Below are 71,190 nucleotides of genomic sequence, written 5' to 3'. Positions count from 1 at the left end.
TTTGTTCCCCGGTGATATTCTTGTGGATGTTGCTACTTTTACCAGAAAGTCTTAAGGTACCATATGTTCTCCATTTTTATAAGCCTGGTTTATATCATGACCCCACATCTGGTGTACTTACCAAGGCTCTCCCTTCTTTCTTTTTATCCCCATATAGGTTACGGAGATCTTCAACTTCACTCAAGATGATTTGATGACTGAAGATATCTTCATTCTTGATTGCCACACTGAGATCTTTGTCTGGGCCGGTCAACAAGCTGACCCTAAGAAGAAACCAAAAAGTTTAGCCATTGGAGAGGTACTTAAGATCCATTCAACTATATTAAAGTAGCAAAACTACAAAACTGTTCTTATCTATCCTCTTCCTCAACAGAAATTCCTTAAGCATGATTTCCTTCTAGAGAATCTAGCAAGTGAAACACCAATATACATTGTAACTGAAGGAAACGAACCTCCATTTTTTACTCGGTTCTTCACCTGGGACTCTTCTAAATCCGCAGTAAGTGACCTCTCTCTCTCTCTCTCTATACTTGCTCAAAATTGACACTCTGGAATCTAACTGGTGTAAAGCGATAAACTGCTTCTTTCAGATGCATGGAAACTCTTTCCAGAAAAAACTAGCAATCCTGACAAACAAAGGAAAGCCGCTTGTAGATGTAAAAGCTTTTACCTCATTTGGTTACATTTCTTTTTGTGCAAAATCAATCTCTGGACTTCTGTCTTAGATTTTTTGTGTCGTTTTATGCTCAGAAACCTAAAAGGAGAGTACCCGCGTACAGCAGCAGATCCAGCGTTCCAGACAAACCGCAGCCGCGGTCAAGAAGTATGACTTCTACTCCAGACAGAGCCCGTGTGAGGGGACGTTCTCCAGCTTTCAACGCACTTGCTGCAAACTTTGAGAACATAGGAACAAGAAACCAATCAACTCCACCACCTATGGTTAGCCCTTTGGTTCGGAAGCTTTACCCTAAATCTCTTGCACCAGACCTCACCCCCAGATCCGCAGCTTTTGCTGCCCGCACAGCCCTTTTTGAGAAATCTAGGCCTACTCCTCAAGAAACACCAAGTAGCCTCGGTCCAGCTGAAGCTACAAACGAAGCGGAGGCACCTAAGACGACAGAGGACGAATCGATGAGCAGCATTCGTGAAGATTCAAAAGAAGAAGAAGAAGAAGAAGCGGAAGAAGAAGGAAGCAGCCTCCCTACTTTCCCATACGAACGGCTCAAAACTGACTCAGAGGATCCTCCTCCATCAGATATCGACCTCAGGAGACGAGAGGTCAGATTCTTCAAAACACATATCATAAGAGTCGTTTATTGAGTTTTGTGTTTAATGAAGAGAGCTTCTATTTCCAGGCATACATGAGTTCAGCAGAGTTCAAGGAGAAACTTGAGATGACAAAGAGTGAGTTCTATAAACTGCCCAAGTGGAAACAAAACAAGCTTAAAATGGCTGTTCATTTATTCTGAAACAATCTTCCCTCAAGAAACTCAGTCTTCATCCCAAGTTCCCAACCCTAAAACCTGTAAGTTGGTCCCTTTGTTTCAGTGCAATCTTACTCTTATTAATAGACTAGTAGATCCGGTTTAATCGTTAAACACAGGCTCTTGATCAAGTTTTGAAAGATCAAGAAATCCGGTTTAGTGTAGTGTGTCTTCCCTTATTAATCTTATACTTCCCCTCTTCTTTTGCAGTTGAAGAAACACTCACAGGGCATCATGAATTGATCTCTCATCTTGTAAGCTGCTTACAAATAATTAAATACATAATTTTAAAAATCCTTGCATTCTATAATTTGTTTTTACAAATTACATGATTCTAAATTTCTAACATTATACTTAAGATCTTGTTTGTGTGTCGGTTTGTTTTTATCATTTCTCACTGATCTGTGTGCCTGTGGCCGTGGGGTACCTTAACTTTTCTCTGTTGCTAAGAAACAATGTAAATTTAGTTTCAAAAAAAGAAACAATTAAATTAAATCTTATACTTATTCAGGTTGTGGGCTGGGCCCTATACCATATTTGATGAAACAATTACCACAGATCTCCATTTTCATAGGTCTCGCATTGGTTTGGTTTTATTGTTTTATTAATTTAAACTAAGTTTAATGAGTTAAACAACATAACTATCTAGTGGTAGGCATGGAACTTTTATCCGAAATCTGAATCCGATCCGATCCGAAAACGCGGAGAAGACGAATCTGGATCCGGATAATAAAATGTTAGATCCGTCAAAGCCGGATCCGGATCCGGATATCTTGATTTTTTAGTCCGTATATTCGGATCCGTAAGTTTTATTAATAATTATTTCAAAAATAGTAATATCTATATATAAAAACTAATTTTATTTAATATATTTTCATTTTTATAATAGTATATGTAAATTTTATGTAAATTTGTAATATTATACATAGAAATAATTAAAAACATTATTTATTTATTATTTTCAAATTATTATATATATATTATTATTATTATTTTATTTATTTTAAGGATCCAAATCCGGATCCGGATATCCGCCGGATATTACAATTTTTAGAAGGATATCTGACACTCTCAAGAACCCCGGATCCGGATAAAGATAATAAAATTATGGATCCGCCGGATAAGGATCCGGATCCGGATACTTTAAAATTGTCTGGATATCCGATCCGTCTCAGGCCTATTCAGTGGCATAGTAAACTAAAAAAAGAACTATAAAAGTAAAAATCTAATTCAAAAGATATAGACTACAATTTTTGTTTTTTGAGAGAATTTGTGTTTTATTAATTTTTTATGAGTTTGTTTTTATTTTTTTGTGATGTAATATATTGATTTTCATATATTTTTTTCTTTCCAAGCCCCCGAAATATTAGGTTAGGAACAGCCCTGGTCGTCAGTAATCTTCATTAATCCTAAACTTTTTTAATCACTTGATGCTATAAATAAAACGAAAGTAAAAAAAAAAACTTGAGTAAGTCATTTTTTAAAAATTAAAAAGAAATCAAAATGAAAATACGAAGCGAAAGCGGAGTAGAAACGAGGATCGTCGTGTTATTGTTAGTTTCAGTACTATCCATGGCGACGGAGCGTTGTCCTTCTTTCGAGATCGCCAAAGGCATCAATGGCCTCGATAAAATCGTCCTCCGCGAGTGTCGCAGCCGCTCCGCCGAGGTATCACTCTGTTTGTAATTGCTCCTTGCACCTTGCCGAGATTGATCTCATACTTTTAGATCTTTTATTTTGTTTTGTTTGTTTGAGATCGCTGCTTTAATGTGATTCAAACTGTATGCGTTGTTTATTGAAGAAGTAGATCTGCAAAAAATAGTGTGTAAATGTTTACTGTAATCTATGATCTACTGAAGATTCACGATTGATTATCTTACGAATGTGATTTGATTTTTTGAGTGATTAATCATCAAATGAAGTGTGCGTTTCTCTGCAAATATACTGATTTTTCTATCTCAATTTTGTTCTGTGTCATTGCGATTCTTTTTTAGTTTGATTGATTTTGTGAGGAATGCATTGCAGGTATACTTGTATGGTGGTCATGTGACTTCGTGGAAGAATGAGAACGGAGAAGAGTTACTTTACCTCAGTAGCAAGGTACTGCACCATCTTCCTCCTTATTTAAGATTTGAGTTTCATGTAAAAAAGGTTGATATCAGATGCTGAACATTTATCATTATTAGATGTTTCTCTGGTTGGTTGTCTCTTTAGTGCAAAATAGTATTTTATCTTATTAATCAATCTTTTGAGTAATTGTCTCAAACTTTCACTTCATGTTTTAGTTTAATTTCCTAAAGAAGCATGTGAAAGAATTAGAGTATTTTTTTTTATTTTAATTTTCTCATGTCAGAGTATTGGTACAGGCTATATTCAAGCCTCCAAAACCCATCCGTGGAGGGATTCCACTGTGCTTCCCTCAAGTATGTGTGTTTATACTTCTTCCTATTCTTTGTTCCTCACGTATGTATGTGAAAACTTTTCAAAGTATATGCTTACGAGATTACGTGCAGTTCAGTAACTATGGTCCAGTCGAATCTCACGGATTCGCTAGAAACAGGATCTGGGAACTTGACGCTAACCCACCTCCCCTGCCTTCAAATTCTTCTTCTGATGCTTTTGTTGACCTGATCCTAAGGCCAACGGAAGACGATCTCAAGATGTGGCCTAACAAGTAACAGTCTGAACATTATGCACGTATTAACCTAGAAGAGCATTTTTCTAACTTTCATTTGGGTGTGTATCCATATATCAGTTTTGAGTTCCGGATGAGGGTAGCTTTGGGATCCGAAGGAGAACTGACGCTGACATCTCGTGTCAGGAACACCAACTCTGATGGAAAGCCTTTTTCATTCACGTTTGCTTATCACACCTATTTCTCTGTCTCCGACATCAGCGAAGTACGGGTTGAAGGACTGGAGACGCTGGATTATCTTGACAAATTAAGGAACAGAGAGCGTTTCACCGAGCAAGGCGATGCTATTACTTTCGAATCTGAAGTAAGTATCCGATTCCTGAGATATCTCTATTTCTCTTAGTATCATCATAACTTGTTGCCTTTTGTTCAAAAACATAGATTGACAGGATTTACCTAAGCACTCCTACAAAGATTGCTATCTTGGACCACGACAAAAAAAGGACTTTCGTTGTACGCAAGGAAGGGCTTGCCGATGCTGGTAAAAAAAAAAAAACTAAAACCCTGTTTTTTATCTTATCAGAATCCTAAGTTTTGATACTATGGATCATTTGGTAATCAGTGGTGTGGAATCCATGGGATAAGAAGTCAAAGAAGAAGATATCAGACATGGGAGATGAAGACTATAAGCATATGCTGTGTGTTGAAGCTGCAGCTATAGAAAGACCGATCTCATTGAAACCGGGTGAAGAATGGAAAGGAAGACTCGAGCTCTCTGCGGTTCCTTCTAGTTACTCCAGTGGACAGCTTGACCCCAAGAAAGTCCTCCAATGAATCTTTCACACGTCCCAAAAAACATCCTTTCTTTCTCTTAGTTCTCTTAGTTAACTGCAGGTAACTTCAATTTACTCTTCTTTGCCATTTAGATTCTTTGCGAACACTTTCGTTTATTTTTGGTGAACATGATACGTTATTAGTTTTTCCTCTTATTTCAAAAATTAACGTCATTTTTTTCAAGAGAAACGTTTACATTTTTAATAAAATTGCATTTGGTTTGTGCAGTACTGTAAAGAAATCAGTCAAGGAAGGCGTGAAGATGGTCATCGGATTATACTATATAAAGAAACTGAGATCGAATATAGAAAAAAAAAAAAGATATTGCTTTTTAGCTCTTTTTTGTAATCACAGACGATCACGATTTGCGGATCAAGACAAGAGACTTGCACTCGTTAAAATGTCGCGTAGTTAATTATGAGGTTGATTGTTTGTGGTTTTTGCTTTAGTTTGTGGTTTTTGCTTTAGTTTTTGGTTTTTGCTTTTGTAGAAACCATTTTTCATCCAATCAAGTTTTTGGTTTTTGCTTTTGTAGAAATCATTTTTCATCTAAAAACCAAAAGTTAAAATCTAAAAACCAAAAACTAAAACTAAAAACTACTGAAACAATCATCAATTATATTTCATGAGATATTCGATCAATCAGTGCTTGTGTCCATTGTCCCGGTCAGTGCTGAAGTCAGGAATCAACTATTGTGTGATTGCTTCATATACGTTGATAGATATTCTTAAATTTTCTTGTAATGAGTTTCGGATTATATGTTGATCTGTATAGTTTCTTGGATTTGCATTTTTTTTAATTATCACCATGACAATTATTAAAAACCTTAGTATCATTTTCTCTTATTTGATCACTGGTGGTGTTGTCGTGAGCTCTCACATCACTCCTATTGTGCGGGTACTTTTACATTTTCACATCAAACGTATCAAACTTTACCTTACCTTGTGAACGTTGGGATCTGTTTGTGTATTTCGATTCTTGATTGGTTCCTAGAGATAATATAATATAGATAGACCAACCAGTGCTTGTATCTAGCCTTTGTTCGGTCAGATCCAAAGGTATTTAAAAAAGATAGTATATGTACATATAATTGATAATCAACTTGAGAAGAACAAGTACACTTTAAAAGGACAATTATAGACCAACGTGTGATAACTTAAAATTAAACAAAGATACTGTTCTGTGAAAACGAAAACTCAGAACCAAAAGAAAAAACATAATAAGGCATTATTTTGGATCCACACAAGACTACATCTGGCTCAAACACCAAGAGATTCCCTAGCTTGTTTTTGCATTAAAATGGTGCTTTTATACAAAAATAATAATTAATGGTGTTTTGTCGTTAATGCTTTTCATTGGTTACCAAGTCATCTTCTGAATCCGATTCATTGCATATGGGAGCTGAGGTTGTCCTTAGTTGGTCCATTGTAATTGCTACTATAAAAATAGATAAACAATATTAAAATACTAGTATATACTTAGTAAACAGTGTACTCATTTGGCATATAAATATAATATCCAAATCGTGTTAATTTGTATAAATCTTAAACTGGGAGCCTGTGATGACTTGGTTAGAAAAGTGATGAAATTGCATAGCCGTGCAAATAAATAGCTGTGCGAAAAAGATTAAAAAAAATTATACAAGTCTAGTTCCATCATCAGATTGCAGATACCTAAGTATTTATAATAAAAAAGTACATAATTGTGGAATCACGATACAGAAAAATCAATTTTACTAGGGCATCTTACTTTAGAAAAAAAAACTGTAGGATCAATTCAAAATATTATAAATATGAATTAATTATTTTTAAGTTTGCATGAATTGGAATCTCGTGTTTTGTTATACTCTCTATTGTTTATAATACATATAAGTTCTTTTAGCTAAAAATATATAAATTACAAAATATTATTGTTTAAAACATTTTATAAATTAATTAAATATAATTTAAACAATTATAAAAGATTTGTAAAATTTAGTTGTTTGCAATTTTTTCTGTAAACATAAAAATTAGATAAAATATAAAATAAAATTTATGTAATAATGTCTCTGTTGTTGTTCTAGAATAAGATTTTAGTTACAAAATAAATATTGTTTATGATTTTAATTCAATTTTCTTTATTAGTTTATTTTTATATTCTTAATTTAATTAAAGAAATTATTATTTGGAATTTCATTAAAATAAATAAACAAAGGTAATTTGAATATTTAGTTAATTTTTATAATTATGTAAAAACTTAAAAGGATAATCCATCATTTGGGTGACAAGTGGAGAAGCTGCTGCACTTGAAGAAATAGCCCCAAGAAGAAGACCCACTATTATTGTTTAGTACGACACGTGTGATTCAGTACCCACAAATCGCTTCAGAAAACCTTAAGGATATTGTAATTATGTTTAACTACTCGTCTCGTTCCATTTTATATTAGATAATGTTTTAGGATTGTGTATATAGATACAAAATAATTAATTCTATATCTTTTTTAAAAAAATATTACTATTTATTTACCTATACTCACTTCAACCAATAACAAAAATATAATAGTATATAATATCATTGGTCATATAGCATATAATTGTTAATAAGTTTTTCATAAAAAAAAAAATTTAAAACGTCATCAAATTTAAAACAAAAAAAAATCTCTAAATCATCAAGTACAAAAATAAGAAAAGAGTATGCAATATATATTTCTGAAATTGTATTATTGTATTATTTTATTTTAAACACAATTGTATTATTTACTTGTTATCTATTACTATTTTACCTGAAAATTTTAGTTTTTTTTTTTGTTCTGACTTCAGTGAAGATGACAACTTCTGGATCTTCTTTCTTTATATTGATCTTTGATTGGATCTTATAAAATTTATAAACATTGATACCCTACCAATACGATTTAATAGATGATTTTCTTTAGACATAATTCCTTTTATTTACCTTCAAGTGAAAATAATAATTGATCTTTAACAATAAAAAATAATTAACTTTTTTTTATCTTTTTCTAACTTTAAGTTTTCTCACGCCGATTAAGAGCATGATTAATGGGAGTTTTTAAGGTAGGGTTCTTAGCAGAATATAAGAACTCATCTCTTAACTTTTAACAAAAAAACCTAAGAATCGGTTCTTAAATACACCCTAAAAAACTCTCATTAATCATGCTATAACAATTTTCGCCTAACTACACCTTTGGTGTGTGCGTGTAGTAGAAACATCGCCACCGAAAAGTCTTCTTTACCTTTTCTCCTTTTTTTTTAACTTTTCCTTATGATGTGTTGGTTACTCAAGAAGAAGCATCACAAACAAAGGAACCACGGCTGGATCCGATGTTTGTTTCGGTTTTCTGCTGTCATCACGATTAGGGGTCGGTCGACTCTTAGGTCTTTGAAGGTGGGTTTCAAATTTTCAGCTACATTTTAACCCTCTTGGTGAGATGGTGGTGCGTGAAGTGACAGCTCTTCCTTTTTGGTCTATGCTGCATAGAGGCTGTGCTCTTTGGTTTAGTGACACCAGCGGCTGACCCAAAAGTAGGCACAAGATATATTTGTAAATATTTATCCTAAATATATACATATATATTAAAATAATATTATTAATTAAATTGTTCATTATAATTTTATGTTATGTTATAGTATATTTTTAAAAATACTTTACTCTTTTCCATTTTTATATTTATTTTTAAAATTAGTCAAATAAAAAGATAACATTTATATAATGCTAAATATTTTAATAATATTACAAAATTTTCTATTATACATAACTTTATTCTGAAAAAATATTCATTTTAGTTATTTTCTAATTTAAATAATGGAAAATACAAACTTGATAAAAATAATATTTAAAGTAAAATTTAAATAAAGTAACTTATATTTAAATAAAAAGGAAGAAAAGAAAATTTTTATTAGGTAGTAGAGAACAAAGGAAAAAATGAAAACTTGTTTCATGAAAAAGTGACTAAAATATAGTAAAATGTGTAAGAGAATCTGAAAACAAAAACCAGTTCATGGTTTGAACTTGAGATACGTGGGGCACTAATGAATTTTTTAAACCAACAAAGCTGACAACTTCTTTTTTTTGTTCAAACAGAGCTATGATAATCTCTAAGTGGATCTACTTTTGTACAAATTTTTATAAGTTAGCATGTGGCACGTGCCACACCTCATGAAAGCGTGGGTCTGCCCCTGGACACCACAACTGGGTCTTGGTGTGTCACATCCACTCAATCGACGCCAAGATCTTTCAACCTCGGAAGCGCGTTTAGCTTGTGGCTTTCTAGTGTGGGTTGGTGCTACTGGCGTATGCACATGGAGAAAAGAAGAGATGAGTACGGCGTGGTCGTCTATGGCCATTTTGTGGCAGCTCCAGTGGTCTCTCTCTCATATGATTTCCTCTACCGACTTCGTTTCAATTGTAATAGCGCCGAGAAGCTTCGATGGTGGTTAGCTCTTGGTCATATTTTGTATTTGGTTGATCATGTTGGTCATCGGAAACAACTTCAAGGCATTGTGAAGTAAATCATCTTTTGGTTCTCTTAGGCAGCAATTAGCAAGGAGGTTGGTTGCTTTGGGTGGTATGGGGGTTTCATTTTTACTTCGGTGGCACTTTTTGGCAAAGCAACATATCCCAGTATAGTTGGTTGATCACTTATGGTAGTGTTGGTTCACTAATAGTTTATGCAAGTATTTTGAGTTTTCACTAACTCTTATTGCAGCGACATTTTGTACCTGTTTTTTTTGCATTCTTGTTGAGCGAGACAATGGCGGTCTCAAAAAACCATCTCTCTTTGTAAGTTTGGAGTATAACATGAAACTAAGGATGTGACGGTGAGTGAAAAGCGGAGAATTTGTTCTCCTGTCTAGATTAACCATAACTAGTTAACAAATACGAATGTCGCATCTGGAGTTATGACAAGCAACTTGACTTTGTATTCTTCTTCCATGTTAGATCCACAAAAGCGAAGTAATTCGTATATGTCTGTCAGAAATTTAAGAGTTGATTACTTTCTAGGCCACTTTTTGACTTTTTTTTACCCTCAGAGTCACTTCATACATGTGAGACACTTTGTTGTGGACCAGCAATAAACTGTGGACAACTTTGCCCTTAATAGACATTCAATGCATGGACGGATGATGCCTGGACGGGTGATACGTGGACGAAGATGAATGTAAAAATTCCAGAAGCTTCATCAGAGCAAGCTCCACAATAGTTGAACTTAAGGACACAACTCCAACAACAGTGTTTGTCTGTGGATGGGGACGAGAAGATTTTGATTATGTTGTGGATATAGATGCTAACATAACCATGAATAAAGAACAAGAGATATATCTTAAATTTGTGGATAAGGAATTGAAGCTTGATGTGGTGGATAGAGTAGTAACTCAAACACTAAACATAGATATTAAAAATGTAATATATTGAAAGATTGTGATATGGATGCCAATGTATCCACAATTTCAAGGATGAAGAAATTAATAATTTCAAACCAATAACTACAACGTACATGTCGAGAAAAAAAAGCTTGAGTGATGAAAACAAAGCTAAACAAACCAAAAAATTAAAACGAGTCATATCCTCCTCCAAAACCCCCGATCAAAACGAGTCAGCTCCTCTTCCCGGTGAGCCACACTATGGATTCCAACATCGTCGTATCACAATATCCAACAAGGCTCACCAAATTTGTGTGGTGAACTCGTAGAAGAAGATCGACCTAATCACCCATGGGAAAGAGAAACAAGTATAACATAAAGATTGTCAAGCTAATTAAGTTGATCATAATTTTTTTTAATAGGTTATGCATACCTCTGCCTTAAAATGCTTATAGCCTTGACTTGATGATTGAGATAGTACTTTAACAGCTACTTGTTCGGAACCATTTAGTGTACCATGAAACGCAACACCAAATCCACCTTCCCCTACAACTCTTTGGAAATTATTGGTCATTTTCATAACCTCTGAATAAGTAAACCTTCTTTTTTCGTCTCGATTGATGTTTCAGATGAATTCCCATATGCATCATTCACCATTGGCATACTCGGTGGAAGCTGTAGCGCTATAGAGAAGAAAGGGTAAGGAATTAAAGAACACTGAATTTTATAGTTATTTTATTTCGTGAGAAGTCTCATGCAAATTACCTTCCATTGACGACGGCCTTTTCTTTTTTAGAACTAAAACAAGAACCAACACAACAACGCTTATGACCACAGCAGCAACTGATACAACAACTATCACTATAAGTTTCTTGTTGGAGTCTTTTATGCATGAACCAGAGAGACAAAGCCTTGGGTTTTCATCAACTCTGCAAGAAGAAGTGTTGTTCAAGGCACCAATTCACAAAGGGACAGTCCTACGAACAGAAGAATACCAAAAATAATTTGGGAAGTTTCTTACAGTAACTCTAATCCCTTTCTTCGAAGAGCTTGAGGAATGTGACCATAAAGATCGTTCCCGCTTAAATTTCTATTAAAGAAGAGCAATTTTCATGCATAAAAGACCCATGACCCAAATAATAAGTAATAGAAAACAAGCTGAGCAGCTTACATGATCACCAAAGACTTCATCTGGACTAGAAACTCAGGCACCACTCCAGTCAATTTGTTATTTGACAAGTCTATAAAGTTTATTTACAAATTAAAGTAAAAAGTCAATTAGTCTACGTCCATGATAAAACCACTATTTTTGCCTTGGATCAACATTAGACACATACTTACAGTTTTTCTAGTTTTGTAAGGTTTTGAATAGCTGCTGCTATGGTTCCAGTTAACCCGGCTGAAGACAAGTTTCTGTAGATTTAAAAGCATGTAAGTATAATTTGTATTAGAATTGTAAAGTGACATTTTTATAAGAAAAAAATTTAAAATAAAACTTAAGGAGTTAGGGTGAAGAAGCTATCCCACTTTCAAATCAGGTGATCCCAGTTTTCCTGTTTGACAAAATGATAACTTCTTCGTCATTCTAATCAAACCAGGATGAATCGCGATGTACGAAGCTTGATCTGGATACATAAAGTAGTGGAGAATCACCAGGAAGTTGAATAAATCTCATAGGAGTTAGGATGAAGAAGCTATCCCACTTTCAAAACAAGGGATCCCAGTTTTCCTGTTTGAGAATATGACAACTTCTTCGTCATTCTAATCAAACCAGGCTGAGTCGCGATGTATGAAGCTTGATTTGGATACATAAAATAGTGGAGACTCACCATGAAGCTGCGGTGGTTCGAGCTCGTCATAGTCTTCCACCATGAGATATGTAGTATGCTGAATTTTGAATTTTAATCATAATTTTACTCGTCCACAAATAGCCGTCCATGTTTACCCGTCCATGTTTACCCGTCCACGCTTATCTTCTCACACCCATCCACATGTGTCGTTTCATGCTTATATTCTACATGTAGTTATCCATGTTTTTCAAACATCTATATATCACTCATCCATAACACAATCATTGAATACGTGTACAAGTATAGATTTTAAAATATAACAAAAAAATATATCAAAGTGGATATCAAATTATAGAGAATAAAAAGATATATTTTATTATATTAACAAAATTTGCTATATGTATTTTTAATTTAAAAATAAACAAAAACAACGTCAGCAAACTTCTGTCCTTTTACATTATTCACATCAAATCAATGGACCATAATAATAAGATTACAAAGTCACCCCTCCTTGTTTTCGCCATTTATATATTGGGGATGTAGTTTTATGGAATAGAATAATAGATTCTTTAAAATCATAAGAGTGTAACTAATATAAGGTTCACTATTAAGAAAATAAAAAACTAATCCTTCCGTATTTTTAAAAAAATGATATTATAAATTTTTTTTATATTATAAAAATTGATATTTTTAATTTCAGTTAATATATTTTATTTTAAAATTAAAATATAAATTCAAATGTAAAAATATAATGGTTAAATTTAATTAGAAAGTAAATATTTTAAAAAATTTAAAAAATAAAGTAAAACTAGAAAATAATAGACAAAAATAACTATTTATTGTTTGTTAATATGTGTGAACAACCTAAAACACCATTTTTAGAATACATAAGAATTACCTGAGAAGGTTTTAGAAAGAAAAAAAAAACTAATTAACTATAAGAACTAATTACTTTTTATTTATTTTAGTAAAGTGAATTGTTTTAATTCAGTTTAATCCAAATGCATATTGTATGCTATTTTCAATTAAAATATTTGGATGATTTCTCGGTTGGATTCTTGTTTTCAATATGTGATTGTTTGGGTATAACAACAATACAAATAATTTATATTACGATGAAAAGAATATTATTCACATTTAGATAGCACACATGTCTATTCTTATTCGTCTGTTCTTATATTGTATCATCTATCTAGTCTGCGGCGGACAAAATAACTTTGATTATCTTTAGTTTTTTTTCCCATTAATTTCAGGTATACAAACAAATTGTGTTAGGTAAAGCAAAAAGAAATGGTTTAACAAACATCTAAACTTAAAAAGAGGTAAAAGGTATCCTTTCGTAAGGATAGTTGTTTTGAAGCTTTCGCACACTTTTTAAAAGAGAGTTTAAATATTTAAAATAATTTTATCTTAATACATAATTTAAAAAAAAATATTATATGTAGTAATTGTTTTAACTAATATGGACAAAATAAAAAGTTATAAAATTACATTAAAGATACAAAATTATTATGTTTGTGAAACAAATAGAAATTGTAAAACTATTATTTTCGTGGAAAAGAAGAGCCATAAAAATAATTTGGTCCCAAGTTTTTAATAAAAAATTATTTAACCCTAGACCATTCATATGTCTTGAACACGTGTCATGATCCAATAAGAACGGCTTAACAAATCAATGAACTAACGATAACTTTGCAAAATTTGGCCCCAAAAGATTATTTAACGCCACTGGCCCCAAAACATATGCTTCATCTGTTTCTGTTAAGAAACGGCTCTGATTACGCTTTATTTTCTACCGTGTGTATTCCCAGTTCGGCCGTCACCGTTTATCTCTTACAAATATAATATATCCACATCAAAAAACATTGTAAGTATTGGTCTATATATATATATCATGTTACGAAATTTAGATGTTGACTTGCAGATTCAAACTTTGGGAACTCTAAACAAGTCCGATTTTATTTAAGCCAATAAAAGCAAAGATCGTGTCTCTAATTACTCTTAAGTATTGTACTTGAGATCATGTTTTGTGTGGGTTTAGATTTCTATATAGTAGTATGAGTTTGTTTCCTCCTTGCTTCTCGTCTCACATGGTTCCGCTAATCCAGCCAGCTCTTTTTTTTTATCACATTAAATTGTTTATTGAAATTATATTAGTTTATTAACATACGCATGCATCCGCGGAAGGAATCATTTTTGTTTTTCTATTACAAAATCCTGGAGTTAAATATTAAACGCAGACCAATATAGTTTTTTATTTTTTGAATTTATATTTATTGAGATACAGTACTCATTTTGTATCTGGATTTAAGGATGGTAATAGCAAAATACAATGAGATGTGTTTCTTAATGCACCGGCAATTAGTTGAAACTTAAAAGATCAGCTAGATCTGTGAACTCCAAAATAACTCATATACGATAGTATGTCTAAGTAATGAATGAACTAATGAGCAATAATCATTATTATTATGATATTGACCTATATTTATTCAAAAATAATTACGATAAGTCGGTGCGTAATCAAATCCCATGTTAGCAGTAGATTTCTTTTCTTTTTCTTGAACTGGAAACAAAAACCATGTTAGCAGTAGATTTGTTTGAGAGGAGAAAATGAAACAAGTTTTTTTTTTGTTAAAATGAAACAAGTTAAGACAAGCCATATTAAAATAACCACAGTATATCATTTATATATTATATAATAAACAATAAATGCCATTAAATCATGTGCTGATAATTTTTCTTTTCTATTCTTTGATGGGTTGTTTAGAGTCTTATGAAGAAGCTTAAGTTCTATTTATATGGTTTTAATTGTTATGGTTCATCTTTTTTCATTTGGCATATTTAAAACAAAACACAATGATGTTCCAAATTTAAGACTTCATCGATTATTAATTGACCGGTTGACATTTTGCCAAATAATTTCCAATAAATCAAGAAATAATGTAGTTACACTATTCATAACAATTTTGGGATAAAATGAAGATTAATACCAAATTTTCGTTTACAAAGATGTTGCTAGCAACTTATTACACTATTTATAACATGTTTTATAGACTTTTGAAGCAAAGTTATCATTAGTTCCTTACGAATTTTATTCGGGCGGTAGGTCAGTCAGCCTATATGCACTCGTCCCCGACAAATTTGTGTGAGTCTAGGGTTGATAGAAGCTCCTAGCTAATTCAAACATCAACTATTTATTTTAATTTCCATTATATATGTACAAAACGTTTTCATATGCATTCAAAACGAAATTTATAAAATCATCACAGGGAAACGAAAATTGAAAAGTTATTATCCCATTTATAAACAAGTGATTTAGTATAAGGGATATCTCTAATTTAACTTGGTGTCAGATCAAAAATGACAATCATGGGGGTTTGTATGGTTGGATAATACCCCGTACGGATGATGATGGTGGAGAAAATATACATCTTTATTTACATTAGTGAAGAATATATATAACGTGGAATCATTTTAGTTTGTAAAAATACTACAAAAACGAGACGGCAGTATTTTTTTTTTTTTCTGAAAAAAGGGTTTGCACGGCAGTATTTTGTTACAAAGAAGATAGAAGCTATGTCTTCAATTGGTTGTTATAATAATATGTTGATCATGTCCAGTGAGAACTTGTCAGGAATATATTGGCTAGTAAATCATTTTCTAGTTCATCATACCGCCGCTTGCAAGAAAATTATATACACATAATTTACAGAATATACTTTCATAAGACTTAGGATTCTATATTTTATCAGTAATAATTAATATATATATGTAAATTCTTGAACATAACAATTTATCATCTTTGAGTTAAAACTACAACATGGTGAACATTTTCTTCAATATATTTTTATATATTCTAAAAATTCATTTTTTATATATTGTGACATGTAAATCAATCAAAACAAAATCATCTTCGTGAAGAGAATAAATGACTCTCAAGTTAGAGACTTTTTTTATTAACAAAGTAGTCATTGCCTTGTGTCTTCTCTATCTGTCGATGAAAGCCAAGCAAGTAAGCATATGAAAAATCTCAGCTTTTTTATAAGATAACTTTCAGCCTTTTCCTTGCCTCCTTCACAAATACCACAGCCTGTCAAAAATTAGCCTTTCAGAACGATTTAACTTCCATCACAATATGTATATATATATATATTATTTTTTTTTTTTGTCATCTTTAGATTATATTAAACATAAAAACAACAATTATTACAAACCAGAGCCGGCAAGGAATACATTCCTTCCAGAACCATACGCCGGCGAGGTAACATGTATCACCCTGAGCCAAAAGATGGATACAACACAAACCCATTAAAAACTAACAAAGACACGAAGTCGAGAGGCAGATGAGTAAAACAGAACTTCAGGAGAGGAGTGCTCCACCTTGCGCTCAAAGACGAGCTTAACGAAATAGAACTCATCAACCATTAACACAATATGAGAGGATATATATATATATATATATATATATATATATATATATATATATATATATATATATATATGTTTCTTTTTTCACAATATATACATATATTAGTATGTCTTTTTTTATCCTTATTTAATTTAAAGCATTGCCTTAGCTGCCAGTTCCCATTATTCCATCTTCTCTCTCTACCCTCCTCTTTCTATATCTCTATTCCTCCTTCCACACTGCTTTATATTGTTGTAGACAAAATCTTAAAAGTGATCTCTCAGATTCTGGAATACTTATTATGTTATGTTTTGGAGGAAATTGGTAAAGAAACATTTTCTATAAGGTAAGTGCAGTGCAGTACGTCTTGAAGGGCTTCTTTAAGTGAGTTTTGGGGCATGAGCTTAGAACATGCATGTTATCAATGACCTTCTTTGGAGAGAATCACAGCTTGGCCACTCTTCTTTCCAGGTAATTTTTTGGTAACTTTTATAGAGTATATATATTCATTTCGGTGGGTATTTTACGGATCGATGCAAGTGTTGAACTATTTGTAGAAAGGGTTGCTATACATGTATATGTGTGTGCGTTTATACAATGGAACAGATCTGTATACAAGTGGCACTTTCTGCACACATATATAATACAAATATATGTATATGTAAGAGAAAAAAGAAAGTCACAATTGGCTTAAGTTTGTTTTAAATTTCAAGACCTGTGTGAATAGTATAGTTGATAATATGTTTGTATGTAGTCTTCTCCTCTTCTTCTTCTTCCCTGACTGTTACGTTTTTTCATTTGTTAATGGTCGTTGTTTAGTCTTTTGTTTCTTTCTCTACCCGTTTACATTGTAACTTCTGTAAATAACCAAAATAGGTAATATATTTGAACATGTTTACCAAAAAAAAGTATAGTTAATAATCAAATGTTGATAGCGAACCAGATATTTTTATAGAAATATACATATATACATCACAAACGTTATCGTTGAACTTAATAAACGTTATCTTTCAACCAAATTATTGCCCTTGTCTTATCCCCTATTGAGGTAATTTGGCTCCCTACAAATATAGATGCATAGACATGATTTTCTCATGTCTTTTATGTCTATGCGCGCGTGTGTATAGATAGATCACAGATGTACATGAGTCATAGATAAGTTATTGCTATGATTTATGTGTGGTGTTCAAAAAAAAAAAAAAAGATATGATTTATGTGTAGGCAACTTTTTCAAACATTGAAGGAAACAAGTATCAGTGGAAACTTAGGCGACACAGTCCCCTTTGCATGAATGCAAGAGCATTATGGACGATGTGACAGATATATATATAATATAATATTCGTTTATATATATATATATATATGTATATATTCGTTTAAATAGAAAATAGGCAATATTTGCATGATCATCAAGTTATAGTGTTATACTAAAATGGAAATCTTATTTGATTTTAAACCGACTGCTCGAATAGTGTTTTTCTGTTGTTTTGTAGTTTTTGTTTTTAAAAACCATCTCAAATGGTGCTTCATTTTTCACTTTTGTTTCATTTTAAAACATATTCTATTCCAATGTTGCTTCAAAATTTGAAGCAATGAACAATATGACTTCAAATTTGAAGCAATACTGTTTATTGCTTCATTTTTTAAGTTGAATTTTTTAAATTATAAATTGGTCTTTAATTTTTATTTGTTTTTATCTTTTACCGAAATAAATTATATATGTCAATATTATCCAATCAATTTCAAAATTTCGACAATTATTTTCATCTAATTAGATATTTATATTGAAAAACATGAGAATATTCATTTTAAGAACTTTAATTCGTTTAAAAATAAAGAAGATAAATAAGTTCTCATTTTACTTCTAAACACTTTTATTAATCATTTAAAGAAAAAATTATATAAAATCTTTTTTTTATACAAAATATGGTGTTCTGTGTTTGTTTATTTATGTTATGTAATAATTTTTTAACATGATAATGTTTAATTTATATTAAATAATAATAATGTTAGATTATTGTTAAAACAAAAGAGTTGGATAAAATTACTAAATATGAAAAAGTATAAGATATTATTAATAATTAATGATAAAGTGGACATGAAATATATTTAGAATATTCCTTTTACAATAAATAAATGAAGTAAACCACGGGAAGATATGTGCTTTATTTTTTGTTTCATTTTGAATAAAATACACTTTAAAGCTGAAAATGAAGCCAACCAATCGAAGATGTGATGACAACGATGGTTTTGTAACCAAAGTTTCAAAAAGAAAACAGTGGTTTTGTATAGTCTATATGTTTTCTCTTAACAATTCTTAATTTCTCATATTCTATATAAGTCATGCTTATCCAAAAAGCAACTGAAAAAAATCAACAACTTGCTCTTTTTTATCGTCCTTTGCCAATCTTCACTACACATTTTAATACTTTTTTTTTTTTTTGACGAAAGGTTCACATTTTATACTTATTGCAAGTGACGAGTCGAATCATTATATTTTAAACTTTAGTAGTGAAATTACCAACAAAAGAGTATTAGTGAATACTCTGGTACTATTTTGCATCATTATTAAAACCATTTAGTTATAGAATCATATTTTTGAATCGTTTACGACATAAGATTAAGATATCTTATTTTCATAGCAATGCTTTTTCATGGATAGTATATATATATATATATATATAAGAGTACTAAAAGAAATAATCAAGATATTATTTGCATTGATTATAAAAATAAATAATTCAGTTTCCGTTGAAAATTATTTTGTAATGTTACCTTATTGGTGGGAGAAGTCGTATAATGTTGTCCAGAATAAAAAAAATATCGTGGCAGATCATTTTTGTCGGAAAATTAGCTTAGTCATTTTATTTGGAAATTTCTAATTTTCCACTTCTCTGATTACTAACAACTTTTTATTTAAATTATAACCCAGTAATTTGTGGTCTAACTTGTGTATCCATCGATTTGGTGGTGATCAGAAAGACATTTTGATTCGGTTACTAAAACACTTGGCTTTGAGAGAAAATACCATGAGATAGAATCTAATCAAATTCAAAATTGTGACCCACTAGTCAACCTTCTTTTGTCTATAAACCCATCACTTCAAGAACTAGTAGTGGCTTCTGACGATTACTCCATCAACATCATAATCACATGTATGTGTTTTAACAATCATCAAATGTTTCTGAAGTGTGTGAATACGTTTCAGGCATGGGAACAAAGATTGTTGAGCCAATTACGACAAACTCATTTGGGTTAAAGAGTGTTAATCGTGGTGGATTTATCAGATTTGGTGTTAATGGTCAACGGAAATCTCCAAAGGCCAATGGATAGGTCTCTTGAAAAGCAAAAAGCTGAATCGATCAGACATACAATGCAAACCCAAGAAGATGTTTTCAAGCAACAGGTACGTATATATATACTAACGCATGCATATGTTGCGCATATATATGGATTTGATTATTCAATTTTGTTTCGTGTTCAGTTTTGGTTTAGAACATCAGATTTTTCATTTTTGTTGAAGTAACCAAACTAAAAATAAATAGAGTATATATATATGGATCTGTTTGGAGTGATTCAAACTCGATTTCTATTTATTATTGTAGGTTTTGCCTTGAGTTTAATTTCCCTTTTTGGTTTATATTAATCAACTTTATAGCTCTTTGGATATTAATAGTTATAGTCTTTAGATACAAACGAATTACATTTCTCTATTACCTAGTTTATATACTCATATTGGGTTGGACAAGTTCAGTATATTTACTTCATTTATATATGTATTATGTATATACAATTAGATAGTTGACAAAAAATATAATTAGATTAATATTTGTTTTTTCTTTTAGGTCCAACTAAGTTACACTATTTTATGCTCAAAACTTCTGTTTGGTTTGGATTTGATTGATTGTTCTAATTTGGTTTGAGATAAACCATATATATAAGTATATAACAAAATGATTATCGCAGGTACGAGAGCTGCATAGAGTATATAATATACAGAAAATGATGATGGACCAGCTCAAACATAGAAGCCAATATTGTACTATTAACAACAAAGACCAAACCGGTCCAAGAGAGAGAATCAGAAGCTGGTCAGGCATAGACCTCGAAAGTGAGGTTAGAGCGAGGAACAAAACTACGGATCATATTGAAGAGAGCGAACTAGAACTGACATTGAGCATTGGAATGTCTTCTTCATCTACGAACAAGGACATGGACTACTCATCGACAACGTCGTTTAGATCATCATCAGATAACTGTAATAATCAGAGCAATGATAACAATAACAGTAATAATCAAGAAAGTAGTGGACCAAACACGCCTATGAGCAGCTCAAGTACGACGTCGTTGGATCGAGAGAAGAAGAGATCTCATTGGCTCTTTCAAGGATTGAGTATTAACCGAACTTCTTGATTTTTGTTAATTCACCGACTCTTTATTTTTCCTTCTTCCTCTTCTTCTTGATTTTTTTTTCCCCTTTGTATCTGATTTATTACTATTGTATTATTGTTTACCAGATTTGCTTACTTTAGTAGTAGCTCTTATTATGTTTCTGAGTTAACACCGATCAACCATTGACAAAATAAACCCTTAAGTATTTTGTTTTCTGTATATATTTTTGCTTTAATTCATTTTACGTGCTCGTAGAAGCTCAGTGAGGAATGATTATAAGAAGGATGGAACTTAAAATATAAAGTATCAACAAAAACAGAAAATATGCTAAATTTGAAATTTTGAGAATGATTCAATTTGAGTTTGCTATAAGTTTTTGGATTGGTCTTAATTAGTTACTAATCTCAAGGTTTACAAACCGTCTGTTTCATCATAACTTTTAACACAAATGGTATATTTGACTATGTTTGTAATAACACATGCCTCTTTGATTTTATTCTTTCCCGGCCCTAATAGTCATCTTCGTCGTCTTCTTCATTTCTTGATCGGAAAAAGTTTCTGGCCACGGCTGAAGCGGCCCCAAAAAACATGAAGAGAACTAGGAGGTCCAGGCCACCACCGCCACCAACTGCCACCGCAGGACCAGGGGCAAAGTAAGAAAACGGTGACCATCCCCAACCGCCGTAGCCATATCCATAGCCACCGATTAAAGGTGGTGCAACCTGAGGATTCACGTAGATGTTGGTCCTGTAAAGAGAAATCTACGTTAAGGATATAATTGAACTACGCCAATTTTATATTTGTGTTTGCATTTACAATATAAAAAAATTAACAAATAATACAATCATCAGTATAACATTTTATGTTTTTGTGTATAATTTATGTATACATGTTTGATACATAAAGCTAAAGTTTGTGAGTTTATTTGGAGAAAAACTACACAACCAATGAAACCAATCAACAAAATACAAGGGCCTTAAAGTTTAATAATAATGGGCTATAATGTGGACATGAGATCTGTAAGGCCCATTTATGAAGCCTCTTTTATTTGGAGATTTTATTTATTGATTATTATGCTTAACATGTAACCACATAATTAAAATCAAAATAAGATCTTGGTAAAAAAAAAAAAGATAATTACCTCGATCGGTTGTTTATCCTAGGAGGAGGCCGAGGAGCTGAAGACCGAAACGCTTGACCACCGATTCTTCCGCCGCTCTTAGCCGCAGACGCATCTCCAACGGATCCCAAAGCCAAAACGCCAACCGCTAAGGTCGCGACTGCCAATTTCGCCAGCTGTTTCTCATGTTTCCTGTTAAATAATTAACAAAAAATATAATTGAATAAGAGAACAAAATCGAAATCAGAATGAAAAAGTCTTTAAAGATAAATAAAACTACCGGGAAGAATCAGTTTCTTCGTCGTCGTGGTGTGGAGACTTGCAACAGATTGACTTAGGACGAGTGAGTTTATTACTGTATCTGAATTTAAAACTGTCTTGGAAACTGAAAGTGTTTGATAGAAAGCTTTGTCGTGAAGAAGCTATAGCTGCGAAATACATTTTTGCTGTCTCTCTGTTCTGTTTCGAAAAGATCTTTCTCGTCTTCTCGGTTTCTTTTCTTTTCTAGCTTTTGGCTTTGTGATAAAGAGATTGCCACGTGGGTTATAACTAGTGGTCTACTCAAGAACACATGTATCCACTATCTACAACGGATTATGATATCCGGTTATGTATATCTAACCGGTCGGAAGAAGTAATCGAACCGGACCCCGATATTCTCTTGGACCAAGATAAATATGAGAATGTTATTCTTTTGTTTTTTTGATAAACTAAGTGGTAAGAAATTTTTTAAATCTAACTCATATTTAAAAATAAATTTTCTTAAATATTATAGATTTTACTATTTTCTTACTAATATTTAATATAGATTTGATATATATTAAATCAATTTGTATAAAACTAATAAAATGATATAAAATTGTATAATTATCAAAAATTTAGCCTAAACAATATTTATAAAATTTGTAGATATATAAGAAACTAATGTTCTTACGATTAGATATATAAATTTTTAAAAAATTGTAGAAATTTTTGAAAGTTTTAGTAATACAAATTGTATAATTATACAAAAATAATAATATTTCAAAATTTAAAATGTTATATATAAATATATTTATTTTATAGATGGTGTATGAGCTATTATCATATTTAAAAAAAGTTTATCAAAAAGAAATATCAATATTAAATGTAATATATGAATTATTACCATATTCTAATAAATTTGCCAAAAATATAAATCAACATTAAATGAAATTATATATGTCATATTTTTCCGGAAACCATGTCATCAATTTCAGTAGCCATGTCATATTTGTTTTGTGAAATTGATTGTAAAGAGGACCTGTGGCAAAATCACTTCTGAAATATAGTCTAGGGGACTAGGGGATATGAGAATGTTATTCTATTCGTTTATTTTTTTTTATAGATGCTGTTCACTTTAGACATTCCATACAATCGTATATTAGGTTTTTGTATTCGTGTAAGAAGTTCAGAATAATTAGCCAAATGAGGATATTAAACTTTTAAGAAGAATTATGATATGCATATCTAAACTAAATTGTGTAAACCTAAGAAATTATTATATTATCTTATCTTTTGTCTCCAACACAGAGCAAACTGAAACCACAATTATAATTAAAGTCTAAAATCAAGGAAGAAGAAGAAGAAAAAAAAAAGCCCCAAGGAGTTTAGAGGAACTTAACACAAAACACCTAAAACAACACTTTATTGCCTCTCATCTTATGATATTATCATCCGTTAAACAAACGATCTTCTTCTTCCTTAATCATCTTCTATTGAGTCCATCTTGTTATTAAACGGTGTAGTGACCAGCTGTCTCAATGTCAAGTCCCTTAAGCTTCACCACTGACTCTACATGCCCTTTCAGCGTATGAAGTTCCCTAAGCCTTCAACCAACAATAACAACACATCAAAACCCTAATGTTAACTTGACTCACAAGAAACCTAAGGTTTTTGTTAATTGGTGATAATAAACCTTAGGAATATTTATCATTACCTAGCGATCTCAGCTCGTCTCTTGGCTTGTTCAGCGATCTCAGACAGTTCTCTGTAGCCACCTTTCTCAGGAAAAACATTAGCCGTTTCTTGATTCTGAAGACCATGTAAAGTCCTCTGTGCGAGAGCCCATTGGGCCTCTCTCTCCTCAATCCCATAGTTTTGCTTAGTCGTAAACGCAGTCTTAACACAAAAAGAGAGAGACAAAGAGATTGTGTTGGTCTTAAGAACAAGAATAACGTAGTAAGCAAGTAACTAAGAAACAAAAACATACCTTGTTGTCAATGAGATTGTTCCATGCAGTTCCAGATAGTATGTAACGGATTGCAAACTTGAGCATGTCCAATGGAATGTAAAAGACAATACTGTAAAGCCAGATAACTCCAGCCCATCCAAGCCCTATTCCTTTGATTCTAGCAAACTCCCAATCAGCCAAAACAGCAACACCAGTTGCAATCTACAACATCAAAGTATATGAATCAGTGATGAGATAAGTTTATAAATCAAGAAGAATGTTTAAATGCTTTTACCGCTTGTGCAATCCAGAAGGCAATAAGCAAGAGCCAACCAGGTCGTTCAAGAAAAGACCAGCCTCTTGATCGGGTGACGAAGATAAGAGCTTGGCTCACTATACTGACTTGTAAGTACAAAGCAGACATCATCTCATGTTCATTACCTCTCAAGTCTCTCACATGGAATGTTCTCTATAGAAAAACAAAACAGAGTTATGCTTATGTGATTTGAGTGAGAGACATAGAGAGTGTTTAAATGTCAAGATATATATACCGGGAAGAAGTCGGTTCTGTAAGCAGCCCAGAAGAAAACAACAGTCACTATAGCCATGTAGCCTCCAAGGACAATGCCAGTTGCGAATATCTCTTTGAGTTTCCAGCTATCTGGTGTAGGAGAAGGCACCACTTTGTCTTTTGAGATGGTCATGATTGTTCCATCGTTCAAGATAGCAATGATCAAAACCATGAACGGCGAAAAATCGAACTTCCATATCAAAGCAATGAGCATGAACCCAAACTGTTCAAAACATACAAAGAGAGACTCATCAACAAAAAGATTATTTGACATAATATTCAAGAATATATACAAAGTTTGATTACTTACCACTATACGAATGGTGATAGAGACTGCATAAATCTGTTAGAAAACACAAAGTGACATTGGTGATTAGAAAAATGTATTATAAAATAAAGTTATAGCTTAAAAGAGAGGAGAGCACACTCACTGTGTAGTTCTTCATTCTTTGGAAGATAGCTCTACTGGTTAAGACCGCGCTGATGATAACACTAAGACCAGGCTCGGTGAGAACAATATCAGAAGCGCCACGTGCAGCGTCTGTAGCATCAGCAACAGCTATACCAATATCAGCTCTCTTCAAAGCAGGAGCATCATTCACTCCATCACCAGTCATCCCACAGATATGCTTCAAATCTTGCAACTTCTTCACAATCTCATACTTGTGCTCTGCCAGATTCAAATAGTAACATAAACAAACAAAGAAGGGACATGTAAGAAAGAGAGAGCAAGCTTGTACACCAACCTGGGAAGACACCAGCAAAGCCATCAGCCTTCTCAATCAACTCTTCAACGGGAATAGCAGCAAGGTTTGCATCTTTGTGATTACCAAGAAGAGAAGCTGATGGGTACATGTTTGATCCCATCCCTAGCCTACGTCCAGTCTCTTTGGCAATAGCAAGTTGATCACCTATAACAAAACCAATACAACCATAAGCAAGCATTTTAAGATTATTATATAAGAATATATATATTTAGAAAGATATTAACCAGTGATCATCTTGACGTTGACACCAAGGTCTAAAGCTCTTCTAATGGTGTCTGCACTATCATGTCTTGGAGGATCAAACAAAGGCAACACACCAACAAACTCCCATGGACCACCAGAGCTCTCTTTAGTCTTCTCAGGTACTGTCTGCCTTGCAACAGCTAATGACCTAAGTCCACGCTCAGCATACTTATCAATCGCTGAGTGGACTCTCTTCCTCAGATCAGCTCTTGCATTGCACAGATCAAGAATCTGTATATAACATCAAAAAGGTTAGAGACATTACTTGACTCGCAAGTAACACTTAAATGAGATTCTAGTTACCTGCTCTGGAGCTCCTTTGCTTACACGGTGCCAGTCTCCATTACCATCAATGTAAGTAAGTGCTGTTCTCTTGTCTACCGGATTGAATGGGAAGAAGTGAATCTCTCTAATACCAGCTCTCGCCTCTTTGGGATCAGCAAGCATACCAACCATAGCAGCGTCAATAGCATCTTGATTCTCTGTTCTTGAAGCCCTAGCAGCTAAGAGCAGAACCTCTTCCTTCTCAACGCCTCTTGCACAAACCTCAATCAGATTCTTGTCAACACTCAGCTTGTTCAGCGTCAGAGTACCAGTCTTATCACTGCACAGAACATCCATGCCAGCCATCTCTTCAATGGCAGTCATTCTTTTAGTGATAGCTCCTTGTTCAGACAACTTGTGGGAACCAATGGCCATCGTCACAGACAAGACAGTAGGCATTGCAATGGGGATCCCACCGATCAAAAGCACCAGGAGGTTATCGATACCGTCTCTGTACTTCCTGCGCTGGATAGGGTACATGACTATGATCTCAATGACTATACCGACAGCGATTGAGATGATGCAGAAGTTTCCTATTGCGGTGAGGACTTGCTGGAAGTGTCCCACTTGGTTTGTGCTGTCAACGAGATGAGCAGCCTTGCCGAAGAAGGTGTGAACTCCAGTGGCTATCACAACGGCTTCAATCTCACCTTGCTTGCAAGTAGAGCCGGAGAAGACTTCTTCTCCTGGACCTTTTGTGGCAGGGAGAGACTCACCGGTTAGAGCAGATTGGTCAACTTTTAAAGCGTCGCCTTCTAGGAGACGTGCATCAGCAGGGATGATGTCACCTAGCTTGATGCTCACGATATCTCCGGGGACAAGAATAGAAGCTTCTTGCTCACTCCATTTGCCATCTCGTAGTACCTACACAACATATACTGTTACTTGCGGAACAAGAAATCTAGTGGAATAGTGAGAGCTAACATGAGAGGTTGAAAGGGAACCTTTGTTTTGGGAGCAAGACCAGCCATGAGAGCAGCAGCAGCGTTTCCGGCATTGTTTTCTTCCCAAAAGCTGATGGTTGAGTTAATAACCAAAAGACAAACAATACCAACAAAGTCTTGCCAATCAGGTGGACGTCCATCGCCATTAGCCAAGGCAATGGCCATGATTGCAGCTGCTTCCATGACCCAAGAGAGAGGGTTCCACATAAACCCCAAGAACTTAAGTATCTTGCTTTCCTGTTTTTTGTTTTTTTTTGTGGTTAGTCACTTCACTTAGATTTGTTAAGCCAAAAACTACATATGAAAAGTTTAGTGTTACCTTCTTCTCTTCGAGTTTGTTGGGGCCAAAGAGCTGGAGTCTGCTCTCTCCTTCTGCTCCAGATAGTCCATCTCTGCTGCATTTTAACTGCTGGAACACTTCTTCAATTGGTATTTTCTCCTGCAGTTAATTAATATTAAAACATGAACATGATCCAATGTTTTTATCAAAAGTGTGTAATATTATTAAACCTGTTATGCAAATAAAAATAAATGTCCAACTCTTTATTCATAGCAATGTTCAGGAAAAAAAAAATAATAATAATAATTTTTATTCATAGCAAGTCCAATGGAAACGATGATATTATATTCTATGCTGAACTGAAAACGTTATAGATACGATGTATGGTAATTTTTCTACTAACAGTCAAAGTTTTTTTTTGGTAAAAAACAGTCAAAGTTTACCTGTGAGAACAAAACAAACTAGCATACTAAAATATCATAACTAAAACAAAACCAAAGAAAAAAGTAAAACTCTGTATTCAAATAAATTAAATAAGGAACACTAGTATTTGCAATTTTTAAATTAAATACAAATTTATCCTTAATATTATTGAGGGCATATTTTACAATGATAGGGGCAAATCGGTCAATATAACATAGGATCATTAACCGAGTCCAGAAAATCAGGTGAATATTGAAGGTTAGGTTCATCTAGCTAGGGAAGTAGTTAAACCATTGATGATACTGATGATGCGATTTCCCGTGAGTATGAAAAAATCCAAAACGTACTAATTGTTTCCAACAATTTGACTAATAACCATTCTAAGAAACAGTTTTCAAATTAGGTAACAATAAAACTAATCATGTGAAAGTAAAAGAGTCCTACTTAATAATACTACTGCTTTATGTGATAAGCACTTAACATAATTGATTAATTGACTAACTAAATTCTCGTGATTCTGTGATTTCAATTGACTAAACTTCCAAAATCTAGTAGGAAAAAAAAGAAATACGTGAAAGACGCCAATAAATCAGAAGTATGAATTTTTCATGGATTTTTATTGATCAAGATCGAATCGATGTATAAGTGGAGGAGCTCAAGCTTTAAAACATAATCAAACTCAAGCGACATATTGTTGACAAATTTACGTTTTGAAAAATTAACCAAAACATTAAACAAACGCATCTAAAATATAAGAATTTAAATAGATACTTGTTTAAAAACAAGAAAGAGTTCATACCAAATCAACATTCTCGTTCTTGATATCCTCAAGAGAACCACCACCCACCATGCTTTCCTAGCTCTGTGCCTTCGTTAAAACCAAAACACAAAGGAAAAGTCGTTAAAATTATTCAGAAAAACTGCTGAAAAGTTAAGCAAAGGAAAGTAGCGATGATGAAGATATATTCGAGAATACAAAAAAATGGAGAGAGAATAAAATTGAAACGAACCAGATTCTTTGGAGAAAGAGAGCAAGTGAATGTGAACTACGTTGGCTATTTGGTGGCTCTATTTATATCCCTTGCGTACTTATACGACACCGTTTAGGTCTCCCAATCGTATATTTCGGAAAAGGTTATTATTCTGAAGAATTATCATCTCTTTTAAAAAAAAAGTTGACCTAATTATAAATAGATTCTTGAAAAGATAAATATCATCACTTTGACAAGAAAAATAAATAAATCATATTATCATCACTTTGGCGAGAAAAATAAATAAATCATATTATTATCACTTTGACGTGTGTTAAGTATGTCATTAATTAATATTAACTCGGTCAGATTTTACTATTTGACTATTTGAGAGACCAGGTCTAGTAGAAAGACTAGTTCTGTTCCTGAATTTCATCGAGGAGGACGTTATTGTCTTGTCATGTTCCTACCCAACACATAGATATCTCTCAGTTCTTACGCTTTAATTTGATGGTACATACTACTATATAAAATTTCTTTCAGGAATATATTAACTAATCAATATCCTCAATCTGTATAATAACACAATTTATGGATACTTTATTGACAATTTTCAGATCTTAATAATCTTTGATTAACTTGAGATTTTAAAAATTAGAACTGAAATACTATGCACAATAGGATGAGTTTGTAATTTAAAACTCCCCCCCCCCCCCCCCCCCCCCCCCCCCCCACCCCCCAAAAAAAAAAAGCTTTCGGTAAATTTTCTTTGCTCTGACCATGCATCAGAGAAAAGAGAGTTAATTGGCATATGTTTCTTTTTCCTTTGGGCAATAAAGTATTGAAGAAAATGTACTCATATTTTCAGTTTTGTTGAATTCGGTTGCTTGTGTTATTAAAAAAAATGCGATGAGTAGATAAATATGATCAGAACAGTATCAATTTATCAACCATCTACAAAAATATACTTTTTTTTTTTTTTTTTTGTAACACTAATCTACAAAAATATACATTAACCAATATATGTTCATATATACCTAACCTGGCTAACCAGACTATCCTCACCTCATTAAGTTAAGAACGGTTGGTACCAAACTACCACTACAAGAAAATCTGAGAATTGCCACTATAAATTTTGTGGCTATTTCACTCATAGTTACGAATAGCCACAAATATAATTCGCTGACTATGAGCTCGTGGATATCAGACAATCGTTGCTATTTGCGGCTTTCTTTCTACGACCTATCCACAAATTATATTCGTAGCTAATATCTACAAATAGCATAAAGTTATCTTTGTGGCTAATTTAGCCACATAAAACCACATTTTGAATCGGTAGAAAATATTTTATTTAAAAAAATATAAATTACAAATCACAAAATAAGTTACAAATAAAAATATAAATATGTCTGATATATTAAATTTGGTATATAATAAACTGATTTACGAGTAAATTTTCTTTTTGTCGACCTTTACGAATAAATTTTTATTTATAAATTAAAGCCACTTTACAAATTGAAACTCATTTACAAACTAAGTCAAATTAATTACAACAAAAAAACTAAACCAAATTAACTTTTTTTTAAAGAATTTAACCCAAAAAGAACTAAACCTAAAAAAAAAGAATTGGTCATCGTCTTCTCCGCCGCTTCGTTGCTTCGAGTTGACGGTGCCACCATCTGCTGTCCATCTCCACCCTCGCCACCATATGCCGTCCTCCCACTTTCGTCACGCTCTCTCCCCCATCGCTAACTTCTAAATCGATAACAACATCAAAATCAGTATCCTAAATGAAAAACAAAACTAAATCTGAGAGTGAGAGATACCTTCATCTTCTTCGTCTCTCTCCAGCATCGTATTCGTCTTCGTCCTCTCTAACTTGCTGGATCTTCTTCATCCTCTCTTCTCTTCTTTGTATGTGTGGTGGACGAAGAGCTTCGGTGGTGACAGCGACGAGCCTTTGGTGGTTGCGATGACAAACGAGCTACGGTGATGAGCTTTGGTGAACAAGCTCGAGCAAGTAGTATGGTTAAAGAGAGAGTTATGAGAGAAAGAAGATCTGGAGCAACGTGATTGAGAATTTGAGATTCAGGAATGAAAGAGAGATGAGATCTTTGTGAAGAAAAGAGAGAGTGAGAGACACGAGGAAGAAACACAAAGTGATCTTGACCATTGGATCAAATTTAATCAATGGTCCAAAATTCTAAATAGCAATCCTTTAGCTACTTTGTCAACCAATGAAAAATTAGAAGAGTTTCTTTTTTCTTTTTTTGTTTATCGTTTTAATTTTGGTCAAAATGTGCGCGGGGAAGGAAGAAAAATTTGGCGGAAGGATATAATTTTGGCCAAAGATTTTTTTTTTTTTTGCATTCCTTATATGATTATACTATATATAATGAATTAGATTCATGACCGCATGTTTTAATAAATTTTATGTAAAACATTCAATTAAATTATATATGACTTTACCATAATTGGCTTTGCTTAAATTATATTTATCGCTACGGAATTTAGAAAGATTGGAATAGATATTAATTATATATTTGTTTACATGAAAAAAATTTGAGTTTGTTTAAATAATATATTTGAAGTTTAAAAATATTGGATTCATGGTTTTATATGTAAGGTTTGAGTTTGGGGTTTAGAATATTAGATTAAGGTTTGATTTATGTAGTATAGATTTAAAATGAAATTAGGTTTGATGTTTTAAATTTTGGGTTTGGTGTATAGGGTTTAGGTTTATAGTAGAGGGTTTGGATGGGAGGATGTGATCTAGGTAGTTTGATATCATTGGTCGAGGATAATTTTTTCTTTTTCTATTTTTGTGTTCCTGCATAGAGAACATAAAAAAAAAACAATTGCTGAAAAGAAATGTCAAATTAAGAACAAGAAAAGTTAAAAGTCATTGTGTAAAGGTTTAAGTGTATATACCTCATGATCCTCAAATGTCTTAAGTAATTAGCTTTACTAACAATAGTTTATTTCTCCATTGGTTGGTCCACCGATTTCAACATGTTCATATTTATATCAAAATATAACCTAAACACAAAAAATAAATATTTTTAGTGTATATATATATATCTAAAATATATTACTATTCATATCGTTTGACGTTTGTATTTAAGAGTTCAATTCATGATCTAGGATAAATGGTTTTAGGGTATGTTTAGGGTTTAGAATAGGTTTAGGATCTATATTTCTCTAAATAGCCAGAAATTACATTGTGGCTAAATACTTCAACAAATTATTTTGTGGTTAATAGTGGATTTTTTACGTCTACAAACTGTCTTGTGACTATTTGTGGCTAACTATCCTCAAAAAGCTATAAGTGTAGTTTGTAGCAAAATTAGCCACAAAAATCTACATAATAGCCACAAGTTTTACTTTTTAAATACGGTGGCTATTTTTGTAGCTATTTGTAGCCGTAAAACTCTAGCAACAAATTTTTTGTGGCTCATTTGTGGTTATTTACAAGTTTTCTTGTAGTGTACCTATATTTTTAAATCATATCCGTATTTATGTGACAGCACTTAACTAATCTAAACCATCTTAGAAACAATCAAACTCTTTAGAATCTTTCAATTGATGAAATGTTGGTACGTATTAAATATGGAAACCGAAATTATGCAAACCAAATACTTAAAGTTAACGGCAATTTAATCTCTGTATGTTTAGCTCAAGAAATCTAAACCATGCACAACCAAAAGTTGTGACCTTTGGATTGGTTATTTCGGATGAGTATGAATATTGAATTTTTTAGAATGACCACCCAAAGCATAATAGAAAATTGAGCATCTTTTGGAATAAAAGTCTATACAGTAACCCAATCTCTTACTAATTTGACATTAATCTACATGATTTCCAATGTAACCAAGTTTTTTAAAAAATATATATATATATATATATATATATATGATAAATATAATATGCCCGATGAATCGGGAATCAGAGACGGTTACAAGTTTGTTTCGAACAAAATATCGAAATCAAACTATTACAACCTAGCTTCGCCCACCCACTAAACCCGGCACGTTCCGCTAGTTTGTTTTTTGAAATCCTTCGACATCGGTAGCCGTTCTCAACCATCGACGTAACTCTCGGGAAAGTGAGGTTCTCCTCGTTGCCTCGGATGTCGGGAATTCCCTGGACGTCTCCGGAGTAGCTAGTTCTTGATGATCTCCACAAAGCTTATACCTTTCTCTGTCTATGAAGCTCAAACTACCGAAGGGGATTGTTCAAATACCAAGGCCTTGCAAGCCACAAAAGCTGGTTTGTATGAAACGCCACACAACGCCTTGAACCACAGCCCAGCAGAGCAAGCGCTCGCTTTTGTCGCCAACAGAGTCTGCAAAAGATCGGGTTGTATCCGCCAACACATTATGAAACGAAGTCTCCAAACCTACATTAGAAAGTTAGTTGCACCATCGTAGAAGGAACAAAGCCTACACCACGGCCGGGATGTGAACTAGACGAGATGTTGACTCAAAGACGGCAATGACTTTTGAGACTGACTAAACATCCAAGGTCTTTGCGAACCAAAGAGCCTATTTCTTGTCCATGAACAAACAACCTCCAGAGCCAAAGGAGATATACAACAGTGACGAAACGCGAGACTTTAACTCTTAAAGTCAGGCCGTCGCCTAACTGTTGGAGAATCAGAACATAACACCGGGAGAGAGAGCATCAAAAGAGTTGCGGGGAACTAGAAATCATCTTATGGCCATAAACGACCACTCGAGTCGAACTAAAAGCACCTACACGAAGAAGCCATCATCGGACACTTTCACCACGATCACATCCGACATCAAACCTCACTTCCAAAGCCAACAACGACCGGAAAACTCTTGATTACGGTAAGCAGAGGCCGGAATCTCTCCGAACCCTAAGCGACCACCACCCTAATGTAACCAAGTTAAGTACCATGATTAGGTACTGGCTGCGTTTTACTTCGAATAGTTTGAAGATTTAAATCATTTATTATATGACATGTGGGAATGGGATTAGTGTGATGGATGTATGGTTAGCACAATACTTAGTGAAATCAGTAAGATATAAAGCTCTGTATTCAAAGTATTAAACGGTACATTCAAATGGTACAAAAGTTACATGGCTTAACATTATTTTCATTAACAAAATAAATTCGTTAGGAACAATCATGAAAGCATCTTATATAATAAAGGAGACTTGCCTTTCTCCTCCTGCGTCCACGTAAGCAACGAAGGAGGGGCAAATCGCGACACGTCAGCACAGCACCCTCTCTCCTGCGTTTAAAATGTCATTTACGGATCGTATATTTTGGGCTTTGTCGTTTGTTTTGTATTATGTATTTTTTTGGGTTTTGTGGAATTTTTAATATTTGGACCTTGGTATGTTTGGCCCAGAGTTAGATATATTATGTTTGTGTATTGTCTTCAACCCCGACGTCTTCTAAATCCTAATCTCAGCTTCTTAGTCATACACCACAACTGAGTAACGGCTTCACCACTTTATGCTGAAGCCATAAACCTTACATTTAATCTTAGTTAAGTCGAGCCCCACTACTTCTCATTACTTCACAACCTTCGATCTCTTCGGTTTCTTCGCGATTTTGGATCTATAAATAGGCAGCTCCTTCTTGATGGTTATCACAGATTCATTACTTCTTCCTACTTAAAACTCATACAAAATCCTGCATTTCTTCACACTTCACTGTCAATTGGCATTGCATAGGAAAACCGATGTGGTCTTCAAATCACGACGCTTCTGGACCACACCTTCTGTAACAGTTGCCTTTACCAATCATCTGTGACATTAAACAGATCACGGCGGTTTCCCACATTTTACAGTCCGACTCCAGCCCACTTCTCCAACAGATCTCTGACGATTAATAGGAACTCCGCGACTAAGAAATTCTTCGAACGGCCGTTTCCTCCTCCGTCTCCGGCTAAAACCATCACAGCTGTTCTCACGAGACGCACGGCTCCTTGAAGCCACACTCTACGGCAATCCTTGAAAGTAGCGAAGCTGAAGGAGGTGGGGTGGGTTTGGATAAGAGCTTTGGATTCTCCAAGAGTTTATCTAGCAAGTACGAGATTGGTGATAAGACGGTCGTGACCATTTTTGACACACTTGTCATGCAAGTTTAAGGGTGATAACAAAGGACAACAAGTCGCTGTTAAAGTTATTCTCAAAGAAAAGGTTAGTGCTTTTTGATTTGATATCTTCTGGTTCTGTTGTAGTGATGAGATCTATTAGAATGTTTGTAATTTGTTGTGTAGATGAAGACGGCTATTGCCATTGAAGATGTGAGTATAGAAGTGAAGATATTGAGAGCTTTGTCTGGCCATGATGACCTCCTTTATTTCTATTATGCGTATTAGGATCATGATAATATCCATACAGTGATGGAGTAAGCTCTCTTTTAGTTTAGAGTTTGTTCCTATATCAGCCTACGAGAATCTTTAACAAGTGTTTTGTTGTTTTAATCTGTGTGAAGGAGGAGAGCTTTAGGATTGAATATTCTCATGGTAAGGGGGCAGTACACAGAGGAGATACAAAGACTATTATGATACAAATATTGTATATAATTGCATTTTGTCATCTCCAAAGTGTCGTACAACAAGATCTCAAACCCGAGGTGATTAAAGACCCTTTCTTTTGCTTATACATTTGATGTCTTATCGCCATCTTATACCTAAAACTGTTTGCTTCAGAATTTTCTATTTACCTCAAAAGAAGACACCTTACAGTTGAAGGCAATAGATTTTGGCTTCTCAGATTATAATCTTTATATATAAAGATTGGGTTTTAGGTAAAAGACAAGATCCTATAAGGATATATCACTCTCTTTATGCGGAATGATTAGACCAAATTAAAAATAGAAGCTTAAAGCCTCATAGAATGACAATTAAAATTCATCATACCCCTTTGGTTCAAATTCAATTCCATAATTGTGTGACTTGCACGATAATATACCTCTTAATTATTTTAAAAGTACGATAATTGTGTTTTACACTTAAAACATACAAAAAACGATTATGATAGCACGCTTTGCACTCAATGTCAACTCGACTTTCACACTCCACCAAAATTAGACATAATGTTACAAAGATCTACGACTATATCTCCAAGTCATTTTGTCGCTATTATTTATTGTATCAATTTAATTGGTTGTACATTTTACAATGTCTTACACTACAAAAAAAGAAGTGAATTGTATCACTTAATTTATATCACAAAATAAAGTGATTCTATTTTATATCATTTTTGTAAATGAGAAAAATATATAAAAGTTAGCATCATTATAAGAAATTGATGTTTTATTAAATTATTTGGCATCAATTCAGTAAAATGACATATTTTTGTTGTAAGTTGTATCACTTTAACAAAAAATGATACTATTATATAAAGTTATATCAATTATATAAATGATGTATTTATTTTGCTGTTGACATCACTTATTAAGGTGATACTTATAAATAAAACCGATCCTAATAATTTTTTTTATATATCATATATAATTATGTTAAATAATTTCAGTTACAAGAACTGATGTAACAATCACAAAACCAAATAAAACAGCCCACTAAAACCAATCCGTTTAAAAAATATTATAAACTTCACAATCCAAACATTACGTGAAGTAGTTACTGATATATTCTTTGGGTTTGGTCTGTTTTTCTGTAATTCAATTAGTATTTATTTTATAACTGTTTACCTCAATCAAAAATCTTCTTCTCTATCGTGATCCTCATATCATGAGTTCTTCTTCTTCTCTCAATTTTAAACTTTTTGTTAGTTTAAATTTTTCAACAAATATTATTCATTTCTTTCTTAAATTGAATTAACGTCTCCGGTCTCTCTCTCTATATATATATTTGTTTTTGTACATTGTTGAGATTTCAAATTGTGATGACAATGAGGTGTTTAAAGAAAAAAATGATGATAATATCTAAGGAAGAAGATGATGAGACATGATGTGTCTAGGGTTCTTGGTATTTTGAAGGTATTATAAACAGATTTGACTTTAGAATAAATCTTAGTTATGTGGCAACTCTTTTTCCTAAAGATTGGTACTATTGTTGTCAGGTTTCAATAGCAATTGGGTTCGATGCTGGAGTATTGTCGTGTCTGGAGTACATGCATGAAAGCAGAATCGTGGTCTGAAGATGAAGAGTACAGGACTGCCTCATGTTGTCTGAAGTATAAATTGGAAAAGTAGGAGCAACAAGCTTCACGCCATGATGGAAGATTGAGGATGAAAATAAAATTCAAAGAACAAGAAGAAAAAAAAGAAGAATCTAGATAGAAGAAAATCATGATCAGTTATTTTTAACTATTTTTTCTCTAAATTCATCTATTTTACTGATTTATCTGTAAAGCTTCTTTAGTTTTTTTTCTCGTCAAATTATACTTTCAGTGGAAAAGAATAAGAAATAGTCAATGCAATTTATTTTTTTATTTTATTTATTGACAAATTTATTTACTGTATAAGAATAATTAATAATATTTAAATTTAAAATTATAAAAATATAATCATTAAAATAATTTCCGAATTTTAATATTTTTTAATTTTTAATAATTGATAAATAATAAATAATAAATAATAAATTATTGAAATCAATTATTATAATTGATGTTAACACTAACATCATTTAAAAAAAACTGATGTAAGTTTTAGTATCATTTTTTGCAATTGATATGTATTTAACATCACTTAAAAATTGATGCAAATATTCAAATTTTTAACATCAATTATTAATAAAATGATGTAAATTATTTGCATCACCACTTTCAGAGTCATTTATATAAATGATATAAATTTCTTTTACATCATTTATAAGTGACTCAAAAATATAAAATAAATGATGTTTGATCATCTTTTTTTTGTAGTGTTACATCAAACTTATATAAGTAAAAAGAATATTTAGATAATGAGTCCGATTAGTTGTGTTGTAAATGCAGAAATTTTGATGTAAGAATTTGGACTGTAATTTCAAGTGATATAGTTGTAATTTTTTTATCTAGAAAATATTATAATTTTTAAACTGCTGAATTAAGAAAAATAAAACGTAAAAGTATATGATTGTAAGTTTAAGGGGAAGGATCTATTAAATTACATCGAGACGAATGAAAAACAAAATATATAAATAGTTTTAAGTGAAATGAAACATTTCTACAATTTAACCCAATTAAACACCATAAACCAAAATTACTCAGTATTTGTTCATTCTGCTCATTACTTTATATATAACTTCCAATAGCCAAAAATTGGATACTAAAAAATTTTGAAATGCTTAAGACAACAAAAATGAATAATTTAAAATAAATTTATAACTGTTTAGCTACTTATGTTTTTTATAATAAATTATAATATATATATAATCATACTAAATATATATTCAAAATTAAAATTTAAACAAAAATCCCGGGCGTAGCCCGGGCCAACCCCTAGTATTTCTATAAAGAAACAATCGTGCATTTTTTACAAGTTAATAAAAGTAATATTTTCTTCAAAGAAAAAGTTAATAAAATTTATATTATTGTGGGTGTTTCATTATTTAAGATACAGACGAAATTATGAAAAAAAAAAGAATTAGAAATAAGTTGGATTGTGGGATAGATCAAGCAGGCTCACAACACATGTGGAATTATGGTTCGTACACCTTCACGTACACATTCCACTAACAATGACGTAATTAGTTTGGACTTTGCCTTTGATGGATCTCATGTTCTTCGGGTCCCACGATTCTATTTCTACCTCAAGTTTAGCTCACAAGATCATCCTAACTAACTAACTAGTGAAGGCTACTTCTGAACAAAAAGACTAGTGAAGGTTACTAGGATTTGAGAACAGCCAACAAGTCTTTAAAACTAGAAATGTTAAAAGGGCAAAACATAACGCATGATGAAAATAATGATATAAGTACTAAACGAGAGAAAAAAAAGGAAACAAATGTGAGGTGGTGAATACATGATGAAATCGAATCGTGCATTGTGCTTTGTTGGAAGATCGTTGGACCAACGCTGATTGGGATTTTCTTGTTCTTATTCTCAATAGTAACTATATAATATAAAATAATTTTTAGTAAATTAGAATACGTAAATATCAGAACTTCCATGATTTTTATGGATTTTCTTATAAAATTTTATAATAAAGAAAAGGAATTTATATAGTGGGGAATTTGAGCATCCCGTGGAAGGAGATATGGATGAATAGAGAATGTTGCATAAGTGTAAAGAAACGACCGACCAAAGCCAAACCCACTTGTTCTCTCACGTCCCTTTTACAAATTTGAAACATCTTAAAAATGTAAACATTGTAACACCAAAATATATTCATCAAAATTGTCGTTTCTAGTTTTAATAGGAAACTAGGTAGTAATCCGCGTAAGACGCGGGATGTGATTATTAGTTTCGTTATTTTTAATAAAAACACATTAAATGTGTTTAATTTAGATAGCGGTTCCGCAGCTGGAAGATCATCAGTTTGCATGGATACTATGATACATCTGGAAAGCTAGGAATAATAAAGTCTTCAGTAATTTGGATATGGATCCCATGGATACACTTAAATTAGCGGAAACAGAATCAACACTGTGGACTGAAGCACAAATATTGAATGAACAGAGGATAATACCACAACAAGTGGATACGACATTGCCGTCAATTCCAGGAAGATGGTGTTTCACAGATGATTCATGGAAAGAGGGGATATTTTTTCAGGACAAGGTTGGCTCAGCACCTTAGAAGGATTTGAGGGATTGTTGGGGGCAAGGAATGTGAGGGCTAGTATCTCTCCCCTTCATGCGGAGATGGAAGCGCTTCTTTGGGCAATGGAATGTATGAGGAATTTACGTCAGTTTCAGGTTACGTTTGCAACGGATTGTTCTCAATTGGTGAAGATGGTTTCGGAACCAGATGAATGGACAGCTTTTGCAAATTACTTGGAGGATGTCAAGACCCTAAAAGAGACCTTCACCAGATCAGAGATCATCTATGTAGCAAGGACGCAAAATAGAATGGCGGATAGACTAGCACGCAGTGCTAGGAAGCAACCGTCTTTTGTCGTTCACATGGATGCAGATCACCCGGTTTGGTTTACAGAGTCCGTATGAGTCTGTAATAGTTGAAGACAAAAAAAAAAAAAAAAGATAGCGGTTCGGTTTTAAGTTATTTTTTCGTTTTTAATCTCCTAAAATATAACTATTATTTTAAATTAATATTTATTTTGGGTTATTCGGTTAGAATGTTTGATTTTTTAGTTTTTTTTGGTAAAACCCAAAAAATATTATTATTTGTTTATTTTCATGTTATGAATTTTAGATAATCGTCATGTCGAACCAATGGTTTCATATCATAGTTTGTAAACGAATAATAGTTCAAGAAAAAAAAAATTATTAAGACAAATCATTTCACTACAATTTGGGCGGTAGTGAAAGAAGCATTAAGAAAAAAATATTTCAACTTCCAAAACAAAAATAGATACTTCACTTGTGGTAAATACTTAGCTACAAGGTGCTCACATCAAGGTGCACATGTATGTGTATATAAAAGTATATAGAAATAGTTGACAAATATATAAAGATATTGTTAATTAATATTAAATGACATTTTTGTTCTAAATAATACATGAAAGATAAAATTAAAATTAATTAAAAATTAAAAAGGCCTTGACATTAGTGAATTTTTTCATATAAAGAAAAATCAATTGTATCCGTAAATAGAGGTGGACACATATCGAATATCCGGGTATTTGGAGGCATTCATGTGGATTCAATCTTTAGCCACCTGGATAGTCGGTGACTCTGATATCCAAAATGATTTAGAATTTTAATATCCGATTTAATCCGTAAATAAAATAAAATTTAATAAATAATTGAAAATTTAATAATAACATTTTATTACAAAAATAAAATATTATTTAAGTTTTTAAATTTTAATACCTAATATAATAAATTTAATTCATAAAAATATTGTAAAACTTATATAAACTATGATATATATATATATATATAATTCTGTACATATATGTATATATGTGCATATAACAGATAGAATTTGATATTTGTTCCTAAAAGTATTGGTATTTGTGATTTGCTTTTTTTTTTTATTGTATTTTAGTAATTGATTTGTTTCGTTGAGTTACGGATATCCATATTTTTTGTTCAAATGAAAATGGATAACGAATCGAATTAAAATATATAAATATTTTGCCCTACTTTATCCGTAAACAATAAAAATAATATATATATATATAGTTTAGCTTTTGATTCGTTATTTGTTTTGATTCGAACCGAAAAATCCAAAGTTTTATTGGAACCTGTGAGTTTTATATTAAAAAATACAAAGTATATAGTGTGAACACATTTATGAATATAGTGTGAATGCGTTAACATATTTATTATCAAATCATTGTGAGACTGCCACGTGTCTATTATAGTGTGAATGCATTTATTACAATGTTTCTCCTTTAATATATAAGGTCATCTCCAACCACTACACTATTTTAGTGTTAAAACTACACCATTTTAGTGTAGTTTTAGCACCAAATTTCCTTTCATCTCCAACCACAACATCAAATATCACACTAAAAAAAATATTCTCTATTATTATATTATTATATAAAAGATTCTCTTAATTATTTAATATTTTAATACTCATTATTCTTATAACATACAAGTAACTATTTTTAATAAGAACTAGATTAACAAATCTATAACTAAACTACAATCTGAAGAACATTTTAAACAATTGATGGAGTACAATGATAAATTTCTCAAAGCTATAACTAAAGGCAATTCAGAACGAAATGAAATTCAAAGACAGAAGGTCGAGGTAGCAAAAATGAAAGAAGAGAATAAAATATTATTCGCAGATTTGAATTCTATAACTGATCATGCGTCTCGTGCTTACATCGAAAGTAAAAAAAAAGAAATTTTAAGAAAACGAGCTCAAGCAAGTCAATCTGATGAACAAGGAGAAGGTGACCAATACCAATATCATGGATCACAATATCGAACATCACAATATCAAGGAGATCAAGCTGGGGGAGAACCATCTCAAAGAGAACAAGTTCAAGGTGAAAATCAAATGTCACCAAATGATCAAGAAGATTATACCCCGTATTATAACTATCTTGATGGAGCTGATAATAATTTTCCGGGCTATTAGACTATTGTGTTAGCTTATCTGATGTTTTCCATTTTTTTTTTTGAAATTTATTTTCTTGTATGCACTTTTTATGTATGTTTGGTGTTTATTTGGATAATTTTATGTATTTTAAATAAATTTTATGTATTTTAAATCTATTTTATGTATTACACTAATTAATCATTTATATTAACTAAAATTTTAAAAATACATAAAGATTTATCATAAGTAAATTTAATATCATAATTACATAACAGTGAATTTTATTTGTAATTTGGTGAAAATAAACATAATCAATTAAACTAGTTAAACAATAAAGGAAATTCAAAAAAAAAAAGTTATCCCGCCGTTGCAGTGTCACACTAAATATAGTGTAACACTGTTGCATAAAACAGCATAGCACTATAATGCCATCGAGTTTGCCGTCACGTTGGAGATAAAAATCAATTTTTTACACTATAATGGCGTTTTCACGTCTCCCTTGAACATGCCCTAAAGGGATACATATTTCAGTGATATATAAAGAATATTAATTACAATTATTGTTTCTGTGTTATTGGTTTATATATTTTGATTGATTTAGAAATCCATATAGTATTTATAAATCTAAGTAAAATATACAAATCCAGAGGTTTTCTCTCGGATTTGAGTCTTTGTATTTTTAACTAAAAAATCCAAACAAATCCATTCAAATCCATTATAAAATCAAATATATTGGTAAATCCGTACGATTGAATAACACTTGATTTGATATAGAATTTATGAATCATTAAACCAATAACACATGATTTTAATACATATTTTAAAATCATAGAACCAATAACACTAGATTTAGTTCGGATTTTCAAATCCATTAAAATACAACAACCAATAACCCCTACTAAACTGCTTTCTGTTTTTGTTTTTGCTTTTGCTTTTGCTTAAAGCTAAACTGCTTACCTTTAAAAGTATTTTTATATTCTCCATGTGGGATAGTCTGTACTATAATGAATCAATTTCTCAGAACGAATATCAGACTTTAGCAGAAAAGTATAAGTAATTTTGGTTGTACTTGATTTTAGGATTCATTTGGGTTATTATGGCCTAGACTAGAGTGCGTGGAATCTTTAAAAGATATTGAATATCGTTAAATCTTATATTATAAAATTCCAAAATGTGATATTTGTCGTCCGATTAGATATGATTTTACATTGAAATGAAATCATTGTAGTAAACATAAGAGTCTAAACCAACGCTAAAACTTATTTCAACTGAAATGGTTTGATGTTAGCTTAAAGGTCTCTTTGCGCGTGGGTACTAAACCAAGTACCATACCGAACACTCTGATCGCTCCGTATGGGCTTTTATTGTACTAAGACGCAAGCCCATGACGTCTTTAATGGGCTTTTACCTGAGTCTCTCACACTCAAAGGGAAGTTGGTTAAAACTTAAAAAGTCAAAACCCCTGCGCGCAACCACCGTCCTCAGTCGGCATCGCCACCATGTCACAGCGCAACCGACGCGAACGTGATAGTGACAGACGCCGAGATAGAGACGACCGTGATAGACGCCAAGATAGAGACGACCGTGACGCTGATCGAGAAAGAGATAGAGAGCGGGACCGTGACCGAGGGCTAAGGAGCAAGAAGTCCCGATCTCGTACTCCAGACCACCACGCTCGTCCTCCTCGCCACGCGCGCTCTCCGGAGAGGTACCGCTCTCGTTCCCGCTCGATCGACCGTAACCGACACCACAGGCGCAGGACTCCCTCCCCCTCTCCGTCGCGGAAACGGCCTCGCGAGAGTTCAGTGGACGACGAGAGGAATCGCAAAAAAGCTGCTTCTGATTCCGTCGACGAGCCTGCTAAGAAGAACGATAAGCAACCGAGCGGCGGAGGCGAAGCTGCGGAGGAGGAGGAGGGGATGGATGTGAATGAGATAGAGATGATGAAGATGTTAGGGATTCCAACTGGATTTGACTCGACGAAAGGGAAGCATGTTGAAGGTGCTGACGTCAGTGGGATCAGGGCTGTTACCAAGCGGCAGCCAAGGCAGTACATGAACCGTCGCGGTGGCTTTAACCGTCCTTTGCCTGCTGAGCGTAACCGCTAAGCTTTCCTCAATGTTAGTGATAATATTCTCTGTGATTGAGTTGGAAGATAATCTTTAGCTACTTTTGTGTATGATTCACTTAGCTAGGACTTGAATCATCAACATCGTTTCAGATGTTAGCTAAATCTATCTTGTTGCGACTCTGTGTACTCTTATGTTATCGTGTTAATCACTTTTGACTCCTATCTTGCAGGTTCTTACAATAGTCAGATGGTGAGAGTTTGAGCTGCGTTTTCAAGGTAGTCTTTACCGCAATTCTACCCCCAGGCTCTGCTCTAATGTCCCTTAGAGATCAAACATGTACTCTCACAACTTAGAAACGTCTCTTGAGTTCTTTTTTATTTGGGGGGGGATTTTAGAATTGTTAATGTGTCGTGAGTTTAATCTCCCCGGCTATATCTTCAGACTATGATCTAGTTGATTTGTATGTATCTTCGTTTTGAGTTTTGCACTATACATTAGAAGGAAGCAAAGTTACATAAGACATCGTTATGGTTTTTAGAATATTAAGAAAATTGAGAGAGATTTCAAAAGATTTAATGCCAGAGCTTGAGGCAGATTCCAGCAGGTACAACACCACTTGCTGATGATCTTTTGTTGAACATGCATTCTGTGAATGTATGCACAAGCTGTTGTCCCAAAGAGGGCAGATCATCCATGAATGTCTCGATAAAAAGCTTCACAACTCTAACTTCACGATGAGTTGCTCTTAAGCTATACCATGTCAAGAACCTTTTCCGGAAACTCTTGTCTATATGCCCTTCTTTCTCTAAGCATCTGATGGTCTTGACGACGTGAACCAAGTCTTCATCTTCTCCAACTCCATTTGCTACATTGGTCTCAGGTTTCTCGTTCACGGTTGCTGTTCTTGATTTGGATCTTTTGTTCCCTTCTTGCTTGCCCTTATAAGCATCTCTTCGGCAGGGTGTTACAACAAGCAAGTCTCTTCCCTCTGGCTCGTTAACTTCCCTTGTTATGAGCCTCTCGTCTTCAAGCTCAGATTCTACTTCAATGTTGTCATTGTCACCATTTTCTTTGCAGCAGCTGATAAGGACATTGTTAAATTCATCTTCCGGTAAAGATGGATTACTGCAAAGACCACTGCTAGAGTTAATCAATAGGCTTTGAATGTTCCCAGCTTCATCTTCATCATCCTTCACACCAGTGGTCTGGTTTTGTGAAGAAGACGGCTCCTCCGAGTCTAATATCACAGTGACTGATCTTGCTTGAATCTCTTCCACTCCCACGCTCAGCTTGTCACCTAACGAGAACTAAAGTCAACATCTTCGGACTCCAAAACATTACAATGTGTGAAGAGAAAACTAACCTTGCCCTGAAACAGATTCTGATGGTGGTGAGACCATTTTGTCCAGAGCTTCCATTGCCAGAGAACACAGCTTCTGAACTTGTGATCCTGAAGAAAGTCTTTGGACGATACCGCGAGCCATATTCATCGCCCAACCCGATAACGGACCCACATCACCCTCCAGCTTCTTCACCGCCTCGTCCATGAGTTCCAATAGATATCGATACTTCCCTGTACCTCTTAGCAGCTTCTGTCCTAAAGAAACACGGTAGCAAAGAACATCCACACGTTGAGTCTCTTTCGCCACCTTCACTTGTTCCCTCCAGCATCTGTAAGTACACACACATAATATTACATTACACATCCTCCAAACAATCTATGTTCATTGTATATCCATATATTCTTACCCGAGCAAGTCATTATCTTTGCCGCAAAACACGCAATAAAACCTACCATCAAGCGCTCTTCCTACTTCATCATCATCACACCCAATCCCATACCTCTTTTGCTCCAAAGCGCATTCCAAATGACAAGACAGTCCACAAGCCTCACAAGTAATCCATAGACTCGGATCTTTATCTTCATCATAGTTCTGACAAACGCAGCAAGAACACTTCCTGCATAAGGTATCCTCGGTTCCAAGCGCAGCTCTACAAGCTACATTCTCGCAGCAAATGATGTAACTGGTCGTCTTCCGTTTCTTTTTCGAGTTTTTACGGTCAGGACGAGAGGTTTCTCCGAGAGGACGAGACACAAGTTTGAGTAGGGTTTCTATGAGTTTTGGTTTGGCTAGACCAGTGTACTTCCTCTCTTTCCCCATCTCTGCACATATGATCTTCATTATCTCATCTCGGCTCCATGAGTTTAAAAGCTCTGATGCTTCTTCTGGCTGCTTGGACAATGCGTGGATCAGTTCCCTCCTCTCACTTACACTCAAGCCTTTCTTTTTGGGAAAGTCAGTGCACGTAACACCTGCAAAAGCCAAAAGCAATCGTATTGCCAAGTATAAATGAATAAGAATAAACAAAAAAAAAAATTATTATGGCATTTTTGGGTAAAATGTATTCACAATTTGTCAAGAACAACCAATATATTCACAATGGCGCATCAATAAGCGTATACGATCATGTTTCAACAGTTCCGATGAATTAAAACGACGTAGCGTTAATGACCTAAAAGCATATAAACGCGTCGAACTAGAACAATGAGAAGACAAAAAGACATTCACGTCGACAAGAAGAAGATATACGTACCTTGAAATGAAGAAGGATCTATGTCTTCTGGACCCACAGTACTATCAAAACGCCAATTCTTTGAGAGCTGCAGATCAGATTTCAGACAAACACGAAGACAAAAGTTATAAAGATTCTATGGAAAAGAAGCATGTAAAACATGTACTCACGATCCGCAAGAACATAAGAGATCGATAAAGCTCAGATTTTATTTTCCAATTTTTTTTTTCAAAGTTAAAAGTTTAAACAACCAAAAGGAAAACCCCATGAAGCTCTCCTTGTCTTAATGTGTACGTATGAGACAAGGGATCCGAGGAGGACACGGTCGTTAAGCTCTAGGAAGAACAAAACATTGAGAATTTTTGTGAATAAAAAAATAAATACCAAAAAACAAAAAAAACAAAAATAAAAGTAAATAAAATGAGGATTTGGTTCGTTGTTTAACCGAATTGAAAACTTCCAATAACAACATCGAACAAAGAGAAGCTATTTACCGAAGCAGCTTGCATTTTTTTTCCTTTGTGTTCTTCGTTTTTTCTTTCTTTCTTGGTTATTTTTTTTGTAGTTTTGTGAAAGAAAAAAAAAGAAATATATTTCCTTTGTTGGTTCTCTTGACCAACTCCTTTTGTAGATGTTATACTAACACAAAACCATCTGATGAAGCTTGTGCTCTGAAAGGTTGTCTTTTTTTCTTTTCTTTAGAGTTTGGTTTTTCTTTATTTAAATATCAAACGAAAAAATGATGTAAATATCCAATATCTTCACGTGGTTTCGAAGATATTATATTTACACGCACATGCTTTGAATTGAATGGTGGCATGCTTCCGAGTGGGTATATTTCCTAAGATATTATTGCAACATATTATAAGAATATTTCAATGCATTCGATGAGCTAAGTGTAGAACGATTTGAGGTCAAAATAACATTAACATTTAGTTAGTAAACATTTATATTATTCAGTCTATAGCAGTTTAGCAGTTATAGCAGTTGGTAATATTTTTTTTTTTTGTCATCAAAAGCTTCATTTCACAATCAAATTGGTCCGAACATACCGGCTTCTAGAGCTAGTGGTTCAAAAACCAAAACGTCTACAAGCAAGTAGTTTAAGTCTCGTGATCGGGCCTCTTTCGCAAGAAAATCTGTACGGATGTTTAAAGAATGTGAAATAAAGCTCAAAGAAAAAGAGGTAAAGGTTGCACTCAAAGAGGCAATGGTATCGATTTCAGGATCCAGTGATGGCCATTGCTTGGAGGATCGTATGATTTGTACCAACTGTTGACAGTCATATTCAAAGTTCACCTACTGGAAGCCACGACCCCTAAGCTCTTCCATAGCCCAAATAAGACTCTCCGCCTCCGCATGTAGAGGGGTTGATGGATTGATGTGTTTCCTCTGTCCTCTCATGGCTACTATGTCCCCATCGAACAGGATAAAACCCAACCCTGCTCCAGTGTCTTGTTCTGTCCATGACGCATCAAACTGGCATCTCCATCTTCCACTCGCTTCTTGACCATTAGCTTCTCCATCTTTATTTTTGTTACTGTCTTGGTCCAGGTTAGGCTCCGGCAGAGCTTGTGCTAGCAACCATGCTTCAGCTTCATGTCCGGCTAGTTGCAGAGTGTCTATGTTGTTAAGCATTTGTCGTTTCGTGCTTTCCATAAATACCAGATCAACCAGGGAACCAACGATACACTCGCTGGCCTGTTTGGATCTTTTAGCACATGTAGGAGTATATCAAAGTTAACAAAGATAGAAGAGCACGGGAAGACCCCCGGAGGCGATGGAACCGACGATAGTGCCCATCATTGGACTGTCGGTGGGCACTCGAAAATAATGTGGTTTTTCGTTTCATTCTCAGCACCACACCGTTGACAGGTCGAGTCAGTTCCACAGTGTCTCTCCTTAAGTTTACTTGCTGACGAAACATAACCGGATAATGCTTGCCAAAAAAAGTGTTTTATTTTCCGCGGGGCTTTAAGTTTCCAGACTTCCTTCTTCAGACCATTACAGCTCAGTTCAGGGATCACTATCCCCTGCATCTTCCTTCTTTGTTCTACTGCAATAGCATAACTAGATTTCACCGTGTAGCATCCCGAGTTGGTGTGGTTCCAGCTATATCCATCTTTGCGCCCAGTTTTACTGATTCTTAAAGATAAAATACGTGGAACATCCTCATCGGCTATTACTTCATGTATGAAGTCAGTTTTCCATTCATTCCTATCGGAATCTATGAGGGATGGACTCTGAGGTCTTTATCAAAATCCAAAGACTTTGGTTTCGCTGCCCGGGCATGATCAGTAGGGATCCATACATTCTCCCATACTTTCGTCTTTGCGCATGTTCCAATGGTTCTTGTAATCATGTTTATTAGAATCGGTTTTGCTGCCATTAAGCTATTCCACCCAAAGGACGGGGAGTTTGCTTTCTCTGTTAGAAGTGAGTTCGAATGTCTGTAATACTGTCCTTTTAAAACCCTCGCTAACAGGGAGTGTGGATGCGCCAGGAGCCGCCACACTTGTTTAGCAAGTAGCGCTAGGTTAAAATCTCTAAAGTCTCGAAAACCCAAACCTCCTTCTTCTACTGGTACACATATCTTATCCCATGCAACCCAATGCAGTCCTCGATTGTTGTTACTTGTACTCCATGATATCTTGCATATTTCTAATGTTTTATCCATTCACCCATGTGCATTTTGATCATATAGATTAGGATTTAGCCCTGTTTAGGTTGCATTTTGCATACATGAGTCCTTATCAGGTATTGGAGTACCACATGGAGTTCTTGGAGACATTTGGGTGCAATTGGAGTCCAAAAGAAGTGTTTAAAGTGATCATTGGGCGAGCACCTTACCGGAGCGACCAGTCCGGAGCGACACCGTCAAGTCGCTCTGATCTCCCTATCAGAGCGACCTTACCAGAGCGACAAGGAAGAGTCGCTCGCGTTTTGGTCACCCGGAGATGCGAGAACGAGTCCGGAGCGACCTCTCGCAGCGACACAGCAAGGTCGCTCCCGAAGCATGGAGCGACTACTCGGAGCGACGAGCGGAGGTCGCTCGCGTTTTCATGTCCGGGGCGACCTCTCGCAGCGACACAGCGAGGTCGCTCCCGAAGCATGAAGCGACTACTCGGAGCGACGAGCGGAGGTCGCTCGCGTTTTCATCACTCGTGAACGCGAGAACGAGTCCGGAGCGACCTCTCGCAGTGACACAGCGAGGTCGCTCCCGAAGTATGGAGCGACTACTCGGAGCGACGAGCGGAGGTCGCTCTGCATCTTATTTCTGCTCGAACTTATGATTTCTCAAGGGCCTTTTGGTCATTTCATGATGCACGTTTTTATTTTCTAAACCTATGTTTTAATACTCTGTAAGCCACCATGAGGCAGATCATCTTTGTTCTTAAGAAAAACCACCAAAAACTCTTGGAAAGTCATCTCTTGAATCAATTGATCAGTTTTGTTATTGAAATTCTGTGTTCTTATATTTATTTTCTTTGTGTTTCTCTACATGATTAATCTGAAATCCAGCATGGGTTTAAGAGGAATCATGGAGATTAGTGAGTAACCCCCCTTTGAATTCATGGGTTAGGGAGATTAAGGGTGATTAGGTTAGAGCTAGGATGTTTTAGTGTAGATCATTCATATTTCCTTGCTAGCGGAGTGAACCTAATGCATCTTCTGAGTTGGCCACTCAGTTGTTGGTTCTTAGGCATTTCTCACCCGAAAGGTGTTCGAGGAAATGCCCGAGACAACTCTTCCTAGCTTTTAGCATACTTTGCCAAAGACATTTGTTGTTAGAGGTGCTAAGATAGCCATTGGACTTGCTAGTTATGATTACTTTCATATCGTTCAACCAAAGACATTTGATGCTTGGATTGTGTTAGTAAATGAACATTCATCTAGACATAGAGTTTGTTTAGGATTGTGTCTAAGCTTAAGGTTGATAGTTTGATTGATCGTTTGTCATCCTTAGTTCGAAACTTGATCACCCGATGTCTAATCCCTATATCCATGAGTTCTCTTTTCCCATAGTTAAGAGAGTATCATTTAGTTATCCCTTTTAGTTAGTTATAGTTTAAAAACCCTTTTAAAAACCATTGGTTGCACTTAGATTAAGTGATTACTTGCATTCTCGGTGCTTTCACATCTCTCAGAACTGGTTCGACAATCATTTATACTACAACATTTGTCTTAGGAGCCTTGAAAACTCCTAACATCAAATTTTACAACACTCACCCCCATCTATGGCTAGACAATGATGTGCCTAATCTAGCAAGAATGAAGATCAAGCATTGTCGTTCCCGATACTCTCAACATTATGCACATGTAAGACTTTCCTAAGAAGGCCTCACTCATCAAACAATGAAAGCTTAAAAGGAGAGAAAGGTTTTTGGGAGTGGTCTACCACTAGAGTTTGTCAAAAAAGATTGGCATAAAAGATGTGACAACTCAAGTGTGTATAGCCATGACTCGGTACACAAGGGACCCTAAGCAAGAAGCATTAAGTTCGTTTAGTTCAAATAGGGTTGTAGTTGGCTTCAAAGAGTAGGTTTCAGCAATCAACAAGTTTCAAGAAGAGTTTTCAAGGCAAGAAACATACAAGTCTTTTCAAGAGGTGCATAGCTTTTCAGGTGAAACGTAGTATTCTTTATAAGGCATTTAAAATCATTGCTCCCACTGCAAGTGAATGCAACCTATATGCCCTAGACTCTCCTAGAAATGCAAAATGATGCAAACTGAATGAATTTGTTTTTTTTTTTATGCAAATAGGTATGCAATGCATGACTCATGAAACAACATCAAAGCAAACATGATCAAATGCTTGGTACCTCTTTCGAAAGCGAAGTCTGCTGAGCTACATCCAGCTATCCCCCCCCCCTGGTTAAGACATCAGCTACTTTCTTCATGAATTTGGCTGAGGTCTTTGCCTGCTTCTTTACCGTCTTGCTTAGCGCCTTGCACTTATCCTTCAGCTTTTCTATCGTTCTGTCCTGAGCCTTGTTCCACCTCTGAAGGCGACTAATGTGGTCATGAGCATCACGAAGAGCTCCAGGGGGAAGAACTCCGTCATGTGGCTTGAAGTAGTAGCGCGGAGGTCCATAGATATGCTCAGAAGGGTCTGCAACAGGCGAGTCATGTCGCGTAGGAACACTTCTTCTCCTTGATGGAGCAGCATTAACTGGATCGAGAGGCCCGTGTTCTCCAAGAAAGTACTCCTGGGGTATGTTGAAGCTAATAGCTCCAGGTATCTCTAAACTCGTCAGGTTCCGGTTTGGAAGAACCACTTCGACTGGCTTGCCCTGCAAATAGTAGTGGTAGACGTAGTCCTTCCCATACATCCCACTAAAATAGGTAGCAATCCTCAAGTAGGTGCCATCAATGAACTTCGGTCCTACTGCGTCCTTTCCCAAGGGAACATTTAGAAATTGGAGCAGTGGTGTGATCATTCCACCTATCCCCATCTTTGGGCGCGAGTCAGTGGTGGACCACGCCCAGTCTCGGTAGTGCTGGAGATGACCCACAAAGAAACTGACCATCCCGAAGGTAGCATAGGTGTCGGTGTTGGGAAGGGGTAAAACTCCAGGTTGGGCGTAGGGACGGATAGCCGGACAGAGCAGTCGCATGTCTTCTTCAGTAACCATACCAGCTTGCTTCCGTGGGTAGAATGCATGGACTAGCATCCTGTGGAGGTAACGTACGGACGGGTGTCGGATGTGTGAATTCTTGTCAGCCCCGGTAGTGTGTTTGTTTCCAGTGATCAACTTCCAAAGCTCTGTGGGAAGGTTCTCACACTTGGGTAGGGAGTGGTCTTCTAGGTCTTGGAACCCCATGACTCTTCCAATGTCCTTGAAGTTCATGTTGTAGTCTCGTCCATTGACCTTAAAGCTGATTTTCCCCATCCTTGCCTCACATGCGCGGTGTCGTGGTAAGTGACCGTAAGAGAAGATAAGAACTGACAAGTGACATCCTTGTAGAAAGGATATGCCATGGTGAGGAGTTTTGGCATCTTCAGATGTCCTAGCATCTCTTCAATGTCAGAGTCAAGACCCAACTCCTTCAGCAGATCAAGGTCGGCGAACCTGGTTGGAGTCCAAGTGACCTCATTCTTCAAGTGATCATACAGCTCCTCCACAGATGGAGTTTTCGCCCTATCTCGATCAACCGCAACCCCTTTGCCTTTGGACATCTTGGCTTTCTTCGTAGGTGCCTGCTCATCAGCACTCTCAGTTTCACTTTCCTCATGGATGGGAACTGCTACACTTTTCCCTGCCCTCTTCTCCTGTTCTTTTGATTTCCTTGCAGCCAAGGTCTGCTGTCGAACAGTCTTCTGCGTCCCTGAGCCAGTTGGCTCGGAGGGCAAAGCTTTTCCTCTTAGTGCAAACTCTTGTCTTTCAGCTTCTTGCCTCTCAGCTTCCAACTTTCCCTTTGTCTTCTTAACCATTTTCACCTGAAATATTAAAAACTTAAAAAGGGATAAGTAGATGGAAGTAAAGAAGGGCAAGACTTTGCAAGTGAAAATTTCCAAAAGTGAACTTAACAAATGAATTATCAATTTAAACTCAAGTTCAACACAATGCAATGATTCTCACGCTTGTAACACCTTAACGCATCTAGTTCACTCACAGACACACCCAATTAAGGTGAAATTCGAAAACCCCCAAATCCATGAACCCTAACTTTGCCAAAGTGCAAATTAAACTCAATTTCACCGTTTATTCGACAACCAAACTTGATAGATAAGCTTTCCCTAGTCTATTTCACCACAATCTAGCAAGAAAATGACCAAATTTCGATTTTTAAATCCTAGGGTTCATGGACCTACGAATTTGAATTTTAAAACTCAATACCTTGCTTTGGATGAAAAGAAATGGTGAATGGGTGGTGAGGAATAGGCTACAGGGGCGAAAGCTTGGATTTAGAAACAAGAACTAGTCGATTTGGGTGAGAATTGAGAAAGGTTTGGGATTTTTGGTGTGGGTGAGTTTGAGAGAGTTTGAGAGTTTGTGAGAGGAGGGGAGAGTGATAGAGATAGATTCGCGGAGGCTGGGGGTAGGTTTAGGGTCGTCTGGTTCGGTCTAGGGTGGTTAGGGTCGGTTTACTTGAAGTAAACCGGGGTTTAGAGTCAGAAAACTTACCTGGACCGGTTCGGGAGCGACGTGAGGGTGTCGCTGCGAGAGGTCGCTCCCGGGTCCTTCTCTCGCGTCGTGATTCGACGAAAACGCGAGCGACTCTGGAGTGTCGCTCTCGAAACCTCGCTCTGGAGATGGAGCGACTTCGAGGTGTCACTCTAGGACGTCGCTCCGAGGCAGTTTTTGAGCTCCGTGACGACGAAAACGCGAGCGACTTCGAGGTGTCGCTCCCGTAACGTCGCTCCTAGTTGGAGCGACTTCATGTGCTCGCTCTGAGAGGTCGCTCCGAGAGCGTGTTTGTAGCACAAAACGTCTTTAAGCCGAGCGACCTCGAGGTGTCGCTCCCGTAACGTCGCTCCCAGCTGGAGCGACTTCGAAGTGTCGCTGTGTGAGGTCGCTCCCACGCACGACAATTGCTCGAACCTGCATCGATCAAGCACCTGCACACGACTTCTCTCTCCCCCTTTTTTTTTTTTTTTTTTATAAGATGAAAATGAAAATACCAATGCAATATATACAAGGATACGCATGGGACTTCCTCCCAAGTGAGCTTGTTTTAAGTCTCTAGCTTGACTTTGCCTCTTTTTGGATTAGGCCGGGGTAGGGTCAGACAGTGGAGTTGAAACCCCATCTTCCTCTGGTGCAGTAGCCATGTAGAGCTTAACCCTTTGCCCATTGACTGTGAAGTTTCTTCCATCAGTACTCCACAAAACTATTGCTCCATATGGCCTAACCTCTTTGACTTTGAAAGGACCTGACCACCTTGACTTAAGCTTTCCTGGAAATAGCTTCAGACTAGAGTTGTAGAGAAGAACTTGATCTCCTTCTTTAAATTCTCTCTTCAGGATATTCTTGTCATGGAAAGCTTTAGTCTTCTCCTTGTAGATCCTTGAGTTCTCAAAAGCATCCATTCTTATCTCATCAAGCTCATGTAGCTGAAAAATCCTTTTCTCCTTGGCACTCTTGATGTCAAAGTTCAGCAACTTTATTGCCCATAGTGCCTTGTAACCTTAATCAAGACCCTTCAATCCTTGGAAGGCCGTGATTAAGGGTGATTAGGTTAGAGCTAGGATGTTTTAGTGTAGATCATTCATATTTCCTTGCTAGCAGAGTGAACCTAATGCATCTTCTGAATTGGCCACTCAGTTGTTGATTCTTAGGCATTTCTCACCCGAAAGGTGTTCGAGGAAATGCCCGAGACAACTCTTCCTAGCTTTTAGCATACTTTGCCAAAGACATTTGTTGTTAGATGTGCTAAGATAGCCATTGGACTTGCTAGTTATGATTACTTTCATATCGTTCAACCAAAGACATTTGATGCTTGGATTGTGTTAGTAAATGAACATTCATCTAGACATAGAGTTTGTTTAGGATTGTGTCTAAGCTTAAGGTTGATAGTTTGATTGATCGTTTGCCATCCTTAGTTCGAAACTTGATCACCCGATGTCTAATCCCTATATCCATGAGTTCTCTTTTCCCATAGTTAAGAGAGTATCATTTAGTTATCCCTTTTAGTTAGTTATAGTTTAAAAACCCTTTTAAAAACCATTGGTTGCACTTAGATTAAGTGATTACTTGCATTCTCGGTGCTTTCACATCTCTCAGAACTGGTTCGACAATCATTTATACTACAACATTTGTCTTAGGAGCCTTGAAAACTCCTAACATCAAATTGGCGCCGTTGCCAAATTCTGAGTAGATTTAAACATTGAGATTTAGTCAATTGCTTGAGACTAAGTCATTTTTATTTTCTTTTGTTACTGACTCTTTTTCACCTCCTCTTATTCTACAGGTGTATGAACTTGCGGAGCAACGGTCCATCAAACCTAGTTCCACGAGCTGCAGACATCAGAGCTTTAGAGAGAGAGTGTGCTAGAAAGAAAAGAGAAGAAGAGCAACAGGCTCAACTGCAAAGACTGAACACTGATATGGGAGACGTTCATCAGCATGATGCAGGCGTCAATGGCGCTAATAACAATGCTCCAGCTAACCAACAGCGAGCAGCTCGACCCATTGGCACTTACGATCGCCCCAACATTCATGGTCATAGATTGGGAATCCGAGCACCCGCTGTGGCAGCCAACAACTTTGAGATCAAATCAGGACTCCTCAACGTGATCGAGAACAACAAGTATCATGGCTTGGCTCTAGAGGATCCATTTGATCACTTGGACAGGTTCGACAGCTACTGTGGGTTGTCAAAAACCAATGGTGTGTCCGAAGACGCCTTAAAGCTCAAGCTATTCCCTTTCTCTTTGGGGGATAAGGCACGTCAGTGGGAGAAGTCTCTACCCAGCGACTCTATCACCACTTGGGATGATTGCAAGAGAGCATTCTTGGAGAAGTTCTTCTCTACTTCAAGAACTGCTAAGCTGAGAAATGAGATTTCCAGCTTTCAACAGAAGGGCTTGGAAGGATTCAGTGAAGCCTGGGAGAGATTCAAGGGCTACCAAGCTCAATGCCCACACCATGGTTTCTCTAAGGAGAGTTTGCTGAGCACATTCTACCGTGGTGCTCTTCCTAAGTACAGGGCCAGACTGGATACAGCTAGCAATGGGTTCTTCTTGGGGAGAACTGAGGAGGATGCAGAGGAGCTGGTTGACAACATGGTTAAAAGTGATGCAGTCTACAGTGGAGACCACGACAGAGGTAGTAGAACAGATGATAAGCAGACGAGGAAGGAGTTGAAGGCTCTACAAGATAAGATAGACATCCTCATTGCTGACAAAGCTACCCAAGAGCAGCTGCACTTTGTTGGCAACCCAAGCCAAGAGACACCAGTTGTTGTCCATGAAGTTGAGGGTTTGGAAGGTCAGGAAGAGCTGTGTTTCATCAACAACAATGGTAGCTGGTACAAGAAAGAGCCCAACTTTCAGTACAACAACTACCAACAGAAATCCTATTCCAACAACCAACAGAGTGGTTATCAGCCTCGGAATAATCAGCAAGGCAGCTATCAACCTCAGCAAAACCCTCCTCCTGGTTTCAACAACAAGGGCAACCATTCTTCCCAACAGCAATCTAATCCCTCTACCTCAACTCCTCAGGTCAACACCACTGAAGCTCTACTGAAACAAATCCTGGAGTCTCAAACAAGAAGTGAGAAGCATGTTGGCTATGAGTTGAAGAACCTTCACTCAAAGATTGATGGGAGCTACAATGAGCTCAACAACAAGTTCAGAGCTTTGGAGAACCAGTTTGCTGCCATGAACACTCAACAAAATCGCCAACAAGGTTCTCTACCTGGAAAATCTGAGCAAAACCCAAAGGAAACCATGAAATCTATCACTCTCAGGAGTGGTAAGGAGTTACCTCAGAGAACTCTCACCAAGGATGCTGAGAAACAAAGTGAGGGGGTTGCCATCAACATAGATGATGAAGTGGTGATTGTTGATGAGAAGATCAATGACGAGATCTTAGAGAAGATAGTGGAAGCCAAAGGAAAAGGAAAGGTTGGAGAAGAGAAGAAAACAGTTAAGGATGGTGAAGTTGTCACTCCTGCCAGTGAAAGTTCTTTTGTTCCTCCTGCCTATGAGCCCAAGCTCCCATTCCCAGGTCGATTCAAGAGGCAGCTGCTAGAGAAGTACCAAGCTCTATTTGAAAAGCAAATGAGTGAAGTCCAGATCACAATGCCCATTATTGATGCTTTCATGCTGATTCCTCAATACAGCAAGTTCCTGAAAGATGCTGTAGCTGCAAAGAAGAAAGAGATGGAGGGCATGGTGATTCTCACTCATGAGTGCAGTGCTATCATTCAGAGGCTTGTCATTCCAAAGAAGCTAGAAGATCCAGGATGCTTCACATTACCTTGTGCTCTTGGACCTATGGTATTTGATAGATGTCTCTGCGATTTGGGAGCTAGTGTCAGCTTGATGCCTCTATCTGTTGCTAAGAAGCTCGGCTTCACTCAGTACAAGAAGTGTAGACTTTCTCTGGTATTGGCTGATCGTTCAGTGAAGTACCCTGTGGGTATCTTAGAGGACCTCCCAGTGATGGTTGGAAATTATGAGATCCCTACAGACTTTGTGGTGCTTGAAATGGGTGAAGAAGCTCAAGACCCTTTAATCCTTGGAAGGCCTTTCTTAGCAACAGCAGGAGCTATTGTTAATGTGAAAGAAGGCAAGATTGATCTCCATCTGGGTAAAGGGCACATTCTCCATTTTGACATCAAAGAGGTAATGAGGAGGCCAACAGTTCAAGGGCAAGTGTTCTACATTGAAGAGATGGACGCCCTTGCTGATGAACTCCTTGAAGAGTTGTCACTAGAGGACCCTCTACAGCATGCTTTGACTGTAGAGAGAGAGGCTGTGGTGATTGAGAACCTGGAGAGTACTGCCTACGGGATGATGCTGGATTCACACCAGGGGTTTGTCAGTAAGGATCAGTACGAGGAGTTTCCACAGATGGTTCACCAAGAAGTCTCAGCCACTCAGCAAGATGACACCCAGCAGAATGACTGGAGTGAGCTTAAGGCACCTAAAGTGGAGCTTAAACCTCTACCCCATGGTGTAAGGTATGCATTCCTTGGTCCTAATGAAACTTATCCTGTCATTGTGAGTAGTGAACTTACTGAAACTGAGCTATCTGAACTTTTGAAAACGCTTAAAAGATTTAGAAAGGCAATAGGTTACTCACTGGATGACATCAAGGGAATATCACCCTCTTTGTGCATGCATAGGATACATCTTGAGGATGAATCAATGACTTCTATCGAGCATCAAAGAAGGTTAAACCCTAACCTGAAGGATGTTGTAAAGAAAGAGATTCTTAAACTCTTAGATGCTGGTGTTATTTACCCTATCTCAGATTCTAAATGGGTATCACCTGTGCATGTTGTACCAAAGAAAGGTGGTATCACTGTGATTAAAAATGACAAGGATGAATTGATACCAACAAGAACCATCACAGGTCATAGAATGTGCATTGATTACCGAAAACTAAACTCCGCATCTAGAAAAGATCATTTCCCATTACCATTTATTGATCAGATGCTTGAGAGACTTGCAAATCACCCATTCTACTGCTTTCTTGATGGGTACTCAGGATTTTTCCAAATCCCCATACACCCCAATGATCAAGAGAAAACGACATTCACATGTCCCTATGGTACCTTTGCATATCGAAGGATGCCATTTGGTCTATGTAATGCTCCAGCCACCTTTCAAAGGTGTATGATGTCAATTTTCTCTGATCTGATTGAGGATGTTGTGGAGGTATTTATGGATGATTTCTCTGTCTACGGATCTTCGTTTTCTGCTTGTTTGTCAAACTTGTGCAGGGTCCTACAGAGATGTGAAGACACCAACCTTGTGCTGAATTGGGAGAAGTGTCACTTCATGGTCAAGGAAGGGATTGTGCTGGGACACAAGATTTCAGAGAAGGGGATTGAAGTGGATAAAGCCAAGATCGATGTTATGGTTGGTTTGCCCCCACCAAAGACAGTGAAAGACATCCGGAGTTTTCTTGGTCATGCTGGGTTCTACAGGAGGTTCATCAAGGACTTCTCCATGATCACTAGACCTTTGACCAGGCTGCTGTGCAAGGAAGCCACTTTCAGTTTTGATGTGGAATGTCTACAAGCTTTCAAGAAGCTGAAAGGTGAACTCATTAGTGCTCCAATTGTCCAGCCACCTGATTGGGATCTCCCTTTTGAGATCATGTGTGACGCTAGTGACTATGCTGTGGGAGCTGTTTTGGGGCAGAAGAAAGATGGCAAAACCCATGTGATCTACTATGCCAGCCAAACCCTCAATGATGCTCAGATACGGTATGCCACAACAGAGAAGGAGATGCTGGCAATTGTTTTTGCCTTTGAGAAATTCAGGAGCTACTTGGTTGGGTCTAAAGTCATTGTCTACACAGATCATGCTGCTTTGAGACACCTTTTGGCCAAGAAGGATGCAAAACCCAGGCTTTTGAGGTGGATCCTTTTGCTTCAAGAGTTTGATATGGAGATTAAAGACAAGCCCGGAGTTGAGAATGGTGTAGCTGATCATTTGTCCAGGTTGAGGGTAGAGTCTGGTATTCCTATTGACGAAGGACTTCCTGAGGAGCAGATCATGGCTATTGAAGCAGTGATAGCAGTTTGTGAGACTGGTAGGAAGCTGGAAGAAGTCAAAGCAACAGAAGAGAAGGAACCTTGGTATGCTGATTTGGTGAACTACCTAGCCACAGGAAGAGAACCTTTGAATCTTGTGGGCTATGCCAAGAAGAAGTTCTACAAGGATGTGAAGAGATACTACTGGGATGAACCCTATCTCTACATTCTCTGCAAGGATCAGCTTTATAGAAGAGTGGTTGCAAATGAGGAGATTGATGGGATCCTTACACAGTGTCATGGATCATCTTATGGAGGCCACTTTGCCACCTTCAAGACAGTTGCGAAAGTATTACAAGCTGGATTCTGGTGGCCACATATGTTCAAGGATACACAAGACTTTGTCTCAAAGTGTGATTCTTGCCAAAGAAGAGGAAACATCACAAAGAGGAATGAGATGCCTCAGAATCCAATCCTTGAAGTTGAAGTGTTTGATGTGTGGGGTATTGACTTCATGGGACCGTTTCCATCATCTTTTGGAAACAAATACATCCTTGTGGCTGTCGATTATGTCTCCAAATGGGTGGAAGCTATTGCAAGCCCCACCAATGATGCTAGAGTTGTAACCAAGATGTTCAAGAGCAACATTTTTCCAAGGTTTGGAGTCCCAAGAGTTGTGATCAGTGACGGAGGTTCCCACTTCATTAACAAACTGCTTGAGGGACTTCTCAAGAAGAATGGTGTGAAGCACAAGGTGGCAACCCCTTATCACCCCCAAACAAGTGGCCAAGTTGAGATTTCTAACAGGGAGATCAAGTCTATCTTGGAGAAGATTGTGGGGATCACAAGGAAGGATTGGTCCAATAAGCTCGATGATGCACTTTGGGCTTATAGGACAGCGTACAAGACACCACTGGGCACCACACCTTTCAACCTAGTGTATGGGAAAGCTTGCCATCTGCCAGTGGAACTTGAGTACAAGGCACTATGGGCAATAAAGTTGCTGAACTTTGACATCAAGAGTGCCAAGGAGAAAAGGATTTTTCAGCTACATGAGCTTGATGAGATAAGAATGGATGCTTTTGAGAACTCAAGGATCTACAAGGAGAAGACTAAAGCTTTCCATGACAAGAATATCCTGAAGAGAGAGTTTAAAGAAGGAGATCAAGTTCTTCTCTACAACTCTAGGCTGAAGCTATTTCCAGGAAAGCTTAAGTCAAGGTGGTCAGGTCCTTTCAAAGTCAAAGAGGTTAGGCCATATGGAGCAATAGTTTTGTGGAGTACTGATGGAAGAGACTTCACAGTCAATGGGCAAAGGGTTAAGCTCTACATGGCTACTGCACCAGAGGAAGATGGGGTTTCAACTCCACTGTCTGACCCTACCCCGGCCTAATCCAAAAAGAGGCAAAGTCAAGCTAGAGACTTAAAACAAGCTCACTTGGGAGGAAGTCCCATGCGTATCCTTGTATATATTGCATTGGTATTTTCATTTTCATCTTATAAAAAAAAAAAAAAAAAAAAGAGAGAGAAGTCGTGTGCAGGTGCTTGATCGATGCAGGTTCGAGCAATTGTCGTGCGTGGGAGCGACCTCACACAGCGACACTTCGAAGTCGCTCCAGCTGGGAGCGACGTTACGGGAGCGACACCTCGAGGTCGCTCGGCTTAAAGACGTTTTGTGCTCCAAACACGCTCTCGGAGCGACCTCTCAGAGCGAGCACATGAAGTCGCTCCAACTGGGAGCGACGTTACGGGAGCGACACCTCGAAGTCGCTCGCGTTTTCGTCGTCACGGAGCTCAAAAACTGCCTCGGAGCGACGTCCTAGAGCGACACCTCGAAGTCGCTCCATCTCCAGAGCGAGGTTTCGAGAGCGACACTCCAGAGTCGCTCGCGTTTTCGTCGAATCACGACGCGAGAGAAGGACTCGGGAGCGACCTCTCGCAGCGACACCCTCACGTCGCTCCCGAACCGGTCCAGGTAAGTTTTCTGACTCTAAACCCCGGTTTACTTCAAGTAAACCGACCCTAACCACCCTAGACCGAACCGGACGACCCTAAACCTACCCCCAGCCCCCGCGAATCCATCTCTATCACTCTCCCCTCCTCTCACAAACTCTCAAACTCTCTCAAACTCACCCACACCAAAAATCCCAAACTTTCTCAATTCTCACCCAAATCGACTAGTTCTTGTTTCTAAATCCAAGCTTTCGCCCCTGTAGCCTATTCCTCACCACCCATTCACCATTTCTTTTCATCCAAAGCAAGGTATTGAGTTTTAAAATTCAAATTCGTAGGTCCATGAACCCTAGGATTTAAAAATCGAAATTTGGTCATTTTCTTGCTAGATTGTGGTGAAATAGACTAGGGAAAGCTTATCTATCAAGTTGGGTTGTCGAATAAACGGTGAAATTGAGTTTAATTTGCACTTTGGCAAAGTTAGGGTTCATGGATTTGGGGGTTTTCGAATTTGACCTTAATTGGGTGTGTCTGTGAGTGAACTAGATGCGTTAAGGTGTTACAAGAGTGAGAATCATTGCATTGTGTTGAACTTGAGTTTAAATTGATAATTCATTTGTTAAGTTCACTTTTGCAAATTTTCACTTGCAAAGTCTTGCCCTTCTTTACTTCCATCTACTTATCCCTTTTCAAGTTTTTAATTTTTCAGGTGAAAATGGTTAAGAAGACAAAGGGAAAGTTGGAAGCTGAGAGGCAAGAAGCTGAAAGACAAGAGTTTGCACTAAGAGGAAAAGCTTTGCCCTCCGAGCCAACTGGCTCAGGGACGCAGAAGACTGTTCGACAGCAGACCTTGGCTGCAAGGAAATCGAAAGAACAGGAGAAGAGGGCAGGGAAAAGTGTAGCAGTTCCCATCCATGAGGAAAGTGAAACTGAGAGTGCTGATGAGCAGGCACCTACGAAGAAAGCCAAGATGTCCAAAGGCAAAGGGGTTGCGGTTGATCGAGATAGGGCGAAAACTCCATCTGTGGAGGAGCTGTATGATCACTTGAAGAATGAGGTCACTTGGACTCCAACCAGGTTCGCCGACCTTGATCTGCTGAAGGAGTTGGGTCTTGACTCTGACATTGAAGAGATGCTAGGACATTTGAAGATGCCAAAACTCCTCACCATGGCATATCCTTTCTACAAGGATGTCACTTGTCAGTTCTTATCTTCTCTTGCGGTCACTTACCACGACACCGCGCATGTGAGGCAAGGATGGGGAAAATCAGTTTAAGGTCAATGGACGAGAATACAACATGAACTTCAAGGACATTGGAAGAGTCATGGGGTTCCAAGACCTAGAAGACCACTCCCTACCCAAGTGTGAGAACCTTCCCACGGAGCTTTGGAAGTTGATCACTGGAAACAAACACACTACCGGGGCTGACAAGAATTCACACATCCGACACCCGTCCGTACGTTACCTCCACAGGATGCTAGTCCATGCATTCTACCCACGGAAGCAAGCTGGTACGGTTACTGAGGAAGACATGCGACTGCTCTGTCCGGCTATCCGTCCCTACGCCCAACCTGGAGTTTTACCCCTTCCCAGCACCGACATCTATGCTACCTTCGGGATGGTCAGTTTCTTTGTGGGTCGTCTCCAGCACTACAGAGACTGGGCGTGGTCCACCACTGACTCGCGCCCAAAGATGGGGATAGGTGGAATGATCACACCACTGCTCCAATTTCTGAATGTTCCCTTGGGAAAGGACGCAGTGGGACCGAAGTTCATTGATGGCACCTACTTGAGGATTGCTACCTATTTTAGTGGGATGTATGGGAAGGACTACGTCTACCACTACTATTTGCAGGGCAAGCCAGTCGAAGTGGTTCTTCCAAACCGGAACCTGACGAGTTTAGAGATACCTGGAGCTATTAGCTTCAACATACCCCAGGAGTACTTTCTTGGAGAACACGGGCCTCTCGATCCAGTTAATGCTGCTCCATCAAGGAGAAGAAGTGTTCCTACGCGACATGACTCGCCTGTTGCAGACCCTTCTGAGCATATCTATGGACCTCCGCGCTACTACTTCAAGCCACATGACGGAGTTCTTCCCCCTGGAGCTCTTCGTGATGCTCATGACCACATTAGTCGCCTTCAGAGGTGGAACAAGGCTCAGGACAGAACGATAGAAAAGCTGAAGGATAAGTGCAAGGCGCTAAGCAAGACGGTAAAGAAGCAGGCAAAGACCTCAGCCAAATTCATGAAGAAAGTAGCTGATGTCTTAACCAGGGGGGGGATAGCTGGATGTAGCTCAGCAGACTTCGCTTTCGCGAACACCTCGAACCCCCAGCCTCCACCTCCGCCTGATGCTCTTGGCTTCCCCCTCACTGCTGCGCAGCTTCAGCGTAAGCGGAGGAACCCACCCACTCAACCTTCCATTTCCGGTAACAAGTCCCCATCCCTCGCTTCTTCTGATAGTGAGGACGAGATTGACGAGGTTGAGAGCCACCCTGGTATGGAGGCTCCGGTTCAGCATCCGGTGGTTACTATACCACCTTCCCACCTGACGACGACGATGCTGGGGCATCAGCCCCCACCTACTATCCATAGGAGGTACTTCTTTCTCTCCCTTGTATATACCATTCCTTTTTGCATATTAGTTTTCATTTCGGTATCTCTCTCTTTACTTGACAACACAGAGACTGTGTAACTCAAGTTTGGGGGAGGTACCAAGCATTTGATCATGTTTGCTTTGATGTTGTTTCATGAGTCATGCATTGCATACCTATTTGCATAAAAAAAAAAAACAAATTCATTCAGTTTGCATCATTTTGCATTTCTAGGAGAGTCTAGGGCATATAGGTTGCATTCACTTGCACTGGGAGCAATGATTTTAAATGCCTTATAAAGAACACTACGTTTCACCTGAAAAGCTATGCACCTCTCGAAAAGACTTGTATGTTTCGTGCCTTGAAAACTCTTCTTGAAACTTGTTGATTGCTGAAACCTACTCTTTGAAGCCAACTACAACCCTATTTGAACTAAACGAACTTAATGCTTCTTGCTTAGGGTCCCTTGTGTACCGAGTCATGGCTATACACACTTGAGTTGTCACATCTTTTATGCCAATCTTTTTTGACAAACTCTAGTGGTAGACCACTCCCAAAAACCTTTCCCTCCTTTTAAGCTTTCATTGTTTGATGAGTGAGGCCTTCTTAGGAAAGTCTTACATGTGCATAATGTTGAGAGTATCGGGAACGACAATGCTTGATCTTCATTCTTGCTAGATTAGGCACATCATTGTCTAGCCATAGATGGGGGTGAGTGTTGTAAAGTTTGATTTGGGAGTTTGAGAAAATGGAAGGAAAAGAGTGAACTCTTGTGCTTAATTGGCTAGTCTTTATGGGATAAGTAGAGAAACTTCTAGCTCAGTTTATGAAAAGTCTTGGCCCCCGAAAAAAAAAAAGAAAAAAAAAAGAAACAAAGGGGGCTAGCAAAACTGTTTAGAGCTAAGTTTTGTTTTGAAGTTGAGAAAAATCCTTATGAGATTTCAAAGAAAAGAGTTTTGTCGTGCAAGGTGTTCTTGAGATCTTTTGGTGAGAGATGTGAGTTGGGCTTGACATTTGGGAAAAATTGTGTAATTGTATGTTTGGGAAAAGGGTAGAACAATGGAGATTGAGCATTGTATGCATGAGTTGGTCCCTTTCTTAGATATATTATGTGCAATGTCAAGGCTACTTGTTTCGAGAGTAAACCACCGTAAAGATTTTATGTTTCGAACCTTTTGATTCACCTCCTTTTGATTCACCTGAATAAAAGCCTTCCCTTACCCAAATGACTTGGACCGACTGACCATTTGCAAGAATTCACTAGATGTTTTGTGCTTAATGAATGTGAGAGTTGGTTGATTTGAATGTGTGGATGCTTGATGACGAGTGTAGGGACAAAAGGAGTTGAGATAGGCCTAGAGAAGCTAGAGTGTAATAAGAGAGTGTGCTAATCGTGTTTGCTAGTTGTGTTTCTTTTGGCTATGAGCTCCCACCTTCAAACCTCTCTCCCTATGAGTTCTAGAAAGTTCACTTGTGGACAAGTAAAGAACAAGTTTGGGGGAGTTGATATCTTGCATATTTCTAATGTCTTATCCATTCACCCATGTGCATTTTGATCGTATAGATTAGGATTTAGCCATGTTTAGGTTGCATTTTGCATACATGAGTCCTTATCAGGTATTGGAGTACCACATGGAGTTCTTGGAGACATTTGGGTGCAATTGGAGTCCAAAAGAAGTGTTTAAAGTGATCATTGAGCGAGCACCTTACCGGAGCGACCAGTCCGGAGCGACACCGTCAAGTCTCTCTGATCTCCCTATCAGAGCGACCTTACCAGAGCGACAAGGAAGAGTCGCTCGCGTTTTGGTCACCCGGAGATGCGAGAACGAGTCCGGAGCGACCTCTCTCAGCGACACAGCGAGGTCGCTCCCGAAGCATGGAGCGACTAATCGGAGCGACGAGCGGAGGTCGCTCGCGTTTTCATGTCTGGAGCGACCTCTCGCAGCGACACAGCGAGTTCGCTCCCGAAGCATGGAGCGACTACTCGGAGCGACGAGCGGAGGTCGCTCGCGTTTTCATCACTCGGGAACGCGAGAACGAGTCCAGAGCGACCTCTCGCAGCGACACAGCGAGGTCGCTCTCGAAGTATGGAGCGACTACTCGGAGCGACGAGCGGAGGTCGCTCCGCGTCTTATTTTTGCTCGAACTTATGATTTCTCAAGGGCCTTTTGGTCATTTCATGATGCACGTTTTTATTTTCTAAACCTATGTTTTAATACTATGTAAGCCACCATGAGGCAGATCATCTTTGTTCTTAAGAAAAACCACCAAAAACTCTTGGAAAGTCATCTCTTGAATCAATTGATCAGTTTTGTTATTGAAATTCTGTGTTCTTATATTTATTTTCTTTGTGTTTCTCTACATGATTAATCTGAAATCCAGCATGGGTTTAAGAGGAATCATAGAGATTAGTGAGTAATCCCCCTTTGAATTCATGGGTTAGGGAGATTTAGGGTGATTAGGTTAGAGCTAGGATGTTTTAGTGTAGATCATTCATATTTCCTTGCTAGCAGAGTGAACCTAATGCATCTTCTGAGTTGGCCACTCAGTTGTTGATTCTTAGGCATTTCTCACCCGAAAGGTGTTCGAGGAAATGCCCGAGACAACTCTTCCTAGCTTTTAGCATACTTTGCCAAAGACATTTGTTGTTAGAGGTGCTAAGATAGCCATTGGACTTGCTAGTTATGATTACTTTCATATCATTCAACCAAAGACATTTGATGCTTGGATTGTGTTAGTAAATGAACATTCATCTAGATATAGAGTTTGTTTAGGATTGTGTCTAAGCTTAAGGTTGATAGTTTGATTGATCGTTTGTCATCCTTAGTTCGAAACTTGATCACCCGATGTCTAATCCCTATATCCATGAGTTCTCTTTTCCCATAGTTAAGAGAGTATCATTTAGTTATCCCTTTTAGTTAGTTATAGTTTAAAAACCCTTTTAAAAACCATTGGTTGCACTTAGATTAAGTGATTACTTGCATTCTCGGTGCTTTCACATCTCTCAGAACTGGTTCGACAATCATTTATACTACAACATTTGTCTTAGGAGCCTTGAAAACTCCTAACATCACTCCACCAGAAGCGCGCCACTGCGGCGGAGAGTTTGTTACAAATATCTCGTGTGAACAAATAACAAGACATCACATAGGTCGGCACCGCCTGTGATACAGATTTAATATGTACCTCTTTCCCACCTTTCGATAGGAGCTTGCCTGGCCATGAGTTTATTCTTCCATTCATTATCTCTTGTACGAAAGAAAATACTTGTTTCTTCGATCCACAAATCTTTTCCGACATACCCAAGTACATCCCCATTCCACCTTCTTTGTTAATACTAAGTGATCTTTTCAGATCGATTTTTATGGACGCTATGACCTTAGAACCGAACAGAACTGAAGATTTTGACTTATTCAGTTGTTATCCTGAGGCTTCCCCATAGACGTCAATGATACGAACCAATTCTTTACATTGGGATTCCTCTGCTCTGCAAAAGAAAAGGCTGGCGTCTGCAAAACGCAGATGAGATATAGATGGGCTCTCTCTAGCAATCTTGATGCATGTAATGGTTTTGTCTCTATCGGCATGTCTTATATGCGAGATCAAGACTTCAGTACACAGTATAAACAAAAAGGGGGACAGAGGATCGCCTTGTCTGAGTCCCTGCGAAGGTATAATGTTCCCCTTTGCTTCTTCGTTAATCAGCACCTGATACGAGACCGAGATAATGTATTTCATAATCCTCGCCACCCATAGCTGGTCAAAACTGAATTTCAAAAGTAGAGCTTCCATAAAACTCCATTTGACTCGGTCGTAACCTTTGCTCATATCAGTTTTAATCGCTACAAACTTTCCCTTGCAGCCCGGGTTAGTATGGAGAGCGTGAAACATCTCTTGTGCCACCAGAATATTATCTGTGATGAGTCTCTCTGCCAAAAACGCTGAATGCGTCTCTGATATAATCTTTGGGAGTATGCGTTTCAATCTCGATGATAGGATCTTTGAGATGATCTTATATCCGACATTGCATAGACTGATTGGTCTGAATTCGGTCATTGTCTTCGGTCTATCAGTCTTTGGTATCAGGCAGATGTTTGTTCGATTCAGTCTCACATCAAGCTCTCCTGTCTCGAAGAAGCCTCTAACCATACAGCAGACATCTTTCCCCACCGAGCTCCAAAAGCGTTGATAAAAAAGGCTAGTCATGCCGTCAGGACCTGAAGCTTTTTCAGGGTTTATGGCAAAGGTGGCTTCTCTAATCTCCTCATCTTGAGGGAGGCATAAAAGGCGCTGGTTCATCTCTTCAGTAACTGTCGCGGTAATAAACCGGAGGGATTTATCAATAGTATATGGGTTCGTAGTAGTAAACAACTGCTGGAAATAATCAATAGCTACTGTCTCGATTTCGTCTTCATTTCTTACCCATTGATGCATAGAGTTTCTTAGGCGAGTAATTCTGTTGCGGGCTCGCTGTTGCTTTGTTTTCGCATGAAAGTACTTTGTGTTTCGATCTCCCGCTCGCAGCCACATGACTCGACTCTTTTGTTTCCAATACAGCTCCTCCTCCCTATAAGCTTCACAAAGTTTCCATTTCAACTCCAGTTCGTAATAATTAATGAGGATTTATGTTCATTGAATATCTACCAATATATATGCTCATATCACTCAATAATACTAAAATTTTAATAGAATTTAATTAAATATATTTAGAAACTCTTAAACCATTTATATACAAACCCTCTCTCCTACTTTTATGTTCGTTGAGTATCTACCAGTATATATGCTCATAGTTTTAAAATCTAGTCACTATATTTCACTCATTCTGCAAATACTTTAGAAGTTACTATTTAGCTATGTGTAATACTAATAACAATGTTGCTATATATTAACATATTTGTTGCTGTCAAAAAAATATAAACATCTTAATCTGCCCATAAAGACGTTCAGTCCAAACATCAGGGATGTTTTTGCCATACGACCGTCTTTTCTTGTAAGCATAGCACAAGTGATTTCTTCGACAAATACTATTAATGGATTTTTTAAGATAAAACAGAGTAAGAGAATAGATTCAGTTAGATAGTTTATGTAAGGATACGCGAAACCTTGATTTGAAATAGAATTTTTACTGCTAGAAGTTTAAGGAAATGAAAACGACAACAATCCCTAATATAAAAACCGACATAATTAAACAAACTAAGTAGTGGTGGTTTGATGGTTTATGAATTCTACATTTTAGTTGATAGATTATTGTTAAGGTTAAGGTAATTGTTTGTGCGGTAATGACTGAGTTTTAGAAGCCGGAAAATTCAACTATTTCAAGTGTTCAAATACTAGTCGTGAAATGCTACACAAAATAGTATACGAAGTGATATATGAAACGAACCTTAGTTGCTGATTTGGAGACTAGAGTTGAACTAGATGTTATTTGGAGGCTAAGAATCCAAAGATGTATCTTGGAGAAGGAACACATAGTTGTTTTTCTGTTTCGTTACCTAGATAAAAACTCCTCTTTCAGTTTGTTTAGATTAAGAAATTTGTGTAATCTTGGTGAGAAAAAATTTCCAAAAAACTTCGTATAAGATTTGAGACTATTTTTTCCTTGAAAAATTGGTTAGAGCAAACTATAAAATGTACTGAGTGTTGTGGAGTGCTTTGTATTCAGCATCACTGTAAAAATAAAAAGAGATTTAGCATAAGTGTTTTTGGGTTCCTTGTGTGGGAACTGGGAACACAAAATATAAGGGAAAAATGATCATGATGGGTTCTTGGATCTAATATTAGATCACTGAACGTATTAGATTAGTGTTATTCTGTTCAAAGTTATATTTGTAAGTCACTTTCAAAAGAATTTCAACAATATACTTTTTCTTTGTAGAAAAAATCTCATTGTTATGTGGTGCAGTACTTCTTCTAGTAGTAGTAGTACTACTCCTCTAGGGCATGATTAACTCCGGTCTCTTAGCCGGAGTTCTTAACTCATGATTTGACATTTTTTTGTTTTTGTTTATTTTTATTTTTACACTTTTCGGTTAAGAGACGATTCTTATATCTCTTAGAGGGGTTAATCATGGTCTAAGACTCTTCTTACACTTTTAGACATTTAGTTTTTTTTTTTTTAGACATTTAGATATGATTTCCCATTCAACAAAAATATACATATAAAATAGAATAACGATATACAAATACATCAATTGTTAATCAGCTTTGAGAAAGGATTTCACAAACGCGTAGAGCCTAAGACAATCCAAGTTTGTAAGTTGTATTGTCGATCAAAATAAATATTCAATTTAAGGGTTATAGTATGAGTCGTTAATTTGATGAAACATTTTCAAGATTTTTATGTCGAAATTATAATTTAGAATTTTAAAATGTGAATTAATGTACACTTGGGATAAGATACGTAGTAAATACAGATATAGGCATGCATTAGATAATTTGGGTAAGTAACTCGTAAAACCAAGAGTCTTTATTATGATTCTTTCCTAGCAAGATCAATATCCCCAACACAGCACTCGAATCCTTCTTATTTACGTTACTATTGAAACAACGCACCGCACGCTCCCAAATTGCTCTTTCGATCCCTAATCGCCTGTGTCAAGTTCATTTTCTTCGTCTCGCCTCTCAGATGCTGGTAAGGCTCCGGAGAGGGTTCTTGTGTCTCCCTATGCGTCCATCCATCTCTCCGGTGTAAGTTTTTTCAGTGATACCTTCCTCTAGACGGCACGTTTCTTCTTGCTCTAGCTCGTTGCTCTATGCTATGATGACATGACAGCCAATGACTCCTCCTCTCTCTCTATTTCTGGATCCGAGATTGCTCCTGAGCTTTGCTTTGTCTCTCCTTAGCTATGCTCTACATACAGTCGGAGAGACTTCCTCAGCCTGTAGACGTGTGCTCTGTTCCCTCAATGTCGAATTTTCTCGAACTCACTTTAGGATAGCTCAAGTCTCATCTTTTTCGAATTTGGCATCGAACGAGTGTCCCAG

The 71,190-nt window shown here is 36.6% G+C and overlaps 5 protein-coding genes, 1 long non-coding RNA gene, 1 other non-coding gene and 2 pseudogenes across 11 annotated transcripts; 4 read left to right on the top strand and 5 right to left on the bottom strand.

Annotated features, from left to right (window-relative positions):
- LOC106345529 overlaps nt 1–1,485 on the top strand; it is a 5,344-nt pseudogene extending 3,859 nt beyond the window's left edge.
- A 1,453-nt stretch (nt 1,486–2,938) lies between these two features.
- Nucleotides 2,939–5,483, top strand: LOC106452556 (putative glucose-6-phosphate 1-epimerase). Its single transcript, XM_013894706.3, has 8 exons — nt 2,939–3,152; nt 3,510–3,584; nt 3,851–3,907; nt 3,998–4,158; nt 4,240–4,483; nt 4,561–4,660; nt 4,742–5,013; nt 5,182–5,483. The coding sequence occupies exons 1-7, from the start codon at nt 2,988–2,990 to the stop codon at nt 4,951–4,953; spliced, it is 1,014 nt and encodes a 337-aa protein (XP_013750160.2). The 5' UTR covers nt 2,939–2,987; the 3' UTR covers nt 4,954–5,013; nt 5,182–5,483.
- A 13,707-nt stretch (nt 5,484–19,190) lies between these two features.
- Nucleotides 19,191–21,120, top strand: LOC106452557 (annotated as a pseudogene).
- A 95-nt stretch (nt 21,121–21,215) lies between these two features.
- LOC106452558 lies at nt 21,216–22,563 on the bottom strand. Its single transcript, XM_013894708.3, has 3 exons — nt 22,302–22,563; nt 22,043–22,213; nt 21,216–21,648 (listed from the first exon to the last, which is right to left on the bottom strand). The coding sequence occupies exons 1-3, from the start codon at nt 22,460–22,462 to the stop codon at nt 21,411–21,413; spliced, it is 570 nt and encodes a 189-aa protein (XP_013750162.2). The 5' UTR covers nt 22,463–22,563; the 3' UTR covers nt 21,216–21,410.
- A 961-nt stretch (nt 22,564–23,524) lies between these two features.
- On the bottom strand, nt 23,525–28,849 carry LOC106452560 (ATPase 3, plasma membrane-type). 4 transcript variants are annotated; one of them, XM_013894710.3, is made up of 14 exons: nt 28,775–28,847; nt 28,564–28,632; nt 27,381–27,500; nt 27,062–27,298; nt 26,097–26,981; nt 25,775–26,024; nt 25,530–25,694; nt 25,215–25,453; nt 25,094–25,126; nt 24,764–25,006; nt 24,508–24,681; nt 24,252–24,434; nt 23,979–24,160; nt 23,525–23,868 (listed from the first exon to the last, which is right to left on the bottom strand). In XM_013894710.3, exons 2-14 carry the CDS (start codon nt 28,612–28,614, stop codon nt 23,775–23,777), a joined length of 2,856 nt encoding a protein of 951 aa, XP_013750164.1. In that variant the 5' UTR covers nt 28,615–28,632; nt 28,775–28,847; the 3' UTR covers nt 23,525–23,774. The 4 variants fall into 4 exon arrangements, with proteins under 4 accessions (XP_013750164.1, XP_048603059.1, XP_048603056.1 ...); XM_048747102.1 differs by having other exon boundaries at nt 28,564–28,626; nt 28,775–28,810; XM_048747099.1 differs by having other exon boundaries at nt 24,764–25,126; nt 28,775–28,849.
- Nucleotides 28,850–30,206: 1,357 nt separating this feature from the next.
- LOC125581511 lies at nt 30,207–31,062 on the bottom strand. Its single transcript, XR_007319133.1, has 2 exons — nt 30,562–31,062; nt 30,207–30,490 (listed from the first exon to the last, which is right to left on the bottom strand). It is a non-coding gene; the product is annotated as an uncharacterized LOC125581511 (long non-coding RNA).
- Nucleotides 31,063–43,296: 12,234 nt separating this feature from the next.
- On the top strand, nt 43,297–44,496 carry LOC106452561 (U4/U6.U5 small nuclear ribonucleoprotein 27 kDa protein). The gene is made up of 2 exons (XM_013894711.3): nt 43,297–43,968; nt 44,150–44,496. Exon 1 carries the CDS (start codon nt 43,348–43,350, stop codon nt 43,954–43,956), a length of 609 nt encoding a protein of 202 aa, XP_013750165.1. The 5' UTR covers nt 43,297–43,347; the 3' UTR covers nt 43,957–43,968; nt 44,150–44,496.
- LOC106452562 (protein VERNALIZATION INSENSITIVE 3-like) lies at nt 44,491–47,059 on the bottom strand. Of its 2 annotated transcripts, none has more exons than XM_048747097.1 (5): nt 46,989–47,059; nt 46,516–46,582; nt 45,670–46,234; nt 45,284–45,591; nt 44,491–45,217 (listed from the first exon to the last, which is right to left on the bottom strand). In XM_048747097.1, exons 1-5 carry the CDS (start codon nt 47,001–47,003, stop codon nt 44,493–44,495), a joined length of 1,680 nt encoding a protein of 559 aa, XP_048603054.1. In that variant the 5' UTR covers nt 47,004–47,059; the 3' UTR covers nt 44,491–44,492. The 2 variants fall into 2 exon arrangements, with proteins under 2 accessions (XP_048603054.1, XP_048603055.1); XM_048747098.1 differs by lacking the exon at nt 46,989–47,059 and adding an exon at nt 46,665–46,932.
- An 8,928-nt stretch (nt 47,060–55,987) lies between these two features.
- LOC125582646 lies at nt 55,988–56,094 on the bottom strand. The gene has a single exon (XR_007320103.1). It is a non-coding gene; the product is annotated as a small nucleolar RNA R71 (small nucleolar RNA).
- Nucleotides 56,095–71,190: the final 15,096 nt, after the last annotated feature.

Source organism: Brassica napus, chromosome C2 (assembly GCF_020379485.1).
Source record: "Brassica napus cultivar Da-Ae chromosome C2, Da-Ae, whole genome shotgun sequence".
NCBI classification, from domain to species: Eukaryota; Viridiplantae; Streptophyta; class Magnoliopsida; order Brassicales; family Brassicaceae; genus Brassica; species Brassica napus.
This window is presented reverse-complemented; position numbering and strand designations above follow the sequence as displayed.

Bases quoted from the DNA above. Each gene is read 5' to 3' on its own strand.
- LOC106452556 (XM_013894706.3), top strand. From the start codon at position 2,988: ATGAAAATACGAAGCGAAAGCGGAGTAGAAACGAGGATCGTCGTGTTA. The intron at 3,908-3,997 runs GTATGTGTGTTT...GATTACGTGCAG, and splicing joins TTCCACTGTGCTTCCCTCAA to TTCAGTAACTATGGTCCAGT. The intron at 4,661-4,741 runs GTAAAAAAAAAA...TTTGGTAATCAG, and splicing joins GGAAGGGCTTGCCGATGCTG to TGGTGTGGAATCCATGGGAT.
- LOC106452558 (XM_013894708.3), bottom strand. From the start codon at position 22,462: ATGTATTTCGCAGCTATAGCTTCTTCACGACAAAGCTTTCTATCAAAC. The intron at 22,214-22,301 runs GTAGTTTTATTT...ATTATTTAACAG, and splicing joins GAAGAAACTGATTCTTCCCG to GAAACATGAGAAACAGCTGG. The intron at 21,649-22,042 runs GTAATTATCTTT...TTCTCTTTACAG, and splicing joins AGGATAAACAACCGATCGAG to GACCAACATCTACGTGAATC.
- LOC106452560 (XM_048747099.1), bottom strand. From the start codon at position 28,614: ATGGTGGGTGGTGGTTCTCTTGAGGATATCAAGAACGAGAATGTTGAT. The intron at 26,982-27,061 runs GTTCCCTTTCAA...TATGTTGTGTAG, and splicing joins GTCTTGCTCCCAAAACAAAG to GTACTACGAGATGGCAAATG. The intron at 23,869-23,978 runs GTAATGATAAAT...TGTTGGTTGAAG, and splicing joins AGACGAGCTGAGATCGCTAG to GCTTAGGGAACTTCATACGC.
- LOC106452561 (XM_013894711.3), top strand. From the start codon at position 43,348: ATGTCACAGCGCAACCGACGCGAACGTGATAGTGACAGACGCCGAGAT.
- LOC106452562 (XM_048747097.1), bottom strand. The intron at 46,235-46,515 runs GTACGTATATCT...TGGCTTTTGCAG, and splicing joins AGATCCTTCTTCATTTCAAG to GTGTTACGTGCACTGACTTT. The intron at 45,592-45,669 runs GTAAGAATATAT...GTGTACTTACAG, and splicing joins AAAGATAATGACTTGCTCGG to ATGCTGGAGGGAACAAGTGA.